This window comes from Zingiber officinale, chromosome 6A (assembly GCF_018446385.1).
Source record: "Zingiber officinale cultivar Zhangliang chromosome 6A, Zo_v1.1, whole genome shotgun sequence".
Classification (NCBI taxonomy): Eukaryota; Viridiplantae; Streptophyta; class Magnoliopsida; order Zingiberales; family Zingiberaceae; genus Zingiber; species Zingiber officinale.
In genome coordinates, this window is record NC_055997.1 from 26,546,929 (window position 1) to 26,617,474 (window position 70,546).

The following is a 70,546-nucleotide window of genomic DNA, read 5'->3' on the forward strand; positions in this document are numbered from 1 at the left end:
GTCCAAAAGACTGAGAACTGCACATACATTTTCTTATCCAAATAACATCCCCAAAATGTATTCATAAGTAGGTAATTGACAAGTAAAAGGGTAGCATAATCAAGCAGGCAGAAAGTTGGTGGGCATTTGAAGGGAACAGACATGCATCATATAGAGGCTTGTTTCAATATTATGCCAATTCACAAAAGAAGGCACCAAACCCATTTAACTCACGGTGGTGACAATACAGAGAGAATGTTTCAGGCAGGCAAGTAAATTCATGCTAATTGGAATGCAAAAAAATAGTGTGGAATTAGAAAGTCAAGCTATCCCCATGAAATTGCAGTTTATGATATACAAACATAAAAGATATCATACATAAAAGTGGAGATGGATCACAAACAATTAAATATGCCTTCATATTTCATAACACGTAGTTTCCAGTATGTGTGCCCCCAATTTATACAATAATTGAAGCATCAATGAATACAGCATTAACCTCACATGTCCAGCATGCAACTTTCAGAACAGATTTCCCGTTTGAAGAATAATTGGAGATCATGAATGAACACAACAATACACTCATAGGTCCATGAAATACCAAATGTGAATTTTTCCTATTTCTTCTTTCCTCTATTCCACAGAATGGAAATATAACGACCTTGCTTGAAAGCTACATAACATGCTTCTAGATATTCCATTTAACACAAAATGCATAGAAGGGGCTATTTATCGTGAAAGGGATTAGAGTGGAATTATATTACTCACTTTCCCTAGAAAAAGAACCTCGGCCACCAAGTACTTCTGTCCTCCTTGGCTCAACAATACCTCTGTCCATCTGAAACAAGAAAAAATAATAAAAAAACACAATCAATCGCAGCATAAAATCATGAATATTTTGGACTTCAACAAAGTAAATTACCAAGGTACACAGAATATGTTAATGTTTCCAGAACTTGTTCTACCTATAAGACAGAAAATACTGAAAAAGGACATCAGAGAAAGGAAACAACTACCGATCAGAGATTCAAGGTCAGAACGATCAGAAAGCAAGCCTTGAGAAACAAAAGGTTGCTTATTAGCTGTAATCGTATATCCAACCATGAAAAAAGTCACAATGTTTCTATATTTAGTTAAATATAAGTGCATGTACCGCTGCTTATTTATTCATTAATTTGTGTGTTCTAATGTCATATAAACATCAATATTAAGAAGAATATTCTGTTCTGAAAATCCAAAGTAGAGAAAATATATGAAATCTCATCCTAAAGTAAGTGGAATATCAGCATATTTGTGTTGTCAATTGCAGTCTAAGAAAGAAGGGACTCTCGTGTTCAATAACATTATCAGCTGATATTTATGCACAAAGACCAATCTGATTGTAATTCCACATTCCAATTTATTTATGCGTTTTGGTTTAGAAATGCCATTTGCAATTTGTGCGACGAATGACTTAGTATCTATGATGGGGGAACATTTCAAAAGAGAAAGATAGGATGGACAAGAATACAGATTTTCAGCTGGATAACAGTACAAGTTTAATGGCACTACATCGAAAGCTTCCTGAGCCTTCTTCTTGCTTTGCTAAATGCTATTGAGTTCAACTATTGTTAAATATACTAATTCTCGATCTTAATTGAGACTAAACCTAAAATACTGTCCATGATTGTCAAGAAGAAAAAATGACAACAAAAGTTATGCTACAATTGCTAAATAATAAAACAAATAGTGAAGATAAGTATCAAGGCAAATCATGACAGAGTTCCATATCTGAACAGGATGACCTAAGAAATTTAAGAGAAACTTATTGATGAGCCTTGCAAATAATGATTATTCCTTGCTAAAGGTTTTGTTTTCTTGTAGTGTTAGTAATTCATAGCAATTTCTATACACAAGGGAAGACAACATTAACTTGCTGAGTAAGTATCTATGAACATAGGTGAAATTCATGAATAAAAAGATACTAACCTTTGAAAAAGTACTCGCAAGATCATCAATATCAGTTATTGCCTGGACTCGTTCTCCCTGAAAATGGACAAATTGTTCCATAAGGATATAACTTCATATGACATATTTTTCCTCAATACCAGAGTAAAAGAAGTCCTAGCTGAACCACAGTATATGTTAAAAATATAAAATAAAAAGTAATCTCCCTGAAAATGGAAAAATTGTTCCATAAGGATATAGCTTCATATGGCATATCTCTCTTCAATGCCAGAGTAAAAGAAGTCCCAGCTGAACCACAGTATAAGTTAAAAATATAATATAAAAAGTGATCTCCCTACTATGCTTTAGTACCACAAATGTGGCAACAAATTATACTAATGCATCTTTAAGTACATAAAAATATACACAAACTTGTCGAGTAGAAGATCAGTGAATAGGTAATAGCACTGCAGAATCAAAACCAGTAAAATGATGTTGATATGATAAATCGACAACCTTGATCCAAGTTTATTGCGACTACTTAGCCAACTTTCATCATATTGTAGGGCATTGTTGATATTCCATGTTAATGCCACATCATAAAAAGCATACAATAAAAAGTAGGATAAACATCACCATATGCGATATTAATCAAAGGGCAAACTCACTAAGTGAGACATGAGGATGGGCAACTGAAATAAGGTTAATGCTAATTTATAAGGAAAACTACGAGAAAGAACTGAGGTTAAATTGATAATCACAGATAGTGAAGCTGATTTCCATTGAAGATTTGTTAAATAAAATAAGAGAAACTAGTAAGCAAAATAGAATAAAATTTTTTTATTTAGATAATATGGAGTATTTTAATAGGCACTTACCTCTAATATATCTCCTAGGCCAGAATATTGATAATCATCATCGATCCCAACAAAGCTGGGATCATTAACACTATCTTCATCTTCTAATCCACCTAACTCAACCTCTTCCAATACACTATTTCCAAAAAATGCATATCGTGTAGCATCAAATTCGATTGTATCTGCAGTCAAGGAGAAACATAAACAATCAGTTGATCTATAAGAAAATAACTATAAGTTAATCATAGCACCACGAAATGTAACACTCATTGCAATAATAGCACGTATAGTCATTTGTTTGTGGCAACAATAAAAAGTGCAAAACATAAATACACCGGGGAACCTGACTGGCGTGTACCTACCATCGACCAGGATTTATGGTTCTGAACAAATGTATTTATACTCCCCAGTCAATACACCACCTCTTTTCTATGTTATCATGATACAGGGCAGAATATAGAAAGGCATGTCTATGTATCATCCTCGATCATAAAACAAACATCAAATAATACTTGTCCTCATGATTAATGTTTGGTCCTAGACCCTTAACACTGGCCTGGTGGTGTACCTACTGACTACAAAAGTGAAGACCATGTAAATTGGATGTGCCAGCTAATTCAGAGCGCATATACTAAAAATAATACCACATTTGATATATTCATGCATCAGGCATTAGAAGCTTAGATGGATTTGCCACTGAAGAGCCATCTATTTATGGCCTGTCGGCTCATGCAAAAGAACGAGCAAAGAAGGCAAGCCTAGCTACATGTCACGAGAGACTAAGATTCAATTTTTTTTCCCAACCAATTCAACCCACAAAATAAAATTTGCAGCTTTAACCGACGATAAAAATCCCAAAATAAAGGAAAACAAGACAAACTAAGGAAAATCTCACCTGAAACGCCGTCTCCAGGGCCTCCAATCCATTCACCAACGCCTGTGTCTACCAAACCCCCATTTTTCCGATCGATAGTCGCCATAGAAAAGAAAATACACAAGCTTCCTTTATCGCGAAACACAGAGAGACAACCAGCACAACAACCCTGATTGCAAATCTACCCCCCAGCGTTGTTACGCTAGATCCACGAAGATCCGAATTTGGTGCACTCAAACTCTAAAAAACAAAATTCTATATACGACGCCTAAAAAATGACAGAAACAACAAGAACAATCATAACAGAGAAGAACTCTCTCTCTCTCTCTCGATCGAACTGGTAGAATCTATCGCTCCTTTCCTTTGTCGTCCTGCCTTCCCGTTTAGGGTTTCCGATTTATAGAGCGGAGCGATAAAAAGATGCCTCGAATAATATGGGGAATATTTCAGTTAGCCTCCCAACGTTTTTACCGTTTTGACGAAACGACCCCTAAATTTAGTTTCATAGCCCTTCACCCAAACTTTATTTTTGTCATGGGTGATGACCGTGCAAGCTAATGTCCGTGTTAGGACTAGATTAGCAAAGATGATAATCTACGTCTAGGGATGTTTTTTAAGACATCTAGATATTTGGTTATGTGATAGGATTATTGAGGGATTATAAATTTATATGGTAGTAATTTTTTATTGAGGATATTTAGTAAATTATGATAAAATTATTTTTAATTGGTATGATTTATATGGTAAGAATAAAAGTATGGATTATTAATTATATGACTAAAATATACCAATATTAATAATTTTTAGGATAAGGAAAGCATCAAAGTAAGGTAAAAAAAAATATCTTTTTAACTAATTATCAAACTTACTATTCAATTTGGGATTATTAATAATTTTTTTGAAGTGGATTGATTTTCCAACTAATACAGTATTTTAATCAGACTCTACGATTATCATTGCATTTTTAAAAACCAGTTAGATATGGATTTAATTAACTTGTAATCCTATCCTAATTCATCATAGCAAATAGGGCCTTAATACATAAATTACGATGGATTTTATCAGAGATAAATCACGATAATTACTAGTTATTGAGGATATTTAGTAAATTATGATAAAATTATTTTTAATTGGTATGATTTTTATGGTAAGAATAAAAGTATGGATTATTAATTATATGACTAAAATATCCCAGTACTAATAATTTTTAGGAAAAGGAAAGCATCAAAGTAAAGGTAAAAAATATCTTTTTAACTAACTTGTTCAATTTGGGATTATTAATACTTTCTTTTGAAGTGGAATTGATTTTCCAACTACTACAGTATTTTAATCAGACTCTACGATTATCATCGCCTTTTTAAAAACTAGTCAAATATGGATTTAACTTGTAATTCTATCCTAATTCATCATAGCAAATAGAGCCTTAGTACATAAATCACGAGAGATTTTATTAGAGATAAATCACGATAATTACTAGTTATTGAGGATATTTAGTAAATTATGATAAAATTATTTTTAATTGGTATGATTTTTATGGTAAGAATAAAAGTATGGATTCTTAATTATATGACTAAAATATCCCAGTATTAATAATTTTTAGGACAAGGAAATCATCAAAGTAAAGGTAAAAAATATCTTTTTAACTAATTATCATATTTACTATTCAATTTGGGATTATTAATACTTTCTTTGAAGTTGGATTGATTTTCCAACTACTACAGTATTTTAATCAGACTCTACGATTACCTTTTTAAAAACCAGTCAAATATAGATTTAATTAACTTATAATCCTATCCTAATTCATCATAGCAAATAGGGCCTTAGTACATAAATTACGAGGGATTTTATCAGAGATAAATCACGATAATTACTAGTTATTGAGGATATTTAGTAAATTATGATAAAATTATTTTTAATTGGTATGATTTTTATGGTAAGAATAAAAGTATGGATTATTAATTATATTACTAAAATATCTCAGTATTAATAATTTTTATGACAAGGAAAGCATCAAAGTAAAGGTAAAAAATATCTTTTTAACTAATTATCAGGCTTACTGTTCAATTTGGGATTATTAATATTTTCTTTGAAGTAGGATTTATTTTCCAACTACTACAGTATTTTAATTAGACTCTACGATTATCATTGTCATTTTAAAAACCAGTCAAATATGGATTTAACTTGTAATCCTATCCTAATTCAACATAGCAAATAGGGCAATGGTACATAAATTATGAGGGATTTTATCATAGATAAATCACGATAATTACGAGTTAGTGAGGATATTTAGTAAATTATGATAAAATTATTTTTAATTGGTATGATTTTTATGGTAAGAATAAAAGTATGGATTATTAATTATTTGACTAAAATATCTCAGTATTAATAATTGTTAGGACAAGGAAAGCATCAAAGTAAAGGTAAAAATATTTTTTAAACTAATTATCAGGTTTACTGTTCAATTTGGAATTATTAATACTTTTTTGAAGTGTGATTGATTTTCCAACTATTATAGTATTTTAATCAGAGTCTACAATTATCATTGCCTTTTTAAAAACCAGTCAAATATGGATTTAACTTGTAATCCTATCCTAATTCATCATAGCAAATAGGGCCTTAGTACATAAATTACGAGGGATTTTATCAGAGATAAATCACGATAATTACTAATTATTGAGGATATTTAGTAAATTATGATAAAATTATTTTTAATTGGTATGATTTTTATGGTAAAAATAAAAGTATGGATTATTAATTATATGACTAAAATATCCCAGTATTAATAATTTTTAGGACAAGGAAAGTATCAAAGTAAAGGTAAAAAATATATTTTTTACTAATTATCAGGCTTACTATTCAATTTGAGATTATTAATACTTTTTTGAAGTGGAGTTGATTTCCCAACTACTACAGTATTTTAATCAGACTCTACGATTATCATTGCCTTTTTAAAAACCAGTCAAATATGGATTTAACTTGTAATCCTATCCTAATTCATCATAGCAAATAGGGTCTTAGTACATAAATTACGAGGGATTTTATTAGAGATAAATCACGATAATTACTAGTTATTGAGGATATTTAGTAAATTATGATTAGTAAATTATGATAAAATTATTTTTAATTTGTATGATTTTTATGGTAAGAATAAAAGTATGGATTATTAATTATATGACTAAAATATCCCAGTATTAATAATTTTCAGGATAAGGAAATCATCAAAGTAAAGGTAAAAAATATCTTTTTAACTAATTATTTGGCTTACTATTAAATTTGGGATTATTAATACTTTCTTTGAAGTGGGATTGATTTTCCAACTATTAAAGTATTTTAATCTGACTCTACGATTATCATTGCCTTTTTAAAAACCAGTCAAATATGCATTTAACTTGTAATCTTATCCTAATTCATCATAGCAAATAGGGCCTTTGTACATAAATTACGAGGGATTTTATCAGGGATAAATCACGATAATTACTAGTTATTGAAGATATTTAGACAAATAAAATTATTTTTAATTGGTATGATTTTTATGGTAAGAATAAAAGTATAGATTATTAATTATATGATTAAAATATCCAGTATTAATAATTTTTAGGACAAGGAAAGCATCAAAGTAAAGGTAAAAAATATTTTTTTAACTAATTATCAGGCTTACTGTTCAATTTGGGATTATTAATACTTTATTTGAAGTGGGATTGATTTTCCAACTACTACAGTATTTTAATCGGATTCTACGATTATCATTGCCTTTTTAAAAACCAGTCAAATATGGATTTAACTTGTAATCCTATCCTAATTCATCATAGCAAAAAGGGCCTTAGTACATAAATTACGAGGGATTTTATTATAGATAAATCACGATAATTACTAGTTATTGAGGATATTTAGTAAATTATGATAAAATTATTTTTAATAGATATGATTTTTATGGTAAGAATAAAAGTATGGATTATTAATTATATGACTAAAATATCTCAGTATTAATAATTTTCAGGACAAGGAAAGCATCAAAGGAAAGGTAAAAAAAATCTTTTTAAGTTTATTGTTAAATTTGGAATTATTAATACTTTTTTTGAAGTGGGATTGATTTTCCAACTACTATAGTATTTTAATCAGACTCTATGATTATCATTGCCTTTTTAAAAACCAGTCAAATATGGATTTAACTTATAATCCTATCCTAATTCATCGTAACAAATAGGGTCTTAGTACATAAATTACGAGGGATTTTATCAGATATAAATCACAATAATTACTAGTTATTGAGGATATTTAGTAAATTATGATACAATTATTTTTAATTGGTATTTCATCATAGCAAATAGGGCCTTAGTACATAAATTACGAGAGATTTTATCAGAGATAAATCACGATAATTACTAGTTATTGAGGATATTTGGTAAATTATGATAAAATTATTTTTAAATGGTATGATTTTTATGGTAAGAATAAAAGTATGATTATTAATTATATGACTAAAATATCTCAGTATTAATAATTGTTAGGACAAGGAAAGGATCAAAGTAAAGGTAAAAAAAATATCTTTTTAACTAATTATCAGGTTTACTGTTCAATTTGGGATTATTAATATTTTCTTTGAAGTGAGATTGATTTTTCAACTACTACAGTATTTTAATCAGACTCTACGATTATCATTACCTTTTCAAAAACCAGTCAAATATGGATTTAACTTGTAATCTTATCCTAATTCATCATAGCAAATAGGTCTTAGTACATAAATTACGAGGGATTTTATTAGAGATAAATCACAATAATTACTAGTTATTGAGGATATTTAGTAAATTATGATAAAATTATTTTTAATTCGTATGATTTTTATAGTAAGAATAAAAGTATGGATTATTAATTATATGACTAAAATATCCCAGTATTAATAATTTTCAGGATAAGGAAATCATCATAAAAAATATCTTTTTAACTAATTATCAGGCTTACTATTCAATTTGGGATTATTAATACTTTCTTTGAAGTGAGATTGATTTTTCAACTACTACAGTATTTTAATCAGACTCTACGATTTTCATTGCCTTTTTATAAACCAGTCAAATATGGATTTAACTTGTAATTCTATCCTAATTCATCATAGCAAATAGGCCTTAGTACATAAATTACGAGGGATTTTATCAGAGATAAATCACGATAATTACTAGTTATTGAGGATATTTAGTAAATTATGATAAAATTATTTTTAATTGGTATGATTTTTATGGTAAGAATAAAAGTATGGATTATTAATTATATGACTAAAATATCCCAGTATTAATAATTTTTAGGACAAGGAAAGCATCAAAGTAAAGGTAAAAAATATTTTTTTAACTAATTATCTGGCTTACTATTCAATTTGGGATTATTAATACTTTCTTTGAAGTGGGATTGATTTTCCAACTACTACAGTATTTTAATCAGACTTTACTATTATCATTGCCTTTTTAAAAACCAGTCAAATATGGATTTAACTTGTAATCTTATCCTAATTCATCATAGTAAATAGGGCCTTAGTACATAAAATACGAGGGATTTTATCAAAGATAAATCACGATAATTACTAGTTATTGAGGATATTTAGTAAATTATGATAAAATTATTTTTAATTTGTATAATTTTTATGGAAAGAATAAAAGTATGGATTATTAATTATATGACTAAAATATCCCAGTATTAATAATTTTCAGGATAAGGAAATCATCAAAATAAAGGTAAAAAATATCTTTTTAACTAATTATCAGGCTTACTGTTAAATTTGGGATTATTAACACTTTTCAGGATAAGGAAATCATCAAAGTAAAGGTAAAAAATATCTTTTTAACTAATTATCAGGCTTACTGTTCAATTTGGGATTATTAATACTTTATTTTAAGTGGGATTGATTTTTCAACTACTACAGTATTTTAATTAGACTCTACGATTATCATTGCCTTTTTATAAACCAGTCGAATATGGATTTAACTTGTAATCCTATTCTAATTTATCATAGCAAATAGGGCCTTAGTACATAAATTACGAGGGATTTTATCAGAGATAAATCACGATAATTACTAGTTATTGAGGATATTTATTAAATTATGATAAAATTATTTTTAATTGGTATGATTTTTATGGTAAGAATAAAAGTATGGATTATTAATTATATGACTTAAATATCACATTATTAATAATTTTTAGGACAAGGAAAGCATCAAATAAAGGTCAAAAATATCTTTTAACTAATTATCAGGCTCACTGTTAAATTTGGGATTATTAATACTTTTATTTGAAGTGAGATTGATTTTCCAACTACTACGATATTTTAATCAAATTCTACGATTATCATTGCCTTTTTAAAAACCAGTCAAATATGGATTTAACTTGTAATTCTATCCTAATTATCATAGCAAATAGGGCCTCAGTACATAAATTACGAGGGATTTTATCAGAGATAAATCACGATAATTAATAGTTATTAGTATAAGTGGTCAAGATACGAGGAGGATATGTTCAGACAAACTGAATTTCGACTCAAGATATCATATGATAATATTTCATGTCTCAACTATCGCACAGAGGATAAGTTGAGAATCAATTCCTTGATTATTATATAATACTATAAACAAATACCAAATATATTGGATATCCCTTTTTTATAATATTTTCGTCATAAGTTATTATTTTCTATGTCAATTAGTGTCTAAAATATGAATATTAAGATCTAAAAATTAGTTTTTTTTTGTTTGCGATACTCTATTTATGCCGCCTTCGGATCCGAATGTCAAATGGACTACAATTTGAATTCATTCACAGTACAATAAAGTTTAAGGGTTAAAATAAAATTTTCACTTAACTGATAGCAAATATTGGAAATTTAAATTTTATTTGACTTGATTTATGGCCACCCTACCAATAGGAATGCACCACGTTTGGGAAATGGAGTGGCAGAGGACTGCGGGGCCACACGTGTGGTGTAGAAAGGAAGTGCGGATATTTTTTATCGTAATTATTTTTTGCTGTTATTTAGATTCTCGTATTTAAAATATTCGAGAAAATATAGTAAATATTTTTTTTGCACTTAAAATTAGGTATGAGATAATATTTTTCTTAATTGTTGAATAACAGGGGTTCAGTCTCTGATTCTTGGAATTGTGTGTGTTTTTTTTAAATGTAATGTTTTTTTTATCCGCCATCCAAATGAATTAAAAAGTGTTTATTCATTAAAATAAATTCATTAGTTAAATTGAGGAAGTTTGGGGTGTTTGAATAATTGAATTAGTAAGCATCATAAATTGAGGAAGTTTAGGTCCACTAATGACGTGGTGATTGAAATGATGAATAAAAAGAAAGAAATCGAGAGATAAAGCGGAAAAGTTATAAAGAGAAATCCATTGATATTGATAAAAGGCTTGTCGATCGAGTAGTAGCAGAACAAGTGTCGAGTGTGAATTGTCCTACCAAAATTGTGAGCCCAACGAGTCATCCTCTTTATGAATTTAATCATGAATTAATATTTTAGAAAAAAGTTCTCACTAACTTTCTTTTCCTTTTTTTTTTTTTAAATTTAATAAAAAAATAAAAATAATAAATAAATAAATAAATAAATAAAAAACTCCGTATTTCAGAGGTCAGAAATTTTGAACCAAAAAAAATTCTATTCATTCAATTAGATGGATGGACTGGACCTCATCTGTTAAATAGATGAGATCCAACTCATTCAATCAATGAATAAACAAAGGACTAGGATTGATCCAGAGATCCGGACCAGAGATCCCTGCCCATTTTTTTAAAAAACTATTAAAAGAATATTTTATTTTATTTGTACCATAAAATAATCTTTTTTAAGTAATTTTAAAAATGACTCTGATTTTAAAAATTTGAAGTAATTTTAAGAATTTTCGAGCTCGGATTGGGTTAGTCGTCACTCGATCCCGAATCGGTCCGACTCGATCCGGATCATCCGTTTTATCCCGCGTTCACGACCAGATTGCGGCGAAACCTAAACCCTAAAACCCAGAGATACCGCCGCCGTGGCCGTGGCCGTTGCCGTGGGTGGGCGAGGTAGAGAAGCAAGCTTCCGTTTCTTCGTTCTATCAAATTTTGAAGCATCGAAGTTTCTGTATCCACTTCGATTCCATCAATTTGGATTTTTTTTTTTTACAGATTTGTTTCTCCACTGCTAGATATCAATGGGGAAGAAGAGGAAGGTAATTCTGCCACCCGACCTTCCGCCGGAGGTCGCGGATAATGATATTGAAGTTTCTGACGAGGATCTCGAGTTCATTGGCCAGAATCGTGAATACGCTGGGTTCCTCACCAAACTCGACACAAAATCGATCGACAGGTTTTGATGCACTTTTGTTGTATATGATGATGTGAAAAAAAAAGAATATTTGATGCAAACATTGATCTCTTGTCAACGAGCTTTGTTAAAAACTGTTTATATTTTTTTCGGTGCAAGAATGTATTTTCTCTGCTAATAATGTATCGGTGAAAGTTTATCATGAGATTTCGGATTCTGAAGAACAGCATGCGAGTTTCCTGACTTGACTAAGTTCCGTTGGTTGTTTGATTTTGTACCGCAGGCATGTTAAACGTGTGGCTGGTCATGAGTCTGATGATTTGGAGGCTCTATATGAGCAGCGGAAAAGAAAAGCTTCCTTACTAAAACAAAATGATGACGATGATAAACTTCAGGTGGATCCTGTTGATGCACTTCCAGTGAAGACTCTCGATGGAAAATTGGAGTATAGAACAGGTAACTCGTTAAATCCCACTAAACCAACATCAACAGTAACCTTCACAATTGCAAATATTTTAGTACTCAGTATAAGTTGATGGTTAATTTGAGTTTAAGAAGATGCTCCACCTTGTAATATATTTCTCAACTGATTGGTCAGGGAAGATTTTGTGTGATAAAGTTCAGACATGTTTAATTTTAGAGAGGATATTTTTTATATGGTTATCTTTGGAAATACTTATAGGAAGGGAAGCAGCTTCACTCTAATCACTATATCTTCACGGACAAATGAGTATTGTAGTTTATCTATTCAAAGTACTTTATTCTATCAATAATATTACTATGTTTGGGATGCAACATGTTGCTTCACCTAAATAATTAGTTCCTTCTTTTGATATATGAAAAGATTGCATCAACATAGGCTTTTCAAGATTTATTTCTTCTAGAATGTAGAAGCTTGGTATGCGACTCAAGTGGTAATGTCACAGTCAAAAATATGCAGTGGCTAAGTTATTTTAAATTTTTTGACCAAACAAGGATGCTATAATGTTAGCCATTGTCGCTGTGTTGAGAAGGTATACCAATATATTGTTTTGATAAAAGTTCAATACAATTTCCTTTCACAATATAACAAAGAGGATCCCTGATTTGTAACTGTTTCGTATTTGATTTATTTGAATGGAAAATAATTATCATGATTCTATTCAGTTCTTTTACTTATTTTCATGATTTTGGGAGGAAAGAAATGCCTCTTGTTAGTGACAGCGTTTATTTTGTACGCTATGGTGAAATTGCAGCTAAGAAATATGACCAGGTTATTTACCTAAACACTGGCTACTAAGATAAACTAGGCATAACTTAGTTTTCTTTAATCCCAAACTCAAATTAGGATTTTCGCTCTAATTAAACTGGAGTGACCGTTGATCAAAGACCTGATTCTCAACTCAGCACTCATATACAAATCCAAATTTAGGTATGATGTGAACTTTGTAACCATGACTCAACGAGTTTGATCTCATAGACTAGCTGCTGTTCCTTCCTTAAAACAGCAAAGTGTTTTTTTTCCTTACATAAAACGTTTTTTTTGCCTTTTCAGTTTGTAACTTTACTTGAAATTACTTTGATAGGTCACATTTTACTGTTTTTATTAATTTTGTATAAAATTGCAGTTGATAGAACAAAATCGGAGGCAATAACTAATGAAAAGGATAACACAGAAGAAAATGAGAAAGATATGAGTGTTGTGAAGCTTACAAAGAAAGAAAAAAGGCTAAAAATAAAAAAGAGCAGAAAGGAGGCTAAGAAGGAAGCGAAGGTGGAAGAAAAAGGAAATGTTGGTGTAGAAAAGCTACATACTGAAGTCCTGGTATATATTTTTTCATTATCACTTGGCCATGAATTAATGTAAACTTTTTTTGACATTCCTGTTTTCTTAGAACTTTAAGTCGTGGATCAACATTGTTGCTGCTGTTTTCTCTGGGATCTTACTTTCTCTTTTCACCATGGTGGTTATTTTCAGGCAAAGGTTGAGGAAGACCTTTCTGCTGAAGAGTTGTTTAGGAAAAAGAAGATTAAACTTGCAGAAATTGGATTGCAGTTGCTTGAAAATCCTGAGGAAAATATCAAATCTTTGAAGGAACTGCTGAAGAATTGTGATGATGGTAACCAAAATATAGTGAAGCTTGGACTGATGTCCTTGTTGGCTGTTTTCAAGGACATAATTCCTGGGTAATCTTCACTGAGTTTTGTTTGACTGCCTTTGTACATACAGTTCATTCTAGTTATCATTTGATTGACCTTTACCTACTGCATTCCTATTTGTACAGCTATCGTATAAGGTTGCCAACTGAAAAAGAGATGGAGATGACTGTTTCTAAAGCAGTACTCAAGCAGCGTTTCTATGAATCTACACTTTTGAACTCATACAAGGTTTCTGCTTCATCAATATATCAACAATTCCTTGGTCTGTTTTGTCCAATTAGTTATTTATACCTACACAATGAAGTAATTTATGTTTCTGTTACTGCTTCAATTTTTCACCTGCTTTAGTTCAATACATCTGAAGTTTATGCTCATAAAAGGCTCTCTTTTTATCTATTATTGCCCTTCCTTCCCCTTTGCAATGTGACATATTTGTATGTTTTTCAATCTTTGTTATTAGATTTTTCAAAAATTAATCTTTGAGGTTGACCACACAGGCATACCTTGCGAAGCTGATAGCAATGGAGAAGAAGCCCTCGCTACGTCAAGTTGCAGTTCGCTGTCTGGCCAGTTTATTGGATGCTGTTCCACATTTCAACTACCGTGAAAATATTTTAGCCATTGTTATAAAAAATATAAGCTCCCCAGACGATACAATAAGGTGTTTGTCTATAACTTTATGTTTCCTTCCATGTGTTGTTTGATCTTACTTAAGTATTATTACAATAAAGAATTGGTTCATAACTGTGGCACTTCAGAATTTATAATTGCTAATTTACTGGGAAGTATGAGGTGACTAATTTCCACATGAGACTCACTTTTTAATAAGTATTGACTAATAATGGGTATGTTTGAATGTATGTACGCATGCCACTCAAGTCTAAAATAAAATCTAACTGGATTATATTGTTAAATGAAGTGACTTCTAAAAGTATTGATCAGCTTTTTTAACTGTGAGATAATGTTTGAATACAGTTAATGAGGCTTATATAATAGATCTATGATTGTTTACTGCCAGCGAGTAGAACAAGTTCAGGCAAACTCAATTGGAAGGCATCAAGATCTTATCATCATAAATCATCCTTGGAAGATACTTTGTCAATTTTGTTAATGAAAATGTTTTTTTCCTTCAGCTAAAGCTACACAAATGATCTTTGTAAACTCTAGAGTTTAGAATAGTTGATATTTTTCACTTGAATTTGTTGGTTTGATGTCAGGAGACAACTTTGTTTCCACATTTAATAATTAGAGAAATAATTTTTTATTGTTAGATTAGTACACTTGGTTGTTGTTGTTGTTGTTAGATTAGTACACAATGTGATATTTAGCTTAGATAATTCATTCTATTTTCACTTGAAGGGGATAAAGCCATGAATGTGAAATTCGATCATTATATCTTCCTATTTCTGTTCATATTTCCTTGTGTATCAAACTGTTAAATGTTTCTGAATCTTGTTAATTCTTCAACAATTATCATAGAGAAGTTTCAATTCTTCGAAAAAAATAATATAATGAAAAAAAAATTAAATAGTCCTGTGATTTGTTTCTGCTTTCTATTATGGCAGAAAACTGTGTTGCAATGCTACAAAATCAATCTTTTTGAACGAGGGAAAGCATGGGGGTGAAGCTACTTTTGAAGCAGTGCGATTGATTGCCCAGCAGGTCAAGATTTATGAGTGCCAACTACATCCTGACAGTATAGAAGTATGTTTATCCTTTGCCTTTTCTCAATGAATGTGCAGATTCTTTAATGTTATTTTATCAAACCAAGTCAGTTCTTTGTAATTGAATATATTTGTCTTAATGTATTGACAGCTTCTAAGATTGAGAAATTGTTCTTTTTTTAAATTCCACATTTTCATCCAGAACTGTCCAGTTTCTTGCACTCATAGTTGGATAATGCATGTTTTCTAGGTCCTTTCGTCTTTGACATTCGATGAGGACATTGGAAAACCAGACACTCAGGCGGAAGCAGTCAAAATAAAGAAAAAGGGGAAGTGGAAAACTCCAGATGGTTCGAACAAATTACAAGGCAGCGAAAAAAAGAAAACCAGGCAGGAATCGCTGGCAAAAACAAGGGAAGAGGTAGTTTATGGTGGCAATTGTGTGTGTTATGTTTAATGATTGACGTTTTAAGTGCTTGTATTTCTCCTATAGGTTACTGCAGATTTCAAGTCTGTTTCATTTGCTCCAGACTCGAGAGAAAGAAAAAGGATGCAGTCTGAAACTCTCTCTGCTGTATTTGAAATATATTTCCGTATTTTGAAGCATAGCACAGATTCTCATGCTTCAAGGTGAATCTATTATTGTTTTGCTTCTTTTTTTTAGTAGGCAACAAAATTTTCGTTTCATTTCCTTTTCTCTCATATAATATTACAGTGGATAGTTTGAATATAAAAAGTGTACTTTCTGTGTGTGGTGCCAAAAATTGCTCCTATCTATTGGGTGAACTAACTCTTACCTTGGCATCTGTAGGTCCACAACTGATGCTGCTTCTTTCTCCCATGGTTCTAGCTCACTCCCTTTGCTTGCTCCATGCTTGAAAGGCTTGGGAAAATTTTCACATTTGATTGATTTGGATTTTATGGGAGATCTTATGCGATGCCTAAAGCAACTTGCTGGTTATAGTGATCATGGCACAATTCAAAATCCCTTGTCAGTTTCAGAACGCCTGCAGTGCTGCATAGTTGCTTTCAGGGTGATGAGGAATAATCTCGAGGCATTGAATATAGATCTGCAAGATTTTTTTGTCCAGCTATATAACCTTCTTTTAGAGTATAGACCAGACAGGTTTGTAGTTGAACATTCTGTTCTGTATCTATTTGCGTCCATGGCCTTTGCATATCCACATCTTCAATTGATTGGCTGCCTAATTTCTCTCATAGTTATCTATAAAGTCATATGATCAATTATCCAAATAGAGATACTCTTCTGGATTATCAAATTTAGCAAAACTCCAATGTGAATCATAATTTCACAATTGCATAGTGTAACTGTAGCATTATGTTGCAACTCATCATGCTTTGCTTAAATGTCAATAAAGTATGTTTAATCAATGCTTACAAGTCTTTACTTCATGTTTATCCAAATTGTGCAAGTTGGTTTTCTGCTAGCAGAGATCAGGGTGAAGTGTTAGCTGAAGCTTTAAAGATCATGCTTTGTGAGGGAAAACAACACGACATGCAGAGAGCTGCAGCTTTCATAAAACGCCTTGCTACTTTTTCATTGTCCTACGGATCTGCAGAGGCTATGGCAGGTATTTATCTTTCTAAACTTTTGTGTTTCTTTTAAGCTCTTGTGGCATTGTTATCTTGTTCATATTGCTCCATTTTAATATTGTTTCTGAGATAAGAAAAAGTATGAGAAAACTACACAAATTCCTTGGAATATATTTTGAATTTAATCTTGCTTTGTATTCTAACTTCATCCAACTAATATGCATTAGATACACCAAATGTGAATTTTGTGATCCAAAAAAGGTTAAATTTTCTTGTAAAGTTAAATTCACTAGAAAGCTTCATTCCTTTGCTACAAAGTTTTCATCTTTTTTTTTCCGTTCCTGTTAGTTGTATATTGGTGATTAAACAAAGTTCAGATATCGAAACAATGATGAATTCATTCATTAAATCTTTGCTATTCAATTCTCTACATTCTCAACATGTGTAGCCCTGGTAACACTAAAACATCTGCTGCAAAAGAATAGCAAGTGTCGGAATCTCTTGGAAAATGATGCCGGCGGCGGTTCACTTTCTGGTTTGGTTTCCGTAAGGATTTTCTTCTACTTTTATAGTGGTTGTCATTTTGTTCTTGTCCTCATCAAACTTGTATGTACAGAAATACCAACCTGATGCTACAGATCCCAACCTAAGTGGTGCTCTTGGTTCTGTCCTTTGGGAGCTGAGCCTTCTGACGAAGCATTACAATTCGTCCATCTCATCCATGGCAGCGAGCATCATGAGCATGGGAAGCGTGAACCCTGCCCAGTCCCAGGTTTTCCTTTCCACTGCTTCCCCGCTGCAAGCATTCAGAGACTCATCAATCTTATGCGAGCTGTCCAAACCGACCAGCAAATCTGCCACAAGTCGCCAAAAACAAAGAGAATTGCAAAAGGACTACGTCCTTATGGACCCTGAAGTGATGCAGAATGGAAATCTGGTAGATGAGGACGAGGTGAGAAGGAAGTTGGAGGATCGATTTGCGGTGCACAAAGTTATTACAGAGAACGAGAGATTGAGGAAAGAGTTGAATCACACTTTGTCTTCGATAAGCTTGTACGAAGAATACAATAGACAGAAGAAGCAAAAAAGAAAGAGAACCACTAAAAGAGTTTTGGGAGATTGATGAAAGAGTTGAACTATACACTTTGTCTTCAATAGACAGAAGAAGCATAAAAGAAACTGAATCGCTAGGAGTGTTTTGAGAGATTTCTTCTGTGTTTTGGGAAATTTGATGTTTGTCACAAAAGCTTTGTTTTTCCACCTTATTCTTACCTCTTCTCTCGATCTCCAACCCTTTTTTCCGTTTAAGAACAGTATTTTTGAGTTCTCTGTGTTACTTATTGTTGAGAGACAATTTCCAGATGGATATGAATTATGATAGTTTATGAGCATTGATTGATGTCTAAATTGGGAAGAGCCGTATCGAGAAGGATCTATATCAAGTTTTCTTGTGACTCTAAGGGTGCGTTTGGTTGAGGGTTATCTCTGATAATCTTAGTTATCAATCCAAGGTTATCAATAAAAATCCTGTTGGGTTTAGGTAATCGATGATTTTCGAGTAATGTTTCATGCTCGACATGTCAGCAAAAGGGGTATGTAATCAGGAATAGAAAAATTGAGGTTTTTCTTGATTTCGGGATTATCGAATTTTTTTAATCCAAAATATCCTTGGATAAAAGAAAAATGTAAAAAAAAAAAAAAAAAAATTGTAAAGGAAAAAATGGAAAATATAAAAAATAAAATAAAAAAGTAAATAAAAAATGTAATTTTTTTTTTAAAAAAAAATCATTAAAAAATAATTTAAAAAATAAAAATGGTAAAAAAAACTTTTAAAAAATAGGAAAAACATTAAAAATTAAAAAAATACAAAAAAAACATAAAAAAAGGAAAAAAGTAAAAAAAAAATGTTTAAAAACATTAAAAAAATTTAAAAATATAAAAATGTAACAAACCCTAAAAAATAAAAAAAATAAAAAAGTAAAAAAATATAAAAAACTTTAAAAAATATAAAAAACTTTAAAAAATATAAAAAATAAAAAATAAAAAATAAACATAAAAAAATAAAAAAAAAATAAATAAAAAATATAAAAATAAAAAAATGTGAAAATATAGTAAAATATAATAGAGTTTAAATAATAATAATAATAATAATAATAATAATAATAATAATAATAATATTATTATTATTATTATTATTATTATTATTATGTATAGTTGGTTTTGTAACTAAGGGTAATCTAGTAAAATACTAAACTAGGTTATTCATTAAAACCTTCAAACAAACATGTTTTTGTTGCATTATCTATATTGAACCAAATAGCATTTGGTTATATTTTATTCCCTATAATCTTGGTTATGTGATTACCTGATAATCACATAACCAGATTATATATGATAACTTGAACCAACAACACAGAAAATCTTTATATGCTTTAGAGTTTTTTGGTCTGGTAATAGATTTTTTTTTTATGAGATCTTTTTTTATTTAATCGAGCTTTCAGAATTTTATATAAATTTTGTAAACAAAATGCAATCTGAAATTAGCACGGAATACAAATAAATAAGGCATATCTGATCCTCTTGTCCTGGTCCGTTCTTGGATCATGACAAGAGGATTAATAAGAAGTAATGGTCCCCACCTGTTAACAGGTGGGGGATCATTATCCTCCACTAATGTAAAGGTTAGATCAGGGATTGATCCAGCCTTTGCGGACCAGATGATCTCATCCCCTCCTTTCCTGGGTGATAAAGGCTCAGACTCAATGAGAGTCGTCTAGTAGTTGCTCATAAATGGGTATGTATGGTAACAACCTCTTTTATATATAGATATAGAGTTATGCTATACTATGGATGAGATGTTGCGTGCCATAATAATTCAGGCATCTAAATTCCATCCATATACCCAAAATAAAATTAAAAAAAAAAATTAATAAATGAATTCAGGTGCCTGGATTTATTCTAGGCGCTTGAATTCATTTCAGATATCCGGACCAGTGTCACACGTAGCAAAAGGTTCAGAAGCTCTCTCGCGCACTCTAATTCTTAGAAATGAATCGCAGCGTCTGAGAGTGCATTCGTGAATCGCAACGCATGAGAGTGCATCCGGACACCTAAATTTATGAGAGTCGTCTATCAATGTCATTTATAGAATAAATTAAAAGTTACCAAGAAGATTTACATAATCATAAATAATCTGATTTTTTAATTTAGTATTTCTCTAAATAAAAACCAAAAATGCAAGAAATGAATTCATAGATTTGAAGCGAGATGGATGATGATCTGAATTAATTATAGATCGAAATGAAAATAATTAATAAGTTCCCATAGGATTAATCAGTGGGTGGTCATTCTATGGGCTCGTCCGTTCCTGATAAATACATGGGTATGGGTTGGTGGCTTTCACCCCGCTTCGTCCGAGGAAAGGTTATCTTTCCTTTCCTGTGTTTTCTTGGCGAACAATTTAGCGATCTCAAGGTAGGTAACCAGGGGATTGATCTCCTCTTCGTGGCGTCTTCCCCTGTTTGGTAGGAAGAATTGGGGATTGATCTCCAATTCGACTTGGAACTGATTCGGAAGTCGAATTGGGGATGGATCCGGAGCAGACGTACCTCCGAGTCCACGCCCGGTTGTCGGGGATGCTCTCGCAGCTGCTCACTCCGGGGATTCGCATGGCGCTGGAGTTCATGTACTTTACCTTTGCCGTCGCAATCTTCGTGCTTCTTTTCGTGATGCACGCCAATTTCGTCCAGCAGGTGAGTCTTCTCGGCGTTCGTCCTAGGCCTCTTGCTGCTTGCTTCTTTTGCCGGCCCTTTTGTGGGATGAAAACTTATGATGATCTGTTGGTTTGGGTGTGTGTTCGCTTTTTTTGCTTTGGACCAAAGATGGGGTTCTCAACATGCCTAAATTATTGCAGTTGTCTCCTCGGCGATTTCTCTTCTCTTGATTTTGAGATCCTCTTTTTTAATCGCGATAACGACTGGATGATTTTCTCCTATATGCTGGCTCATTTTCTGCATTAGTCTTCTGCTCATCTATCGAGTTTCAGTCTACTAAAGATGGTTCCTTGTTAACAAATTTGATTTTTTTTTTATATATTTATTCTGGTCTTGGTAACTTCCAAACTTGATACTGGCCCATTTTCTGCATTAGTCTTCTGCTTATCTATCGAGTTTCAGTCTACCAAAGATGGTTCCTTGTTATCAAATTTGTTTTTTTTATATGTATTCTGGTCTTGGTTACTTCCAAACTTGAACAAAGAAGACAATAAACACCAAAGTTTACCTATCAACATACTTGAGAATTCGTCTTCTGTTTTTTTTTTCACTCTTTGAAAATGATGCCAGAATATGCTTTTTCATAGCCCAAGGAGAAACTATTACCTCTTTGGAAGGTGTTATCTCCAACATAGTGCTTAAGTATTTCAAAGATAGAAAAGCTTTTAGATTAATTATCATTGTTAATGCTGGAAGATTCAGTTTATTAAATGGGGCTTAATCTACAATGATTTTTTTTGGTGGATGAATGAGTCTGAGCAGCTTGATGGCCAACTTCTCAGGTTTTATAATATTCATTTTCAGCTCTCTACCTTTTGCATTGTCATGGCGGCATCTAGTTTTTTTTCTGAAATCGCAGAATTTATCTTATGCTAGAAGCAACATTTTGAGAAAATTAGGGGTTAACGTGATGGGACTTTATTAAAATGAAATATGATAAGCTGTTTAATGTGCTTGTTGTATTTTAGGGGACGAGTGGGTTGCTGAAGTCCTGGAGAAGTTTCTCAAAAATGATTAGCTATCAAAGTTTTGATTCCTTAAGAACCTCAAGATAGATTGAAGAAGAGACCTGACTGAATATTTTAACTAACTTATTCTTGTTTGTTTTTTGTTTTTAGCCTGGTTGTGCAAGTGAGCTATCCGGAGTCAAATTTGGAGAAGCTCAACTAGTACAGATCAAGGTATTCTATTTTTTTTTTTCTTCTGCTGGATGTCATTTTCCTAGTGTTAATTCAGTCTAACAACTCTAGTACATTTTTTTTTGGCCTATTGATGTTTAACTCACGAACTGATTTTACTTGGATACACACATCAGGATATTGTTATTTTTCGTGGAAAACATGGATATATCCTTGCATCTAGATCTCATATGTATACCATTTACAAGACATTTAAATATGTACCTACTCAGAAGGACTATTTTTGAGTTTCTACCCTTTTGTTGTAGTGTACTTATTTGCTAAACCTTTTTTTTTTAAAAAACTTGTTTGGTAACTCATTGTAGCACTTGTTTTGCAAGCTTTCCATTTTGATTTACACCATTTTTTTACTCTTCAATTATCATCTCATATTGGTTATTTCAGATAGCTACTGCAGGTCTTTGGACTCAGACCTCATCTGGATGGAATAGTTTGGAGCTGCAGAGTGGAGTTCTTAGGGATAATACTGGCAGTACAGATATTGCTGCAGACGGATTCACTGTTTTATCTACAAAGTTTTGGTCAAACTGGTTTGGTTCGGGCTCTCGAAGGAGCAAACTGATTTTTAAATCATGGAAGAATGACAAAGAGTTGCTTGTTCCTGCAGTGGAAAAAACATCTGATATTACCATTACTAAGACCATTGAACACGAGACAAATTCAAAAAGTGAGTCACCAATTCTTCAAATTGGACGCCCAATCTCTATCAGAGAATTCATCCTAGTAGAAGTGAAAGACTTCTCTAGTAAGTTGAAGATACAATTTATTTCATTTTTGAAAAGAGGAAAGGAGTTCCTAATCTCTGCCAGTCATTTATGGGTGAGAATCAATTTTCATGGCACTTATCCTTTTGCTGCATTTAATTGTCCAAGTTCTTAATTTTATTAAAAGTATTAGTATTCTTTCATGACTACATGTTGTGTTTATTGGAATTAACATAAAGGAGCTCTTGATAAGCTTGATATTGATCTTGTTCATGAACATTGTGCTCATTGACAACCATCATTTTGAAGTGTTCATGTCCTGCTGGATGTCATTATTTATCTTGGCACTAAGTTGCTTTACTCTGCTAAGAGATTCTTCAATAATTTAGATTTCTTCCAATTCTTAAGGTTTTGATTTTGAAATTTTGTCAAAACCTTTCACCATGTTCATGGAACTCGAATTCCATTTCCAAGTTGTTTACAATGCTGAATGCTGATGGCGTTTGAAAGCTGTTGTTGCCAATGCTATGACCATAGGCATCTTTAACTTTTTAATACAAAATAAAAAATTTCTTAACAATTAACTGTTACTCATTTTGAAGATTACTGTGTTCTCAGAATACTATTTGATCCTAAGTACTACCTAACAGTTGAAGAAATTTAACTTTTATTGCCAGTATCATAAAACCATGTGTCACCCAAGTATATAGGGTTGACTACATGAATATTATTTTTGTTCCGAGCTCTATGTACATTTTCTTTTAGAACTTTTTTTTTTTAATCTCTTGCACCTTCTGCGATAATCAATTCAAGGTTGCCTTTCAATTTTGACACTAAGGTTTGTAAAATATGATAGGATGTACCACAAGCGTATAAGCTAGTTTAACTTCCATGTATCTAACTAGTGAACTAAATGATAATATGACCACATAGCTAGGTTGAAAGATTGTTGGGGTGAATGGGAATTTGTCATCAGAAAGTTGGTTGTGTTAGGAACATAGTTTGAGATATTATTTTGTGTTGGTTATCACAGCCAAAGCTATAAAATTTATTATCTTCTCTACTGCCCAACATTCGAAACAGGATGGGAACTTGAGACGTTCATGAAAATGAGGAGCAGGTGAGGCAATCCTTTCTCAGCAACGACAATACTTGTGAACATTCCTCTGCAAAGAAGATAATTAGTGAGCCTTCTGTGATATGCATAAGTCACGAGGTTCTTAGTTGCTTAGAGACCCACCTCTTTAAATTGGAATCTCTTTTGATCATTTTGGATCTAGATAATTTTGTTTCCACACTGCATAGGCAATTAAACCGAAAACTATGATTATAGCCGTCCATCTTTGTTGTATCTGAAGATTCATTTCCTCTGTAAAGATTTTTAACTATATCTTTTGGATCCAAATATTTTTCAAAACAGTTCTGTGCATTATATAAACAAAGTAGTTTCTAGAAATATTTTAGTTGCTTGGTTTAGTTACTATTATGTCTTCTGCACAATCTCCTTTTCATTTCTGAGGGACAAACTTTGAACTACAGAAACGTGCAGGGTGGTATGCATTTCTTGATTTTCTTGAGTGTTTACGGCTACTTCGCTTTGAAGATCTTAAGTCTTTGCCAGGTAGTTTGTTAATAGTCTGTGCACATATTTTAATAAGGGATTATTGTGGTGTCCATTTTGACACTTCTGTTCCATGTTTCAGTTCAATATCTTGAGAAGAAAAGCAGAGCAATTGAACCAGCATATTTATATACAACAGAAAAGGTAATAAAAAAATCGATCTTTTCAAGATAGGGACATTCTTGGATCTATTTGCATATGCAGGAACCTTTTATCAATCCTGTCATAGCTACACAAGTTTTAGTGTTGCATATTCATTTTGCAGGGATATTTCCTGCTTCCTGAAGTAGCCAAATCTCATCACAACATACAAACTGTCAATATTACAATATCCGCTCAAAGCTCGTGCTTTGGGAACAGGTGACTGTACCTCTTATGTTTATATTATTATATAATCCATCTACTTTGGAAATATGTTTAACTTGTTGCTAATTTAGTGTGAAAGGATACAACAACAACAACAACAACCAAGCCTTTTCCCACTAGGTGGGGTCGGCTGTATGAATCCTTTTACGCCATTGAGCCCTATCTCCTATTATATCATCATCTATATTTAAATAAATTTTATCTTGTTTTATTGTTGCTAACCAAGTCTTTTTTGGTCGTCCTCTTCCTCGTTTGATATGCATGTTTATTATAGTTTCACATCGCCTAACTGGAGCATTTATTGGTCGTCTAAGTATATGTCCTCAATAGATGCAACTCCGACTTTCTCTAATGCTCTCATTCCTTATTTTGTCCATCTTCGTATGTCCACACATCCACCTTAACATCCTCATCTCTGCAACTTTCATCTTATGCTCATGTGTTTAAATTATTATATAATCCATCTACTTTGGAAATATGTTTAACTTGTTGCTAATTTAGTGTGAAAGGATCCATTAAATTATTTAAGCCAAATGTATAATATTTCAAATATTACTGCATTATATGGTGTAACATTGTTGATTTTAATTTTATAAATGTTATTGATGTTTTATTAATGTTTAGTCATGATTCATAATTGACCTTTATACTATTGTAGTTTCTTGTCATAATTATTAACTAGTACTTATATCATTAGTAAATGATGTTAGGAATTTAGGCAAATATGATTATTAATTACATATTTATTGCTTTGGATGTGATATCTGGTTGTTTTGAAAATAGAAAGATGGTAGTCAAAAAGGGGAAGTGTTAACAAGGACGTTTAATGACAATAGGGAAATGCTTTTATCAAATGTTGAAAATTGTTGAATTCAAGTAGTATAAGTAATGCACAGTGAAAACATTTTTCTAATCTCTAAGATAAATATTTATTTTTTATTTTTGCATTTTTCCTTGTCAATTCTAATTTTTTTTATTCCACCAAACTGTTTTTTTTAAAAATAATTTGGTGTCTTGATCCCAATTCCACAAACTATGCACCCATTAAATTGAGAAACATGGAACTAGGAGCTTAACCAAACATCTAGTCTCATGCCTTGATGAAGCATCATGTGATTGCCATTTTTACCCTTCCCAACAAAAAAAAAGTTCTACGATGTATTATTAATGTGTATATCTCTTGATAGGTGGCAGCAACTTCTTATCAACGTTTTTGTTGGTTATGATACTATTTTGATGAACACACTTCTAAGTTCTCCTGGGCACGGTGAGGATTTTTTTGTTTGTTTGTTTCTTTTTATCATGCTCCATTGTTGTCAATTAATCATTGTATTAGATTTATTGCTGAAATGTTGGAACTCCTTTTATAATAAACAACAATAACAATAACAAGTAAGCTTTTATGCCAGTAAGTGGGGTTAGTTATATGAATCCTCCTATGCCATTGGATTCACCCCTACTATATCATTACCTATATTTCAATGAATTTTACAATCATTCATAGCAAATGATATATGGAGCTCCTTTTACAATCATTCAAAAAAATTTAATGCACCTTTTTCTGTTAAGTCCGAGTATTTTTCTCACAGAAGTTTTTCCTCTTTTATGAGTCTCTCATGAATTTTGCAGGTTATCTTTACAATTATCAAACAAAAGAGTTCTATGATCTTAGTTATGGTCAGGAAGCATCAAATGGTCCTACACGTTTTGGAGGTTTGTTGATCTTTGGCTTTTTTCACAAAATAAAAATCTTTCTATTTTGTTTAATATTCAACTCTGGAACAGTTGATCCCTGTAATCATTCAGTTACATAAGTGTGTGTCTACATGAAAGTATTTCCAAAGTTGAATTTGACCAATCAGTGTTTAAATTTGTTACTTGATGATATTGTCGGTTCAGGTTTATGCTGTTGTTGCTTTGATGTTGTACCTTTTTTTTTACACAAATTCACAATTGGTTTGATCCAAATCTAGCCCAATCCATGCAGTCTCTACCAAGGATCACCTTGTATGCTATCTACAATGCTTCTATTTTGACAAAACATAAAAATGCTCTTCTGACTATGATTTTTAATCCTGTGAGATGAAATATGCGCATGAATTTTAATGTGATTGACTCTTATAGATTGTGACATACCTCAGCCAATTAGATTTAGGTGAAATGAACAACGCTTATTTTGCTCTTGAAAACACATCAATTTGCTAATGTTCTTGACCCGAAATTGATTCATTCTAGCTTTGTAGAGTAGAACTTCATCACTCATAATGTCATTGTTTGTATTCTTTACCATTACGATGTCAGTTTCATTTACTTTGAGGGAAACACAATCTCGGATGCTTAGATTTACAGGTTTGTTTTCTTTTTTTGTTAGTAGTAATTCTTTGTCTTTCCATAGCCTATATATTTAATTTTACATTTTCATTCTCTTGGGTCTTACTTCAGTCCAGCTTCAACACCATGCTCGTAATCACCTTCCGACATTTCAGTTAATTTTTGTGCATGTAATCGAGTCTTTGGTCTTTGTACCTGTAAGTGAACAAGTGAAGTTAATCTTTTTTTGGTGATTTGTAATTTGTCAAGTTGGCTAAGTCAAGTTGATGGCACTTCTCATATGATATTTTTTGTTGCTGCAGATTATGATTGGCATCCTCTTTTTCCTATTTGAGTTCTACGATGACCAACTACTAGCAATCTTGGTCTTAACTCTTGTGTGGCTGTGTGAGTTATTTACGATGATCAGGTAATATCTTTGTTTGTCTTGTTGTCCATGACTCTACTGTATTGACTTATGCCAGGTGTGCAACTTTAGGTTATACAGTCTTTAGCAAACAGATAGTTCTAATTTGAAGTTGGAGTAGTAGCCATAAATGTCAGGTGTATTAGGTCCCCAACCTTACTGTGGCCCAATGATGCTAAAGCTAGCATCAAAATCAATAACCATACCCCAACTTTATTTTAAATGCCTTACCTGTTTGGTACCTTAACTGAAAAATATATCATTTTAATACCCATTCGTAGTAAACAGATATCTTGATTAGGCATACCTACATGGAGATTTCTTTGCACTTTGGTGTATGACAAGTTTGCTCCTCATAACTAGGGGTCCAGTATGCCAAATAATTGGCAAAAAGATACAGCAATGTTAAAACCATTATAGTAATGGCCCCGAGTCCATCAATAAACAATGTTTTGGAACACCTCTGCAGCCTTGTTTTTCTTCCTCTTTTTCTCTTTTTTTTTTTCTTTGTTTAACTAAAAGTAGGAAGGAATTGGTGGATTTGTATGCATCACAAACACCTCCTGCAGTTATCCACTAGGTGAAGTATGTCGCAAGCTTTTCTGTTGAGTTCCTTGGGGGGCATTTGGTTTGTTTGCATTTTCATTTTCATTTTCAGAAAACTGCATTTTCCAGTTTTTTGGAAAATGACTTTTCTGCATTTTCTGTTTTCTTAGAAAATGCTCTCTTTTTCTAGAAAACGAACGTGGAAAATGTAAACTAAACGCATTTTCTATTTTCTCATAAAATAAAAATAGAAAACAACGTGGAAAATACAAACCAAGTGCTCTCTTAATTTGCTTAATGGAGGTACCACTGGCGTACACTTTGCAGAGATCAAATATTAAAGATTACCAATTAACCTTATTGAAAACAACATTTGAGATAATTGTAAGTGCCACTTGGTGTATAATGTATCATAAAAGTATCTAATTTTTTTTTTCCAGCTATAGATAACTTCCAATAACCTTTGATTATAATGCAGTTTTTCTATATAATCATTTTTGTGCTTCATTTTGTAGCGTCCGGACAACTATATCAATGCAGTTCTTTCCTCGGTTTTTCTTGCTATATTTCCTCGTATTTCACATCTACTTCTTCTCTTATCCTTATGGTGAGTGTCATAAAGTTTATTTTTGAAAGATGGATGAAATTTATCTATTTTAAATTTCTTTGTCCTCTTGTTCAGGTTTTTCTTATGTGGCCTTTTCTGCAATGGCAGCATTTATGCAACACTTGATTCTTTACTTCTGGAACCGATTTGAGGTGAATGGTTCTTTAGCTACAATATAAACATTATCTTCATGCTTGGCAATAATAATTTGGCTTTAGATTTGAAACTTAATTTTCTCTTGCTCACTATGTTTCTGTTATACAATTTAATGCACATCATTTTTGTAAATGAAATTTCTTGTAGTAAGTGCTAAAGAAGAAATTTCTTTAAGACGAACTCTATGGAAAACTACAAGTAAATAAGAAGTACATAATCTTTTGTCTTCCAGTTCTATTCCTGCTTGATGTTGTTTGCAAACTACAACTAGAAACCTTTTCAGTTACCACCAGGGCAGCATGAGGCATGAACATTTTCCACTTTGAAAAAGATAGATACGAAGTGTTTGTAATTTTATTTGAGATTTTTATATTTATGTCCAAAATAACAAATATTGACGTACAAAGTTCTTTAAAGGCTGACTTTTCTATTTCTCCTTGTTTCATTATGCCGATTTCTTGAGATCTATATGCTCTAGTAACTTGACTAAATTCACTTTATTGCTCAATCTTCTCTATAGCTCATACACCAGCAATATGGGCTCATCAAAGCACTCTCATGGTTGATTAGAGCTAGACTCTGTGGAACACCATGCGTAAATTAAGGAGCATCACCGCAAACAAGTATCTTGTTTGTTTCTAAACACTACTTTTCATGGACTTTTGTCCTCCAATCCAATTCCTACTTGATGTTGTTTGCAAACTACCAAGTCTTCTCAGTTAACACCAGGCACATTATCTGTCTTAAAAAAGGATAGAGATATAAAAGATAGGTGTGAATTCTTTGGGATTTATTTGAGATTCATTGTTATGTTCGAAACAATCAAATTTCACAAAAGAAGATCTTCAAAGGTGTTTCTGACTTAGTTATTTCTTCTCGATTCATCATGCTGACATTCTTGAGAGCTGTGTATTGACTTGACTAAATTTACTTTATTGCTCATGCTATTCCGTAGCTCTTGCACGAACACTTTGGGCTCCTTGTCAAAACAATCTAATGGTTGGTGGGAGCTTGAGGAATTGTGATTCTGTCATTTATCAATGCATTAACAATTTTCTTCATCTTATTTCAGGTCCCTGCCTTGCAAAGATTCATGAGAACTCGCACTCAGCTGCAGCATCAAACTGGTGTTCAGATCACATCATCTGCTATTTACACTTCAACGTTTCACATTGCAAGAGTAAGCATACCTAACCGCAATCCGTTTGGGACTGAACCCACAATTGCAACAGCCGAAACCCCTGCAAGGTCCGATCAAGCCAGAGAGCTCGATCCACCTGTCGTGCCCTTTGCAAACAATGAGGCTCAAGAAGTTCCCAACCTTAACCCACATCAAAGAACTCAACCTCCGCCAAGGCCTACAAACTCTTTAGGGGCCCTTCTGCTCTCATTGCTGGGCGGTGCATCTTCCGAAAGCCTATTTTCCTTATTTTCCCCATCAAGAGATTCCCAAAACCAGGGTCAAGTATACACAGAGCAGACACCACAAGAGAACCAACCATTGACGACCTGAATTCTCGACGAATGGCAACAATGGCAAGTTGTGTTGGAATTTTATCGCATCAGGATCCCTTCCTAAGTTGAAGGCATACAAGAACCAGGAGGAAATAATATTCTTTGGCTTTTGAAGGCTTGACGTTCTTGAGTTATATTCATGTAAATAATACATCGGCTTTGTCATGTAACTCTTCATTGGGCCTAGTCTGCAAGTTAAAAATTTCTTCTTTATTTCTCCCTCCCTCCATATAATGTATTGACCTGGAAATAACTTGTTGATTAAATATTTTGTCATGTTTCAAATATGTGCAAATATTTACTCAGTTGAGTATTATTCTTTTCACAATAATTATCTTCTTTTTTTTTAAAAAAAAAGCGTAGAGTTTGATAAATCCTTCCACTTTTTGAAGTAGAAAGATACAAACTGTTCTCTTATTTAATTGTGAAGAAAATTACCAAGATGAAAGAGTTGAAATGATAAATATATAGTCATTGTTGGTTGAAGTCATCTGTGATTTATCTACGGGTGAAGATTATTCATCTTTTTGCGGGTGAATTGATTTTAAAAATTATATTATCTTTTACATTACATAAAATTTTAAAAGATTTCAATCTTATATCAAGTAAAATTAGATTCAGAGATCTTGTATTATGTTATAAAATTTTGTATGACATGAATAGCATTAGGGATGTAAACGAATCGAATCGAGTCGAACAGTATTAGGTTTGAATTCGACTCGTTTAAGTTATATTCGAGCTCAGCTCGTTTTAAAATTATTAAACTCGCGAACAGTTCGAGCTTGGCTCGTTATTAGCTCGATTATCAAAGTTAACGAGCCTAACTCGTTAAGCGAGCTCGGGCTCGTTTAGAATTCGTTTTTGGCTTGTTTTAGAGTTTTTTTTTTTTTTTTGCTCATTTTAAAGCTCATTTTAAGGCTTGTTTTAGAGCTCATTTTTTTAGCTCGTTTTAGAGCTCATTTTTTGGCTCGGTTTAAGGCTCGTTTTTTTTACTTGCGAGCCTATAAACGAACATGTTTGTGAGCTCACGAGCCGAATATCCTTAAGCTCGAGCTTGGCTCGATAAAACTGTCGAGCTCGAAATCGAACTCGAGCTCGGCTCGATAAGATAAACGAATGAACTCGAACGAATTTTTTACCGAATTGAGTTCCGAATAGCTCGCGAACTGTTTGGTGCATTTACATCCCTAAATAACGCTGACTTACTAAAGACGCGATTCAAATGGTCAAGATGCTGTTCTATGTTTTGGACATTGCATATGATCCGTCACACAGAAGGAAGCTTCCCAACAGCAACGTTGCCAACTCAACAGAATCCAAAATTCGCACTTCCGACATACACGTCTTCTTATTGGCCGTAAACGTAGCCCTCCAGTTGGACCCCAAAGGTCAATCTATTGTCCATCAGGTATATCAATTGGGTATGGAGGAAAATCAAAAAGGGGAAGGAAAATTACAAATTGAGGACGTTTGTGTTGGCACCCTGCAAGCGATCAAATCGCCCGCCCCGTGATCGAAGCAGACGCGACACGAAAAGGGTTTCGGCGGCTGGTCCACTCGACCAGCGATGGCGCGGGAGGCGACGGACTTCCACCTCCCCGACGAACTGCTCGCGGTGATCCCTGTCGACCCCTACGACCAGCTCGACCTCGCGCGGCGGATCGCCTCCCTGGCCATCACCTCCCGCGTCTCCCACCTGGAAGGGGAGGCTGACCGTCTGCGTCAGATGATCACCGACCGTGATCTGGTTATCGAGGACCTCCACGGCAAGATCGCTCACCTCGATCGCTTGGTCCAAGTGTCCGATGCTCGCCTCAGGGATATGGACGAAGAGAACGTGAGTGGTTTTGATGTTGATTCTTCGGTCTCGACTTGTGTTGTAGTCCGTTTGGGATTAATCGTACCTTTGCGCTTGTTTGAAGGCTAAGCTTTCTAGGGAACGGCAGATGCTGACTACGACCTCGAAGAAAATGGCCAGAGAATTATCGAAGGTATTTTTGTTTTTTTTTTCAAAACAGAAGTTTCAATCTTTCTGTCGCGCTTTTCCTGTTAAATTGTAAATTTTTCTGGCAAAAATAATAAGGAACCATGCGATGCTTCAGATGCAGTTGTGTTTTCTCCTACCATGGGCACGAGGAAGAATTGCTTCCTACCATACATAAGAAACTGATCGCAATTGCATTGCCAAAGTTGTGACTAGGGTTGCCTAAAAAAATGGGGTTTCTCTAAAATTCTTGACCGGGATTTTGCACACAAGTCATTAATATATGTTTATTGTCAGAGAAGGGGCAATTTTTGTCCAATTTTCATGTTTCTTCGCTGTGTTTAGTAAGGTTGTGCCTGGATTATAGCCATGAAGGATATGGTTGAATAAGCTGGAAATAGCTGACTTTTCATAGACTTTTTCTGAGTTTGTTGTTCAAGAGGCTAGGGTGTGAATTGCAGATGCAAGTGGTAACGAAAGCAAGGCCCATAAAATTAGAGCATAAAATCATTGATAACTTCATTCTACGCCATAAAGTTGTGAATTGAATCTTTTTCACTCTTATTGGGAACCATGGCATATTATCTTTATTCTGAACTACAACTTGAAGTATGCTAAATGCACCAATAACATTCATTACTTCATAGTGCTTATTCTGTAACAATTTCAATTTCGCTCAAGCTAGCATGTCTTCTTTGTTGTCTCAAATCTGTCAGTGTGACTCTTTCATCTGAATAGTTCTAAGCCACACTGCAATCAATCAACAATCAAAGATTTGGTGAATTCTCTACAAATTGTTGCATGTCTTTTGAGTACTTGTTTTGGAGAGGAACCAAGTGCATATGCTAGGCAGTCTTTCTTCTTTTCCTTCACAAATAGAAAATGTCTGGAAAGTGGATATATGGTACTCTCGTTATTGTGAAAAAATATTTTTTTACAAAATTAAAAATTTCCTTTTTGTAGTTGGAGATGTTCAAGAGTCAACTGATGGACTCATTAAGCGGTGACAGGTTACCTGTATGTCAAATGTGTACAAGTAGTGTGTAAAATTTTACTCATATTGAGTTATCACTTTTTGCTTTTCCTATGCATAGCAACAATCAGATTCTGTTGATATTGGAATGCAAAAACCGCCAATTGCTAGAGTATCTTCTTGGAGAGGTAGAGTTCTGTCTGATTATTTGTCTCTAATAGTTATTTTCATCATTGATTTTTTGTTCAATTCTAACATAAAAATGTCTATATTGAATGCAAACATAAAACCTCCTAATAAACATTACTCACCACCCATGTAAAAAAACTCTTGTGTTCTTGTTACATCTTTTGGGCCCCGTTGTCAAACAATAGAATTATCTTACTGGAACTTTTTTCATGTGTTTACTGATTATTTATTTCTATTTTGTGGATTTGTGGAACAAGATGATGATAATATTAGTCAAATGGTTGCAAATGAATCAGCTGAAATAAAAGAAACAGGAGAGTCCAGTCAAGATGGTACACTTTTTACAATTAATTTTGATAAAGCACTTCATAGATATAAATATAGATTGATGGATGAAATCCGACCATCTTTTGAAAGCAGATCCTAGTATGCATCAGTTCTCAATCACACCATACATCTCGCCAAAGCTGACCCCTACCACCACACCAAAAGGTTCTTCAACTAATGGTACTCCTATAGGATTCTCAACTATCAGATCATCACCTATATTCTTGTCTGGAGCAACATCACCAACAACATCTCAATATGGAGAGCATGGTTCTATGTCGCCTTTGTATGCTTCCAGTCAGCAATCTTCTACAGCCAGTTCTCCTCCTCATAGGCAATCATTGCCAGGTTAGTATTAGTTATTTATGAGGATGATCACCAATTAGTTACTCACTTTTTGTGGTTAGTATGAATTAATTGTGATTTTCTAGGACGTAATTCTCGTACAGACGGAAAGGAACTCTTCCGTCAAGCAAGGTTAGTTTCTTTGACCATATGCTTTGTACACTACCAAGAACCTACTTCTGCTCAATTTGTCTGTCCGATTCAGGATCCGCCTCTCATATGAGCAATTTGCTGCATTTTTGGCCAATGTCAAGGAGTTCAATGCTCATAGACAGTCAAGCAAGGTATACCAGTGCCTTAATTTACTACAAATTGCTCTTTCCTATATGTTCCTTGCATTTAGTTCAATACGTCACAAGACCCTATCACTTAGGTAACTCTGTTTTTGTGAAGGATACTTTGGCAAAGGCTGACAAAATTTTCGGTACAGAGAACAAAGATCTCTATTTCACCTTCCAGAGCTTGGTAAATCGTGCCAGACAATAGATATAAAGGGTAAATAGGTTTAAACACATCAACAGCTATTCATTTTTGAGATTCTTTTACTGATTTTCCTTCCGCTGAATGTTTTCTCTGAAAATAGACTTTGGTATGTTCATTTGGTAGTTAGAGTCAACTTTCTTCTCATCAACTATTTTTGAACATTCTAACTTAATCACAGGGTAACTAGTTGTAGTACTGCCTACACATCAAATGCAAAACGCTAAAGTTATCGCTATTTGGACTTGTAGGTGACATGCAAATTACTCATTGTTCACATCCTCTCTTATTAGTACAGCCACTGAAGACATTGCTGCATAGGAAAGTAAGATTTGTATTTTTATTGTCCTCGAGGGATCATAAATAAGGAGTTTTGTTACCAATTCTTTTACTTGTAAAAAGACCGTTGAAATGTTTGTTGCCGACAAGTGCTATAGAATACATACCAGTTCAATTTTAGCAGTTTGTATACATTCATATTGAAATCAAAATGATTTTATTTATTTATTTATTGATAATTTCACCTATCATTATAAAGTGAAGCCAAATATATATAATGATAAATTACAATCTCAATTTGAATTATTAGATTCTATTTATCAGTTTCGAACAAAAGCTGAGAATACATGAAATAAGGAGCAATCCACTTGACCAGAGCACATCGCCTGAAACCCTCTTTTGATTGGAGAAAGTGTAGGAAAATACAAGTATTCAGGACTGTTATTATCATCGGAATAAGTTGGTTTCTTCTTCGGACCTGATTTTTTCTTACATCCCACTGATTTTTTCTTAATAGATGTGGATCATCTGAATTGAATTGACTTCCTTCTTGATTATTTTGCAATGGACATACATTCTTTCTACATTCAACAAGCATTACCTTCGTCTTCCTTCGTAGGGTCACATGAGAAGCAGCAGCTGAGAAAAAACCTTCATGGATGCCTGGCACTAACAAGTTCAATGTCAAATATAAGCGTGCCCAGAGTTGAACCTTCTCCATTAGCAAGTCGAGTAGGGTTGAAAATGGTGGTAAACAACCTCTGCCGATCAAAGAACTGTATGAAAAAGGAAAAATGACATTTTGAAATTATGAGAACAATAACTGAGAGTTCAAACTTTCGTTGAAAACGATTCACTTAAACTAGGATGTGGATGCATAAAACTCTGAACACTAATGTTACCTTTAGGCCATGGATATACACTATGCCTCTGTAAAACATATTCATCTACAATGCAATTTTGAAAGATGCATGAATTGCAAACTAAGTGCTTTAACACATACATCAGGGGGTATTGGTTCCTGGGACATGTTCTGGTACCCTTGCGATGGTGGTATAATTACGCGTCGTATACCTCCAACTTTCATTGACTTCACGGCCGCTTCAATGCCTGAGATCACCTAATAAATCAATATAAAACATGGGGCAATCAGAGGTATATGAGGCTTTGGGTTTGTAAATGACCAAAGTTTCTTCAAAGCAAAGAAAAAACTACAACAGCTTTCACAAAATTTGACTGCCAAAAGAGCACAGTGAGCTATTATATAAATAGCTTATGAGGTAATCTTTGGCAATGAATTTGATCATACAACCATTTAACCAGAAAAGGAACATTGATTTTGGTTGTCATCTGATTTAATTAGCATATCAATAGAGGTTGAATGGCACAATCAGTGGAACCCACAAAAATGGAATTCATCTACAAAGATCCCAGTATTGCACCAAGTTATCATATATCATGATGCAACATAGCAATGTAGCTGACCTAGATAGTTGAGACTAATATGGTTCATTGTTGCTGTTTTCATTGTTATGGCTAACAATCTAATGTGGCTCTTAGAAGTTAAATGAGAAAACATTACAGCTTAATTAATCTAATAAAATCCTAGGGTACCTTTCCAGATCCAAGAACAAATAGAAAGGGAACAGGGTCACCCATCTCATCCTTGTGGTCATAGGTCGAGTCAAAGCGCCATCCCTGTTTTGCTGCCAACCTTCCATAGTAATGGATTGATACCTTCATAACAAGGATTCAGAACCAGTAAATATGTACAATAATTTCAAGTGCCTAGGATGGAAAATCAACTTGGAGTTGTGATTTATGTGCATGATATCATACGAAAATGAGAACACAACACTACCAAAATGGATATAATATCTATTCGCAGTATTTTTAGGAGTGCGTTTAGAGTAAAGGAATCAAGATTGTGGGCAAACATTCAGCAAAATACAATTTACAGACCTCAAAGTATGAATAAAGTTTCATGTACTACTAAAATTAACTGCAAAAATTTTATCTAGTTAGCAATTCTCTTACATAGCGTGGACAAAAAATATTCATGCAAGCATGTAGGAAAACAAACCCAGTTCCAACATCAAAGTCAATGAAATTGTTAACGGAACTTCATTAATATTCTCTTTGAACCTATGACTTAAAACAACTCATTCATAAAGAAGATCACTTCCATTGTATTATTAGGCAATACTTCATCAGGCCAATAAGAATAAGATTCATGTAGATAATCCATCGCGACAAATACTAAAAACACAATTATTGCTGTTACTATAGTACATCTAATGCAGTATGAAGTGGATTCTGTATCTCATTGATGTTCAGACTGCCTTCAGTACAATTTGCAAAACGTATTGTTCTTTGCTAGTAGTACAATACTTTTCCGCACCTCTCCTCCCTTTCATTCACCTTCAAAATCCATCATGTAGTTTCTTAAATTTACACATTAACAATATGCATACTATAGAGTAGAAAATTCTACTTTTTGGTTTCTCCAAAGCATTAACAATATGCACATTAAAGAGAAAATTCTATCTTAATGCTTCAGGAAGGCAATGGTAATAGTTTAAACTCACGAATTAGAGTGTCTGTTTGTTAACGGCAGTGCACCTCCAAAAGGATTTTTTTTTCAGCCGATGACATGATTGTCTTCAGATATAAATATTCTTCTGTCTTATCTTTTTCCCTCACTATGTGATCTTAGGATGGCACTCTTGAGAGTCAAATATTAATGATCCGTATAACCTTACCAATAAGTCTATTAGTTCTACTAGCTCCTAAAGAATCTGCCAACATTCTTTAGAGGCAATGAATGATCTCAAGTGTAAAAAATCTATATATATACCATTGTAACTTTGAAGATTACAACGAGGGGAAAATGGAAGGAAAGAATGAAAGAAATAGCAGGCCGTCAAACAATAACTTCCAATCAGACCACTTACTCTTAGCAGAAACGTAATAACATAAGAATTATAGTAAAACAATGTGATACTTATTTACCTGATCTCCATCGACAGGGATTTCACCGTAACCTTCACGAAGGTCCAGGGCCCTCACTCCGCCGGACCCAGGGAGCTCGAAGAAGGTCGGGGTCGCCGAAGCAGGAACCGGAGGCGGCGACGGCGGAGTCGCGGAGGAAGGAAGGATAGCGAAGAGGGGAGCGGAAGAGAGGAGCAGGGCGGAGGAGGAGAACAGTGACCTCCTCGTCGTCGGGTGCGGAATTCTGTTGGTTAGGGTTTTGCGATGAAATTGGGGATTGGAGGAGGAAGACGGCGCCAGTGACAAGGCCGTCGCCATTGTTTTTTTTTTTTTTTTTTTTTTTCTAAAATAATAGTAGGTGAATTTAACAGTTTACACTTAAAATCATATAAATTTTCAAACTCTAGATTTTACACTAATTATCCAAAAACTCCAAAGATAAATTTCTTTAAAAGTTCGGGGTAAAATAAAATTTCCCCTTAACTAAAGCGCCCACCTGCCTTTCAATTATTGCTTCAAGCTTTAGATTGCCTTCTTTGGCCGGTTGACTGACAAATTCCTTTCTATCCAAATATTCTATAAAATAATCAACAATTTTTTTTTTTTTTTTTTGGAAGTTTATTATCTGAATTTACATTTTGATTAAAAAGAGAGATTTTTTTTTATCACCAAATGTATTAACAAATAAGGCAGCTTTTGGAATGATTTGATTGATAAGTGATTTTTAGTTAGCAACAGTAACTTTAGCTACGATGTAATGATAGAATATTCATATTATCATCTAAGTATCTATAGTTTGATTTTAATTACAGAGAATTTGTAGAAATTTTTCTTTAAATAAGGCGTGTAATCAAAGGATGTTGATCTTCTTAACCGTTCGCCACGAGCGTTTCCCGATTTATCATAATGGCTGATGGAAAAATTATGTAAAACTAAATCGGTGATCCAAAGTTAATCAATGATGCTAACTATGTTTATATTTTGTCCCCGGGACTATGGTGCTATTGTAGGACATCCAGATTGTCACCAGACATCGGCGGTTCGATCCCAGCTATGACATATTTGTAGAAATTTTTCCTCCAAATGAGGAACTCAACCAAAGGATGCTGGGCTTCTAGGGAAGGGGAGCCTTGGCGCAACAGTAAAATTGTTGCTTTGTGACTAAAAGGTCATGAGTTCAAATCCTGAAAATAACCTCTTGTAAAAAAAATAAGATAAGATTACGTACAATGAATCCTTCCTCGAGACCCCGCATGGAGGGAACTTTGTACATTGGACTACCCTTTAGAATCAATAATATCCAGTTCCTGGAGTGATCAACCAATCTCATAAGCTTCCATCCACGATAACGCTCTCAGCAAATGATCCATTAATCCAGCATTCTTATATTAACTATCCGTTAAGAAACTGGACATGCCCGCAGCATCATTGGCTGGGGGCATGATGTGAACTTAATAGTAAGATGTGCTCATTGGCTTCTTCAGCCTTGAAAATTTTCTTATTCAGCAAACCAACTACTATCACAAAACACTATACACAAACACAAACATCTGTTTTACAAGTTAAGGTTGTTTACATGATTAAAAATAAAAACTCAAATTGGCATGCAGTCCCCTACTGCACACCGTCGGGTAGGAATCGAACAAAAATAGATTCATAACCCAAAACAAAATGCAGGGAATCAATTGTTGTATTTGATTCCCTAACGAATGACAAGAATTATGATGCTACTGCTGCTTCCGGTGAAGCTTTTGGAATGCAAAAAACAAAAGAGAGTATGCACACAACAAAGAGAGAAACTAAATTACCAAAACCATGCTAGTATCTCTTCCCGAGAATAATTCCAATGAATACCGAAACTAATGCCACTCCTAAGATGAACTTGAAGGCCATGATTACTGAAGGATCTGCATCGACGTGAACAATAGGGAATTCGCCCTCGGTATCATGGTGTGCCCATTTACTTGTGATCTTGAGTGCTGAGGTGTCCAATCCGGGATCTCTTGATGTCACCTCCATTGCAACCTTCATTTCAGCTGGAGAAGGTATTCTCTTGACCTGAAGGAACATGGAACGAGAATTAACAAGTGTTTTGTACAGATAACAAAGAGAACTTGACCGATTCAACATAGTGGGTTAGAGTTACCTCTCTCACATTTGTTGTGCAAGCCAACTTCAATGCATTCTCAAGATTGATAATCTTCATTTCCATTTCAGCAGTCTTACTGAGTTTAAGTTTTAATTGGTTAAGTTCTGCTTGGAGAATTCTAACCTTTTTAGCTTCTTCTTTAACCTGCACATTCCAAATAGTAGCAAAACTGAAATCAGCTCATCTACAAATAAAAAGGAACCTTCCAGGTGCACAACAAATGTTGTGTTGCTCAACTTTTTCTACTCTGAAGCACTTCAGAATGCAGTGTTTCTGATACTTAGGCTGAGGAATAAACCAGTAGCAAAGTATTTCATGTTACAATTGAAATGTATTTTCAGGTGGTAAACAGTGAGTACTCAGCAATAACAAACTGTGGAATAGAACTACAAACAGATTAAAGTCAAAAGATATTGCCTAAAGATTATACTCAGAAAAGTTGCCCTATAGACACCCTATTACAATGTCAATCGGTAACAGAGTTACTTACCTCCTTGTATATATCCTTTGGCAGGTTGAATGCATCACAGTTGAAGGTGAGGGATAGAGGGAAACAAAAGGTTCTAATGAAGGTAATTAAATGTGACAATGAATTTGAGATACACATGCTAAGAATTCATTGCTAATCGACCTGAAATACTGAAGACTAATATGACTTGCTGTTATAGAAAGAACCGACCTTATCCTTGTACTGTGTTTCAGCTTCTAGCAGCTTCTGCTTAAGCTCCTCAACTTGTTTTTCTGGTTGCTTGTTACACTCGAATGAGTCAAATGACCGCTTCAGAGCTTGATTTTTGAACTCCTTTGCTATCAACAATTTTTTCTGTGAAAAGTGATTTACTAGTCAGAAAAATTTGCTACAATTGCTAATCAAGTCACAGATTGATATATTAAAATGCCAATTCAATAACAAAGAAAAATAATAAACTAAGATCGAAGACAATAACATAAAATTGTTTTATATCACATTATTTTATTAGTTCCACAGACCCAGAAGTGACACTTGAAACCATAAAACACTAGCAATCCTGTGTGGGCAGTACACATTTCGTTATGTTATCATTAGACAAGGTCTCTTTATGTAACACTGTATTGGTCCATCATAGCAGAAAGAGATCTAAGAACCATATCACATACATTCGTACACCCAGATTTTCTCTTCAATTGGCAATATATGAAAACTGCATCATACAAACCCCTGCTACAATTTCATAATTGCCTTTTTATGATTGACCATATTTAACAAGGTCAAAGTCTAGCCATATCAAGAACTGTAGTGCATAAATGAACAATCATGACACAACATGTCAACGTCTGTTTACTATGTGCAATAATTGCACATAGGTTTCATTACTTCATAGGAAATAATAGAATGAAAAGCTGACGAATTTGAAATGACAGTTTAAGATTTTACCTGTTCCATTATGGTTCTATGTGCCATATCGAGTTGCCTTAAAATTTGCTTTAACTGTTTGTCCAAGGCATTTTTTTCATGGATCAAGCTTGCATGACCCTTCATTCTTGCAGTTAGTTCTGCATCCTTCTCTGCAACTGCAGAGACCAAACTTTCAACCTGAAATTTCAAGTTCATGCAAGATGTTAACAACTAGTGACAAACATCAGTGTCAAAAACCATCCTATGGAATAAGAATTCGTAAAATACCTCTTTCGTATAACTTTCCTTGGATAATAGCATCTTTTGTTCAAGCTCCAAAATGTGCGCTTTCAAAATAGATTTATCAGACAGTTCTGCTTTAAGATTTTCTACAAGAGCATTAAGAGAGAACTCATTTGCTTTATATTGGCCTAATTTTTCTTCAGATAAGACAATAGTTGCTTCAAGTTCTTCAATTGCCTTCTCATGCATTCTGCTGATCATGATGTTCTCTTCCAAAACAGAGGTTATCTGCAAATGTTCGTGTATCAGTTAACAAATTTCTCATCCATCCCATCATGTTTAGTTACAGGATATGTGCACCTAATATAAATCTATATCATAAAACTTAAAGTACTTAATTTACATGGATCAATTGAGGATAGGAATTAACTAACCCGCGAATGAAGTTTCTTATTTTCATGGTCAAGCACTAGTACTGTAGCTTCCATCTCTTCCTTTTGAGATGCCAGCTCTTTGAAAGTTCTCAAATGAGTTTCCAGTGAAAGCAGATTCTCTAGCATCTCTCCAGCCTCCAACCCTCTCACCTTTTGTTCTTCATCAGACTCATGTTGCCGGGCTTCATTTTCCTTGTAACAAGATTCAGTTGTAAATTGGAGCTCCAAACCTCTTGAATGTGACTCAGTTGATGTTAATATGCTGCTAGAATAAAAGGTGTGTTTCTCAACAATATAGTCATCAGAATGGATGGCTTTCAATAACTCATCAACCTTATTGACTCTATCGTGTTGAGCAGCTAACTCTTCCATGGGTTTTAAGTTCGATGCCAGTTGTTCCTCGCCAATTAGATTGTTTTCAGATGCCTTTTCCTTAGGCTCCTCAACATGGGCTTCAAAAGAAATCACTTTCAATGAATTCACAGACAATTCTTCTTTAAGTGAAGCAATAATTTTGGTAGCTTCCGAGGCTTGTTTTTTATGAAATGCCAATTGTTCTTCAAGTGAATTAAACTTCTCAAGTAATTCCATTGCTTCAGATTCCTTTTCTTTGAAGCTTGCTGTGACTTCCTGGAGTTTCAAGTCTGAATTCTTGAGTAGAGATTCAGTTAATGAATTTAACTCCAAATTTCTGGCTGTAGCTTCTGCCACAGAAAATCTGTGATGCTCCAATTGTTCTTCAGAAAAAGTTAGATTTTGTCTCAGTTCTTCTAGCATAACAGATTTTGCAGATAATTCTGCATTGAGATTTTCCACCATAGAAGAAAGAGAAAAATCCCTTGCCTTCTGTTCCATTAGTTTGTCTTCCAATTCAACTATAGTTGCTTCATGTTCGTTTTTTGTCTTTTGATATACTTCATCAAGCACAATCTTCTCTTCCATGATAGAAATTATCTGTAAAATGAATTACTTCATCTGTTAGAAAACAAAGTTGAAAATTTTCTTATAGTGTTAATTTCCAATTTTTATAACTAGAATAGAGATTTAAGACTATATCACTCACCTGGCTCTGGAGATTCTCCTTTTCAGAATTCAACACTTGCATGAGATTTTCCATTTCTCTCTTAGAAGAATAAAGGTGCATGGATACATCCTCTTTCTCTCCAACAGCTGCATCACATTCTACTTGCAAATTATTTATTTTGGTCTCTTTTGCAGTAAGTTCAGCAGACAAACTCGAGTTGTGTCTCGTTAAATGTTCATTCTCACTTTCAAGTTGGTTGATTTTACTTTTTAATTGCTCCACAAGTCCTTCCAGATCCTGTATTCTGAAAAGTGATTCTTTCAGTTTTTCCTTTTGAGCAGCGCCAGCAGCAGCGAACTCATTAGCGTGTTCCTCATATATTCTCAACTGAATTTCTAGCAAAAGAAGCTTCTCATACAAATGTGTAGCTTCCTGATCTCTCTGCTTATGACCATCAATAGATTCATATAACTGAGATTCCTTTTCTCTAAGACAAGATTCTGTTTGCAGCTGCAGCTCCAAGCTCCTTGAATGTTGCTCAGTCAGTTTCTGTATGATGCTTGCCTGAGAGGAAAGCTGCTCAGTTGTAGCCTCATTTTCGGAGTGGAAAGACACCACCAACTCATTAAGCTTGTTGACCTTATGCTGATTAGCCTCCAACTCTTCCTTGAGTGTTGAATTTGATATGGTCAGCAAAGCATTTTCTGCTAGTATCTCTTGAACTCTTTGATCATCTTTGGTTACCTTTTGCTGAAGCTCCTTGACATTGTTCTCAAGAGAAAACACTTTCACTGCATTCTCTGCAAGCTCAGCCTTAACTGAAGATACAGTTTCAGAAGCTTGTAGTGACTGTCTTTTATAGAACACGGTTTGTTCTTCACAAGAATTCAACTTCTCAAGCAACTCTCTCACTTCAGACTCAGAATTCTTGGTTAAGGATTCGATTAGTGAATTTAACTCCATGTTTCTTGCAGTGAATTCCTCCAAAGATTTTCTATAATGTTCTAACTGCTCTTCTGTGTGACTAAGTTTTTGCCCAATTGCTTCTTGCTTAAGAGATTTCTCAGACAATTCTGCCTTGAGACTCTCCACAAGAGAATCAAGAGATAGTTCCCTTGCCTTCAGCACACTCAGTTTCTCTTCCAATTGAGCTATAGTTGATTCAAGCTCTTTTCGTGTGTGTTGGTAAATCTCATTTAGCACAATCTTCTCTTCCATGATAGAAGTTACCTGCAACATCAGTTTATAATTACAAAATAAAATCCATTTCCCAGTATGCATTGGCATATTCTCCTATATAAGAAATCAAACTGTGTCGTAGTTTATGTTTAAGTGATGTTTTTCTGTATGAAGTAAAGACATAAATGTATTCGCTTACCTCCAACTGGAATTTCTCTTTATCAGACCTAAGAAGTTGCATGAGATCCTCTATTTCTCTCTTAGTTGAATGAAGTTGAACAAATATATCTTCTCTCTCTGAAACAACTGCTTCAAAAGCTACTTGCGACTCGTGTATTTTTGCGTCACAAATGGAAAGCTCTTCACGCAGACTCAAGGTGTCTCTGGAGAAACCTTCATTGTCAATTTTGTATTGGTCCAACTGGTTATGCAATTGTTCAACATTTTCTTCCAGATGCTGTATCCTGAGAAAGGATTGTTCCAACTTGTCCTCCTGAATAACAATACAAACAGCTGACTCTATAACATGTTCTTCATATGTTCTCAATAGATTTTCAAACAATAGCAGCTTCTCTTGTAAATCTCTAGCTTCCACATCTCTCTTCTTGTGTTTTTCGATAGCTTCATGCAACTGTCCTCTACTTTGTTTGAGGTGAGATTCAGTTGCAAACTGTAACTCCAAACCTCTCGAATGTTCCTCAGTCAATTGCTCTATGGTGCTTGCATGGGAGGCAAGTTTCTCGACAAAAGCCTCCTTCTCTTCATGGATGGATTTCACCAATTCATCAAGCACGTTGATTCTATGTTGATGATCCTCCAGCTTTTCCTTAAGTGCCAAGTTTGATGTAGCCAACAACTCATTTTGCGCTACTATCTCTTTGCCTCTTTGATTGGTTTCCAATACCTTGTGCTTAAGCTCTTCAATACTATTTTCAAGAGAAACCACTTCTCTATCATTCACAGCTAAATCTGCTACTTTATCAGACAGTTCAGAATTGAGGCTTTTCACAAGAAAAACAAAATAGATTTCCCTTTCCTTCTGTTCATTTATTTTTTCTTCGAGTTGGACTGTGCTCGCTTCAAGTTCCTTCTTTGTTTTTAGGTACAACTCAGAGAGCCCTATGTTTTCTTCTATGGCTGAGGTTACCTGCAACATTACAACATATTTAGGAAAGAAAGAACAAGGTCCATTTCACAAGGATGCTTTATTTTGTACATTAAAATTATTTAAATGCAGAAAAATTACACACAAAACATGGTCGCTAATGATTATCAACTGTGTCATGTAGTTAAGTGGCATTTACAGTATATCATACAGCCTATATATTTACTCACCTGGCACTGGAGCTTCTCTTTATCAGACTTAATAAGGCACGTGAACTCCTCCATTTCTCTCTTGGATGAATGAAGCTGCATGGATATGTACTCTTTCTGTGAAACAACTGCATCAAAATCTCTTAGCAGCTCATCTATTTTTGTTTCATACATGGAAAGCTCAACAGATAGGCTCAAATTTTTTTGGGACAAATCATCATTGTCAATTATGCACTGATCCAACTTGCTTTCCAATAGCTCAACAATTTCTTCCAGGTCCTGTATTTTGAGAAGTGACTTTTCCAATTTGTCCTTCTGACTAGCAACAACAACAGCTGATTCACTGGCCTCTTTTTCGTAGGTTCTCAATTGAGTTTCAACCACAAGTACTTTCTCATGCAACTCTCTGGCTTCTAAATCTCTGTGCTTGTGTTTCTGAATAGCTTCTTGCAAGAGGCTTTCATTTTCTTTAAGACGAGATTTGGTTGCAAGGTGGAGCTCCAAGCCTCTTGAATGTTCCTCAGCCAATTTTTCTATGGTGCTTGCATGAGAGGCAAGTTCTTTAACAATGACCTCCTTCTCAGCGTGAGCAGAGTTCACTAATTCATTAAGTTCATTGACTTTATGCTGATGAACCTCTAGTTCTTCTTTGAGCATTGAGTTTGATTTAGCTAATAATGTATTTGCTTCTACCATTTCTTCACCTCTTTGATTAGCTTCAGATACCTTTTGCTTAAACTTGTCAATGGTGTTTTCAAGAGATACCACTTTCGTTGCATTCACAGCGAGCTCTGCAACTTTCTCTGATAATTCTAAGTTGAGGCCTTCCATGAGAGAAACAAGAGAGAATTCCCTTTCTATCCGTTCCTCTAGCTTTTTTTCTAATTGTACTATGGATGATTTGAGTTCCTTCTCCATTTTTGAGTACAATTCTGTGAGCCTGATGTTCTCTTCTTTGTCTAGGTCTATCTGCAATATTAGTTTTTATTCAGTAAACAAAGCATCAAGGACTTTTTTCTACATATATATAACATCTTTAAAGCAACGTATATACATATTTAAATGGTCTTTAGTGATTATTTAATTGTCTTACATGGTTTCAACTTCCCATGGCATATTGCTTGTAATAATAGAGCCTAACTAGTCACTCACCTGAATCTGTAGTTTCTCTTTTTCAGACATATGATCTTGTATGACATATTCCATTTCTTTCTTGGATGAAAGAAGTTGCAGGGATATGTATTCTCTCTCTGAAACAGTGGCATCATAAATTATTTGCAGCTCATTTATTTTACTGTGATATCCAGCCAGCTCCTCAGATAAACTTATATTATTTCGGAATAAATCATCATTCTCACTTTGACTTTGATCCAACTTACTCTTCAATTGCTGAACAATTCCTTCCAGATCCTCTATTTTTGAAAGTGATTCATCCAATTGGTCCTTCTGAATTGATGCAACAACAGCTGAATCACTAGCTTGTTTTTCATAAATTCTCAACTGATTTTCAAGAACTAGGAGATTCTCATGCAACTGTATGGCATCCAAATCTCTCTGTTTATGTGCCTCAATAGCTTCTCGCAATAGGAATTCATGTTCTTTGAGATGAGATTCAGTCGCAAGGTGAAGCTCCAAGCCTCTTGAATGTTCCTCTGTCAATTTTTCTATGGTGTTTGCATGAGAAGCAAGTTTCTCAACAGTATACTCCTTCTCGGCTTGAACAAATTTCACTAATTCACTAAGCTCGTTGACTTTATGATGATGACCATCCAAATCTTCCTTGAGCATTAAGTTTGATACAGTCAAGGACTCATTTTCTGCTTCTATCTTTTCAACTCTCTGATTGGCTTTGGATAACTTTTGCTGGAGTTTCTCAGAACTCTTTTCAAGTGAAACCACTTTCACTGCATTCACCGACAACTCTGCTTTAAGTGAAGTGATAGTCCCAAAAGCTTCTAATGACTGTTCTCTATGAAATGTCGATTGTACTTCGAGAGAAATTAACTTCTCAAGGAATTCTTGCACTTCAGACTCTTTCTTCTGGTAACTTAACTCTGATTGCTGGAGTTTCAACTCTGTAGTCATCAACAAAGATTCATTTAATGAATTCAACTCCATGTTTCTTGCAGTGATTTCTTCCAGAAACCTTTTGTGACGCTCCACCTGTTCTTCAGCATAACTAAACTTTTGTTGTAATGCTTCTTGGTCAAGCAGTTTATCAGACAACTGTTCTTTAAGTCTTTCCACAAGAGAACAAAGAGAAAGTTCTCTTGAATTCTGTTCACTTAGTTTTTCTTCTAGTTGGATTGTAGTTGTTTCAAGTTCATTCTTTATTTTTTGGTACATCTCAGTGAGCCTAGTATTTTCTTCTGCAACTGAGGTTACCTGCAATGTTAGTTTGTATTCAGTAAACATAGTCCATCTCCCAAGAATGTTAGAAATTAGATATTTTAAAAGCTAAAAATATATGTATCTAGCAAGATGCTCCTCATAATTTACTATCTAATATTGTTTTTAGTTCTAGATGTATACAACAAAAGTATATATAATAAAGCCAATATAATCACTCGCCTGGGAATGGAGTTTCTCTTTATCAGACATGAGTACTTGCATAAGGTCCTCCATCTCTCTCTTAGATGAATGAATCACCACGGACAAATTCTCTTTCTCTAAAATTTCTGCATCTACAGCTACTTGAAACTCTGCAAGCTCCTCAGATAGACTCGTGTTATTTCTGGACAAACCTTCATTCTCACTTTGGCATCGATCCAATTTACATTTGAGTTGCTCAATAAGCCCCTCTAGATCCTGTATTTTAGAAAGTGACTCTTCTAATTTGCCCTTCTGGCTTGCTGCAACAACAGCCGATTCACTAGTCTGAAGCTCATAGATTCTCACCTGAGTTTCAAGTGCAAGCAGCTTCTCTAGCAAATCTCTTGCTTCCAATTCTCTCTTCTTTTGTATCTCAATAGCTTCATTCAACTGGGCTTCATTTTCTTTCAAACGAGATTCAGTTATAAATTGGATCTCCAAGCCCCTTGAATGCTCGTCAGTCAATTCCTTGATGGTTTTTGCATGAGAGGCAAGTTGCTGCACATTAACGTCCTTCTCAGCGTGGATGGATTTCAACAACTCATGAAGTTCATTGACTGTGTGCTGGTGATCATCCAACACTTCCTTGAGCTTAGAGTTTGATGTGGCCAACAACTGGTTTTCAGATATTAATTCTTCATATCTTATATTTCCTTCCAATTCTTTTTTCTTAAGCTCCTCAATATTGTTATCAAGAGAAACAACTTTTTCCACATTCTCAGCCAACTCTGCTTTAAGTGAAGAGACACTCTCTGCAGTTTCTAGTGCCTGTTCTTTATAAAATGTCAATAGTTCTTCATAATAACTGATTTTTTCCAGCAATGCTCTAGTTTCAGTCTCCTTTTGCTGATAGCTAGCAGCTGCTTCCAGGAATTGCAAATCTCTTGACTTGATTAAGGATTCATTTAAAGAACTTAACTCCATGTTTTTTGCTGTAAATTCTGCCACAAAGTTTCTTTGTTGTTCTAACTGTTTTTCTGTGTAAGTGATATTTTGTTCAAATATAAGGGATTTCTCAATCATTTCTGCTTTAAGAGTTTCCACAATAGAATTGAGTGAGAATTCCCTTATCTTCTGCTCACTTAGTTTTTCTTCTAGTTGGGCAATAGTTTCTTCAAGTTTTTTCTTTGTCTTTTCATACATTTCACTGAGCACAATATTCTCTTCTCTAACAGAGACTACCTGCAATATTTTGTTTAATATGTCAAAAACAAAGGCCATGTACATGGCATGGTTTTCTATACATATGAAGTACAGAGATCATCCTAGTTAATCATAAATAAACTGTCATAAAGACAAGGACTATATGGGCACGAAATAACCTGAGACTGGAGTTTCTCCTTGTCATAGTTAAGCTTTTGCATAACATCCTCCATTTCTTTTCTAGAATGATGGAGTTGCATGGAAATATCTTCTCTCTCTTTAACAGAAACATCAAATGCTAATTGTAATTCATTTATTTTTGTCTCGTATGAGGCAAGCTCCTTAAATAAACTCGAGTTATTTCTGGATAAACTTTCATTCTCACTTTTGAATTGATCCAACTTGCTTTTCAGTTGTTCGATAAGATCTTCCAGATACTGCACTTTGTAAAGTGCATCTTCAAGTTTGTCCTTCTGAGTTTCTGCAACAATAGCTGACTCACTAGCCAGTTTTTCAGAAGTTCTCAACTGAGTTTCGAGTGTAAGCAGCTTCTCCTGCAGTTCTCTGGCCTCCAAATCTTTCTGCATATGTTTCTCAATAGCTTCATGTAAAGTAGCCTCCTTTTCAGCATTTAGGGATTCAATTGACTCATGGAGCTCGCCAACTTTATGCTGGTAAGCATCTAACTCTTCTTTGTGTTTCTCATTAACATCATGCAGTTTAGCTTCATATTCTTTGAGACAAGATTCAGCTACAAACTGGAGCTCCACCCCCTTTGAATGGTTGTCAATGAATTTTTCTGTGGTGCTTGCATGAGACATGAGTAGTTCAATAGTAGCCTCCCTCTCAACATGCATTGGCTTCAACAACTCATTAAGTTCATTAACTTTGAGCTCATTTATTTCCAATTCCTCCTTGAGCTTTAAGTTTGTTGTAGCTAATAGCTCGTTTTGAGCAAGTGTCTGTCCACATCTTAGATTGGCTTCTGATAACTTTTCCTGAAGGCAACTGACATCATTTTCAAGAGAAGCTAACTTAACTGCATTCAGGCCCGATTCCATCTTAAGCGATGTGATAATTTTAGTTGATTCCCCTGCTTGTTCTTTGTAAAATGAAAGCTCCTCTTTCAGTGATATTAAGTTTCCAAGCAACTCTTGAGCTTCTAAATCCTTCTGCGTGACTTTCTCTGCTGCTTCCTGAAGCTTCAGCTCTGAATCCTTGACCAATGATTCATTTAGTGAATTCAAATCAAAGCTCCTTGAAGTAATTTCCTCAGCAGATTTTTTCTGATATTCCAACTGTTCTTCAGCATATCTAAGTTTTTCTTCTAGTTCAGTTTGTAAAAACAATTTCTCACACAACTCTGCTTTAAGAATTTCCACAAGAGAATCAAGGGTAAATTCTCTGGTCTTCAATTCTTCCAGTTTCCCCTCCAATTGGACCATAGTACCTTCATATTCCTTCTTTTCCTTCTCATATGTTTTACTCAGCATGTTGTTTTCTTCCATGATAAATGTTATCTGCAAAGTTGCTTCTCATTTTAGAAAATGAAGTCCCTTTTGCTAGATTTCTAATTGTACAAATGTGAGATATCATGCTCTTTACTTGCAATTTACCTGTTTGTAGAATATTACCTATCTACCTTACATTCATGTGCATACATGATTGAGTTATTCATACTAACCTGTGATTGGAGTTTGTCTCTGTCAGAGTAAAGCAATTTCTCAAGGTCCTCTACTTCTTTCTTAGAGTGTTGAAGCTGCATTGATATAGCCTCTTTCTCTGTAGTAGCTGCAATAAGTTGCACCTTTAAATGATTCATTTTGTTCTCATGTTGTGCAAGCTCCTCAGAGAATCTAAGGTTGATTCTGATTATATCTTCATTCTCATTTTTAAATTGATCAGATTTGCTTTGCAATTGCTCAACAATTCCTTCTAGAACTTGTACTCTAGAAAGTGCTTCTTCCAATTGGCCCCTTTGAGTTGTTACAACAATAGCTGAATCAGTAGCTTCTTTTTGGGTAGCTCTCAGCTGAGTTTCCAGTACAAGTAGCTTTTCATGCAGATCTAAGGCTTCCAAGTCTCTCTGCTTGTGTTTCTCGATAGCTTCATGGAGCAGGGATTCATTTTCTTTAAGACACAATTCAGTTTTGGATTGGAATTCCAAACCACGTGAGTGTTCCTCCGTCAACTTGGCTATGGTGTCTGCATGAGAAACAAGTTGCTCCATAGCAACCTCCTTCTCAGCATCAATCAATTTTAACGAATCAGTAAGCTCATTGACTTTGTGCTGGTTAGATTCAAGCTCCTTCTTAAGCTTTGTGTTTGATGTAGCTAACAATTCATTTTCAGCTTGTGTTTCCTGAAGTCTTAGATCAGTTTCCAGGATGTTTTGCTTAAGTTTCTCAACTTTGTTTTCAAGGGCAGCCACTTTCATTGCATTTGATGCCAACTCCATCTGAAGTGAAGCAACTGTTTCAGTGGCTTGTAGTGCCTGATCTTTGTAGTATGTGAGCTTCTCTTCAATAGATTTTATGTTCTCAAGCAACTCCCTAGCTTCAAACTCCTTTTGCTTGAAACTTGTTACTGCTTCTTGCTGCTTCAATTCTGAATCTTTGACTAAATATTCATTTAGTGAATTCAACTCCAAATTTCTTGCAGTAACTTCTTCGACAGATTTTATATGATGTCCAAGTTGCACATCGGCATACCTAAGCTTCTCTTCAAGTTCGGAAATGTGTGCTTGCAGAAGAGATTTCTTAGATAAGTCTATTTTATGACTTTCAACAAGTGAAGTAAGAGATATTTCCCTTTCCTTCATTTTGCTTAGTTCTTCCTCCAATTTAACTATAGTTGTTTCAAATTCCTCCTTTAACATTTGGTACATTTCATTGAGTAGGTTCTTCTCATCCATAATGGAGGTTATCTGCAAAATTATTTTTTTAAAAAAATAATAAACAACTTTAAACATATAGATGGAAAAACTTATGAACTGTCAGGCAGTTTAGTATAACAAGTACAAAAAGTTAGTGTAACAAAGATGAACATGCAATGATATGTGAAGCAACTACAATTTATCTTAAAAAGATACTACTATCAAGATACAATGACGTGTACATTCAATAGATAATAAAATTTTAAAAAATAGATTAAGATAATATGAACATGTTCCAAGACAACCAATATGAATCAATTCAAGTTAGGAGATGCAAAGGGTAGAGGGAGATCAAGTAAAAAAAAAAGCAATTAAAGTATGAAGTCATTGAAATAATTAAAGTGATATAGCTTGCCATAGTATTCAATGGCGGGACCAAATACTAGGGACAGCATAGCTTAAACATGATGACTAGAAACCATGCAACTAACTTGTAAATTATCTACATCAAGAATCCTAAGCATTACATTATCTACAGCAAAATAGATGTTTTTTAGGTATGTACTTACCTGTGACTGGAGTTCCTCCTTATCAAAGCACAAAAGTTTCACGTGATGCTCCATTTCTTGCTTATAAGAGTGAAATTGCATAAACATGTTCTCTTTTTCTGTAATAGCTTCTTCAAATGCTGATCTTAATTCATTCATTTTTATCCTGCAATTTGCAAGCTCCTCAGAGAAACTCATATTATCTTTAGTTAAATGGTCATTCACATTTTTAAACTGATCAGATTCTTCCTTCAACAGCTCAACATGTCTTTCCAAATCCTGCAATTTGGAAAGTGACTTTTCAAGTTTCCCATTCTGAACTGCTGCAGTAACAGCAGACTCACTAGCTTGTTCTTCATAAATCCTCAATTGAGCTTCAAGTTCAAGTATTTTCTCTTGAAGTTGTTTGGTTTCCATTTCATTTTGTTTGTATGTCTCAATGGTTTCATGTAGTTGTTCCTTCTCATCATGGATGGATTTAAACCAATTATCTAGTTCAACAACTTTGCGCTCGTGAGCTTCTAACTCCTCCTTTAATTTTGAGTTAGATGTAGCCAACAATACATGGTCAGCAAATGTCTGTTCATTTTTTCTGTTAGCTTCTGACACCTCATGCATAAGTTCCTCGACATTGCTTTCAAGAGAATTGATTTTCATTGCTTTCATACTTAACTCTGCGTTAAGTGATTTGGCATATTCAGTTACTTCAACAAACTGTTGTTTAGAAAACGCCAATTCTTCTTCAGTAGCTTTTAACTTGTCAATCAATTCTCTTGCTTCGGACTGCTTTTGATCGAATCTTGCTGCTTCTCTCTGGAGTTTCAACTCTGAATCCTTCATTAAAGATTCATTTAACGAATTCAACTCCAAATTCATTGTAGTAAGTTCCTCCACAGCCTTTATGTGCTGTTTCACTTTGTCTTCATCATATTTTAGCTTCTCAAGTAGTTCCTTCTCTCGATCACTCGACACTGCTATTTGTTCTTGAACACTTTCTGTTTCATCTCTTAAGTACTTGAGCTCTTTTTGCAAAATTTGAATTTGATTCTTAGATTCATGAAGTTGTTTCTCCTGAGTCTTAGACAAGTTTTCAAAAAACCTTTTTCCTTCAGTAGCTGAATTGAGAACATCCTGTAATGCCCTCTCCTTTTCATTTGTAGCTTGAAGCATAGATTCAAGAGTCACTGATCGCGCTTGACATACTTCAAGTTTTGTGCTAAGATCATAGACCTTGCTAGTATGAAGATTTAATTCAGCTTCAGCATCTCTCTGTTTTGCTTCTGCATTGCTGAGTAGTTGCCCAAGTTCCTGAGCATGATGATTAGAAGCTTCCAGTGACAATTCCAGTTCTTCTGCTCTCCTTTCAGCATCTTCAGCCCTGGTATGAGATGAATTGATCTTGTACTCCAGCTCAAGACTGCGCTGATGTGTGGCAGTAGTCTGTTCCTCATGTTCTACACATGTTTTGAGGAGATCATTAAGCTCCTTCTCAAGCTCTGAATTTCTCGATGATGACTTGCTCAAAGAAGATTCCAACTGATCAATTCTATCTTCATAATTCTTAAAGCGATGCCTCAGTAACACATTTTCTTCATCTACTTCTTTCCACAAAGCAGTAAGGTGTGTTATTTTCTTTTGGAATTCCTTTTTCTCATTCTCTGCATCAGAACATTTTACTTCAGAAAGATACATTTGTTGCTCGAGCTCAATATTCTTCTTCTCAATGAGCGCCAATCTCATCTCATTTTCTTTCATCTGTGCTCTAAGACCCTCTTCAGCTTCAACTGATGACTGGACTAGAGCTTCTAGCTCAAAGTTTCTGTTAGTAGAAGCTTCTGTGACTATTCTAGATTCATGATGGAGTTGTTCAAAATTTTTTAACTTTTTCTCCAAATCCTCTCTGTATGACAATGCTTCTGAGAGAATGTAATTTGTTTTTTGGGACTCCCGATCGGCCAGATTTATTTTAGTTTCCAATTGGCTATGTAACTCCTCATGCTCTGACAACTTCTTAGTAAGATCCATAACAGAACACTCCAAAGTTTTTTTTTCTCTGGTCAAGTCAGATAAATTATTTTTTAACCTTGATATCTGCACTTCTTGGTTATTGAAAATAGCTTTCATCGCTTCTCTTTCCTTCATTTGTTCTTGAAGTTCCATTTCCAATTCTTTCAAACGCACAAGCTTACTCTTGAGATCTTCTTCTAAAGTAGAAAATGAATTCTCTAATTTGGTAACATCTTCTTGCAAATTCTGTTCAGAAATCTTATGAAGATTCATTTCTTCAGTCAATTTATATATGAAAGCATCTTTAGATGCCAGTTTCTGTTCCAGCTCAACTACTTGTGATTGTAAAATTTCCAAATTCTCCTGGGACATTGAAAGTTCTAATGAAGTAATTTGAAGTGCTTCTGGAACTTGTTTCTCTTCAATTTCACCGTGTAGTTCCTTCAATTCCTTTTCTAAGTTGCTAATTTGAACTTCCATGTACTTCTCATTCATATGCGCCTGTTCCAATTTGTTCTCTAACTCCAAAATTTTCATTGTCTGCATCCCTTCTTGTGACATATGATGTCTGCTTAGTTCTTCATATTTATGCATTTCTTCAATTGATGTGGCTAATTCTTCTTCAAGAACCATTATCCTTTTCCTTGAGCTATCCAGTTCCATGGACAATTCAACAGCTGATTTCCTTGCATCAGAAAGTTGTTTATCCTTCAAGTCTGTAGCTTCCAGAAAGGAAATAAGCTGCGATTTGTACTTTTGTTCAGCTTCTAAAACTCTATTTTCCATCAACTTCTGTCCAAGTTCAAGTTCTTCACAGTGCTTGTTCATGTCCACCAGCTTGATATTTGTTTCATCAAGGAGAAAGTTTAGCGAAGCGGTTTCAGCTTCCGAATGTCGAAGTTTTCCGAGGACAGTTTCAAGTTCATTCTCAAGTTCTTTGACTTTTTCTCTGGTGATTATAAAACTAGTATCTGCTTCTGAACTGCCAAACCGATGAACTGTCTGTGAAGTTTCCATTTTCACCATCGGGTTGCTGAGAGATCTTTCTGATTCATCCATCAATATATCCCTCTCTAATTTTACAGATTCCCTGTCTGAGAGAGGTCCCTCCTCTTGAACATTGTTTTCATTTGTAAATAAGTCTGTAAAGCTAGACTTTGGACTTTGGCTTTCATCCACATCTACCTGCAATTAGAATAATGTAAGAAGCAACAAGCAGGACTTTGTTGAGTAAAATAACGTTTAGAACAGTTAATCAAGGCAAAAGTGTCTGTTTTCTAGATGGACATGGTATTTCCTACTTATTAGCAATGTAGCTTCAACTGTTAAAAATCTCTAGAAATGCTAAGCCATTGAGAAAAATATGTGAGATGGTAATTAGAGCAAAAAATGCCTAAGTTTAAAAGGAAAAGCCAAACTAATGGACAACATTTCAAAGATTCTGTCTTAGAAAGTTCAGACATCCAATGAGACCACTCAGAGATGTAAATTGCAGAAAGCACTTCTGCAAACCTTTTAGTGAGAAGTAAAAACTTTAAGGAGGAATTAGTATAGGTATACTAGCCTTCTCAGACAACTTCACTTCGGTCCTGGCCGAACTGTCTTTGAAATCTTCAGCCATTTATCTTAAAAGTCTTTGGAAGTGGGCATGCTTTACCCCTGCCAAACAGAACTAAAACACCTGTGTCTCACAACTTCTTACCACGTACTCTTGCATTCGTTAAACGAAGAAATCATGCTTGAAGGAAGCAATACTTTCAAGTGAGAAAATAAATGTAACCTGTTAAGTCTCCCATGCACGAAACTGACAGCTTTGTTTTTTCATATTGCATAAGGAAATAAATGATATTTAGTTACCCGTAGCCACCATTTTCATCTCTGATCAATTTAATCCAGTGCGAGAGCCAACAAGAACACAAGATTCTGGCAGCCAACTGCTGGAACCAGTTAGACCAGAATACCAATTAGCTGCAAAAAAAAAAAAAAAAAGGAACGAAATCAGTGGACTACAATCATATGTGTGCACCGTGGATACAATCTCAGCCATTGCAAATAATAAGCATAATGCATTCACATGGGAATAACTGACCTCCAAGGAGATAAATGTTTCTGGTTCCTTAATGATAGTATACTGTTTTTAAGTTGTAAATGCTTCTATAATAATAATTAAAAAAAAACATAAACATAAACATAAACATAGCATCAGATTGCAAGAAAGCTTCAGAATAGTACGCGTTCGGACCTTTAAGAACGGAAAAACAGGAGAGCAGCGGGTACCGTGCACCGCACCGAACCGTGATAGAGATTTTTCAGGAATTAGTACAAAATAACTATGCAAAATCGTCTCTTTTTCTTGCAAAAACCCGGAGAACAAGTAGGTAATGCGGACCACTTCGATCGAAGAAGTGAATAATAGAGTTATCAGCAGCGAAAACCACAAAACGAAACCCGACACTTTCATCACGACCTATGAATAAAAACGAACTTTTACAGAAACCCACCGGTTTTGATTATCAGCCTAAGCCGAATCAGACGATCGCAAGTAGCAATCACGATGAAAGCACATAGCGACATCAACAAAATATGCGTGAATCATTGAAACACCGAAGTAATGGAGGCTTGCCTTGGAACGATCGAGTGATGATCGACGGAGTGGGTGACTTCGAAGGCACTGCGTCCTGCTCTCGATCCGCTGGCAACAACTAGAAAAGGAGAGAGAAGATTAAGAAAGAGAGGGAATCTTCATTCGAGCGCAGCAAAAAGAAGTTGGCCTGGGACCCGGCCTCTGTGCGCACCGCTGCCACCTACCGGTGAGGTTACCATCGCATCATATGGGAGGATATTGGAGAAGTTGAATTACCATAGTGCCCCTCAAGTAGCTCATATCCTCGAGGATGTGAATAAGCATGCATGCCGTTGATAGCTTTCCTTTGTGACGAAAATATCTTTATAATAAATTGAGTAATAAGATAGCTTATCATTTGTATACTTAATTTAAGATTAATTAAAATTTATAAAAAGTTGAAATGTGTATTAAAGTTAACTATTAATCTATGTCATTCATGAAATTTATGTCTCATCAATAAACTAAATATAAGGGTATTTTAGGAAGTGAATGTAGGAGGTCAGTTTAGTCTTTAGAAGCTCCCGCCCGCTGTAACTGGTCGGGACGCGGTTGAGTAATATCGAACAAAGAAAGAGGGCATATTAGTAATTCAGCAGTGGCGAGGCGGGGGCCAACTAACTTTGTGGCATCCAACCAAAACCGCCGACCCAACCGACCTGGCCATGTTTGTGCCGGCGAAGGCGATGGATGGAAAGCTGCTGATGAGGAAGATGAGACGACGACTTCCACCTCACGCTTCTCTCTTTTGCCCTCTTCCTTTTCTCCTCCACCGCACCGCAACGCCCCACGCCAAAGCCCCAGCTTTTGCATCAAAAGCTTCGTCCTACTTTTACATTTCAACATAAGGCGGCGTAGTTGAGTTAATAACAAATCTTCTACAATGGACCCCTCCGGCCTTCGCCGTCAAATCGATCGTGAAGATAAATTCATAAACTTTTTTTTATCCACGGATACTTTAGTCATGTACATTTACAGTCAGTCTGATTATTTAAAGAAATTTTTTAAATTATATATTGTGTCCTTTTGGACAACCATATTTGTTTTTAGTTAAATCTCCATTGAACTGTATTATCCAAAGCCAGAGAAGCTTAAATAAAATATAGTCGGTCTTAATCAAATAGGAATGAGAAGAGTGCGAGATCGCAACAAAGTGGGGCCTCCTCCTCGTCCAAAAAGACTTCCAACGAAATTATTATTTCTTTAATCGTGTTGCTGACAAACACACCCACGTCGACCCACCAACGTGGGCCATGCACAATGACCAAAACACTCCGTCATGACGCAGACATTTACACGCTTGGATCGGAAGAAAGAGGAGGGAAGCTAGGGCAATTACGTCCCGCAAAAAGTTGGCCCTGCCTGCGCGGTATTTGCTCGTGTCATTGGTCGGCTTTCCAGCTGTAATTAATTTTGAGATCATCATCATTTTAATTATACAGTGTTACGTACTTTCAGGTCACAGTAGATATAATTTACAAATCAAGCAGGCGACGCAGAGCCGGCTCTGGAGGAGGATGACACTGGATGATGATCCTAAGTTCAGAATTTAGGAGGACTCAATTTGTTTTTTAATATTATATATTATAGGTATGTAGTTAGATTGTTGAGGTTTTTGATAGTTGGATCTAAATTCATATTTTAAGATTTTTTATATTGTTTTTTCTTTCTATCTTTTTAGGTTGCAATTTATAAAGTGGTAAACAAATGAAAAATTAGGAATTTGGGCCTGCCATGAAACAATTGAAAGATATAATCTTATTTTTTTGAAAAATATAGGAATGATAATTTTACTATAAATTTGACTATTAATAAAAGTCTTATATCAAATATGAACATATAGTCAATATTTACAACAAAGCATCATATTTTTAGAAAAAAATAATTTAATGAAAGAGAGGACGATTAAGTTTCACTATTAGAGTCCTTTACAATTGATTATTTTGTTGTTGTTGTGGGCATGACGATTGTTTTTTTAAAATGTAGATTTGAGCAAATGAAAACTTTTGAAAATATATTTAGTTTTTTATTTAATTAAAAATGTTAAGAACTTTGGATGAATTGCGAAAATGTTGTGTCAATCTAAAATCTACTCTAACTCATAATAATTTATCAGATGTTAAGTTAGATGATTTATTTACCGAATTAAAAAAATATTACAAATGACTTTACCAAATGTAGTAATGTTTACAATTGATATTCTTGAATTTGTTCAAAATATAAATTGTTATCCAAATATTGTAATTACTTATAAAATCTTATTGACTATGTCTGTTAGGTTAGCATCGGCTGAAAAGAGTTTTTTTAAATTAAAATTATTGAAAACATATATGAGATCGTCAATGTCACAAGAAAAATTAAATGGATTGACAAAATTATTGAAAAAGACATTTTGAAAAATCTTAAACTGATAATATTATAGACGATTTTATAAATAAAAATATTAGTAGGAATCATTGTAAATGAATTATATATTATTAAAAATTTATTTTGGATCTCATTTTTTTATCCCGGACCTCCTGAGTCGAAGGACCATGGCTGAAATCACGTTGCAGTAATTCTGAACTAGCACAAATGAGTCTAATCTCATAAATTTATGAATTTTAAATTAGTTTATTATGATTCTATTCAATTGGCAGGCACAATTAGCTTTTGCCTTATCATTATTAGTCTTGATACGAGTTTATGTATCTGACAAAGTTTTTAAAATATATAAATTTATATAATGGATACAAGTTGATTTCCAAATGAGTTCATAGTTATAATTTCAAAATCATTAAACCTTATTTCGAATAAGTTATTTTATAATTCCATTTATATTTAAAGATAATGGATAATAACAAAATATTTTATCAAATATCACTATAAAATTCCACGTAATGCACTTTATTCCAAATATGTTTTTTGAAATGCAGATATAATGTCAGGATTAGACAATGACTTGAAGTTAGAAGTGGGTGGGACCCTCGTCAACCTCCAATTGCAATCTTACTTTTGCGGTATAATTTGGGTCAAGTAATTATTTTATTAAAATGGAATTTTAGAAATTGGAAATTTTCAGACACTTATTTGTTTCATCAATTTTTTTTCCAACATTTTAACGAAATAATAAAATTTATCTACGAATAAAATATTTGATAACTGGCTATAGAAATATTGGGAAAATGAAATATTTAAAATTGAAAATTGGATAATCTCTGCAAATAAATAAACCCGCAATGCCACCCACCGCTCCGACTCCCACTCTCCTCCTCTCCTTCTTCGGCGTCTACGGCGCCACCCCCTTTGCCTCTACGCCCACCGTTTACCTCTTCTGGTCTCCTCCTTTCTGGAATCGGAAACGCCACTTTCCGGGCTCACCGACGTCGACGCCCGCCGCCTACCGATAGGCGGTCGCCGTATACTCTCCGATCAGGCATCAGCGGCCGCAAAGCCGCCCAGGTCCGCCGGTCGGCGGAGTAAGCCGGAAAATTGAGAGATGTCGGTGAGCTACAAGTATTGGGATGATTGTGTTGATCCAGATGAAATGCGACTCCTGTGGAAGTATCCAGAGGTGAGGAAAGAATGGATCGACGCAGGCGAAAACATAGGGCAGAAGGTTCTACTCTCACGTGATCCGGAAGGGCAACTTTATCTCACTCAAACAGAAATGAGGGTATGCCCAACTCGATATGTTATGCCGTGTTTTGCCGTCCTATTTTTGATTTCTTTCCCAATATCACTGTGCTTAACGTCTACATCTTATCAATTATGTTTCATTAAATTACAACTTCAGTTTAAGGGCTTTTGTGCAATGAGGTTTGTTACAATTTCAAGTTACATTTTTTTTTTGGTGGGTGGAACATGTTCTTAAAGGGTGAGCAATTGAGTGAATGAAACAACATGCTCCCGATAAGTCTACCCCATTAAAGAAATCAATAAATAAGTTATCAAATGGTGTTAAGGGGTAAAGGAGAATTGCATCTTGATGGTTGATATGAAGATTCTATCCAGGCATAAGACTGGTTCAATAAAACAAACAACAATAACAACCAAGATCGGCTATATAGATACCTGCGACTCTATCCCCTACTATATCATCATTATAACTAAAACATTTAATTGTGCTCTAAATATGTGTTTGTATCATCTTAAATGCGTCTCCTAGATTTTCCCTCAATGAGTGCAACCCCAACTTTCTCTCCAATATCTTGTCCATCTTTGTATGTCCGCACATCCATTTTATCATCCTCGTCTTTGTCACTTATCATTTTCTACTTGTGTTCTTGAGTCATAGCCTAACATTCAGTTCCATATAACATAGCAGATCTAACCACTATTCTATAAAACTTCCTTTTAAGTTTTAGATGTACTTTACAATCACAAAGAACATCTACGATCTCTTTCATTTTAATCATTCTGTTGGTATTCTATGATCCTTCTACGTCATTGAGCTTTATACCCTACTATATCATCATCTATATTTAAATAAATTTTATCTTATTTTATCGTTGTTAATAGAGTATTTTTGCACTTCCTTTTCCTCATTTATGTACATATTTATCATAATTTTATATTGCTTAACTTGAGCATTTAATGGTTGTGTTTGTAGCATCTTAAATATGTCTCCTAGTGTTTTCCCTCAATGAGTGCAACCCCAACTTTCTCTCTAATATTTAGAATACCCTACCATCCTTGTATGTCTGCATATCCACTTTAACATTCTCATCTTCTACTTGTGTGCTCGAGTCATAGTTCAACATTCAACTCCATATAATATAGCAAGTCTAACCACTGCTTTATAAAACTTTTTTTTAAGTTTTAGAGATACTTTACGATCACAAAGAACACTTTACGATCTCTTTCATTTTAATCATCCTGCTTGTAGTCTATGTAAAACATCTCTCTTGCCCCTCCATCTTAATGCAAAAATGATTCAAAATACTTAAAGCTCTCAATTATAGATTTTCTATCTTAATAATTGTCTTATTATACCTACTAAGACAAAATACTTACAGACTTATGTGGGTTACCCCTACACACTTAAACAACAACACGAATGCACACGAGATAATTAGTGACACGGGACAATTTCCATGCTCCCCTCATATTGAAAGATAAAGAGTAAGTGAAATGAGGTGGGGTTTTGCTTTTATCCTCTCAAGCTAGTGAAGCTCAAGGTTGGCTTGTTCATGGTGGTGATGAAGATGAGGTTGAGATAGGTTCGGGACTTACTTGGAGAATGGTGGCGGAGGCCTCGGGAGTGGATGAAATGCTGCAACCAAGGAGGAGTGCAAGGAACATCCCCATTAGAGAACTTGATGAGGATTTAGATACATCGGAGGAGGAGAATGAAGAAGATATTGATTTTGAGTCCGATGAATGATGATGAGAGGATTATGGATGTAGTTGATGGTGCATGTATAGATAATTTAGAAGATTAGTTATATTTAGTCTAGTCCTTGTTGACTTGTTGCCATGTTGGATTGAAACTTTGAATTATAAACTTAGACTTTTGGTATAAGTAGCGATATTACTTTTTTAGTATTAATATGGTGATGAATTTTTATTAATTATATTGTTAGTTGCATATATATATATATATACCTTATATAAATTTTATTGTTTTGTATTGTATTGTATGAAATTTATTTATGCATAAACATCATAAAGAATAATGACTATTTATAATATTATGTATAAAAAAAGTATAAAAAAATTCAATCGCCGAGGCGGTAGGCGGTCACTGGCCACCATTTACAATACTGCCCCGGATATGGTGCCTCTCTAAAGCTTGCCATGGAAACCACATATGCACTGGAGTCATGTTAAAGTCTTGAGCCATCCAATCCAACTGAATATAGCCATCCATTTAGGCAGAATACCCCACCACACTTAAAAGAACTAAAGAATTACAAGCTAGTAGTTTGGGATAGTCTTGGAAAAGAGATTGTGAGGGAGATGAACCAGCACAAACCTAATTACTAAGATATAAATATGTAGTTGGTCATTTACAAAACAACTTAAGCTTTGGAGGTAAGTGGTCATTGTCAAAATTAAGATGCCATCAGAGGAGGAGGTAATGTTGCATTTGGACATGTGAGAATTATGCATGTGTTTCCCTTTGATTATGCTAGTTGAGTCTGCTAGTCTTGTCACAAGTGTCAAGAATAAAAATGTGCAGATTAGTCCCTTGGTTGATATAAGTAGCTAAGTCTTCACAATAACTATGAAAGTAATAAGAGTGTGCTTGGTATTGTCCTAAGTATCATGTGGTTCCTCTCCATCTGGTTCATATTCAAATGTTTGTCTAATGGTATTATTGTTCATCTCCTGCTTCAATAAGTTAGTCTTTGGCGATTATTTACGTTGATGTCTTTCTAATTTATGTTGCTTTGGGCCATCTTTCTCCTGATAAAATATGTAATTGTATCAGGCTGTTGCTAAGATTGTTCTCCAGCGACACTTCAATTCTCAGATAGAGCTGGTACTGGTTATTTTATTTGCACTTCTCTTTCTAGCCAAATGAGCGGCAGTCATTTTCCAATTAATTTGCTTGATGTTTCTTCTGTTTTGTGTTAGTATCACTTTTTTTTTTTGTTTAGTAGAACTGATTTAATTGTGCATAACCCTTCTATTTTATCATAAAGTTCTTATTTAACAGTCTTGCTTCTTTATTAGCAGTTTAAGTGTTGCCTCCATATAGAATAAAATGAGAAAAAAAAATGATCTTCAGTTCAACATGAACTCATAAATTCTAGCATTAGATCCGAGGGGTAGAAGAAGAACAAAATGAACTTAAATAAGTTAGATTGTTCTCATGTTCCTCATCATATTATCTTATTGTTTACCGGACAGAATAAGATCATTGTAGCCTACTATGAATAGTTTGTATCTCTGGGGTGTGTATGATTCTGATGTGTGAATTTTTGAATTTCTTGCATGGTTCATTCTGATATCTTCTAGTAAACATGATGACTAAAAGCGTGATTGCATTATTGGTTCTCTCTGCATGACCCTCCTTTTTGAACACAAAAAGTGATAGCAAACTCACTTCTGGTCTTTTCACCAAAACATGTTACATCTATGTGCTTGTTAGTTTTTCTCTTGGTTTCAAATGCTTTCCAAAGACATGTGACTTGCCTCTAAGCTTTGGATGTACTCTTACACTTGACTGGACCAGCCATACAACATGGTTAGTTATCTAGAAAGAAGAAATATTGCATTCATAGATCAAGTTGAGGATTGATAAAATCTAATGCTTAAAGTTGGTCTAAATTTTTTGGTGCACATTTGCCCTTCTTACTGATGCAGGAAATGATTTGTGTGATTGCTGAAATTGCCAGTGACAGACAACTTTTGGCACAGAAGTACAATAAAAAGACAAAGCAAACAACAATTGGCATTATGCAGATAGAACAAGAAACTGCAGATTGGCTTGTCAGGTTTTATATACAAGAATACTTTTGAAGCTGAGGATATCTTGGTATTTAACTTGTATTTCTTAATCATTGATATTTTTTTCATAGGGAAATTGGCTATCGCTATTATGATATAGAGGAAAATTCCAATCTTCTATTTAGGCCCTTTGTGAATGTCTACTTTGGAGCTGCTTACATAAAGTGGTTGTCTTGTATGGATGGAAAGTACGTCATAGATTGTATTTTTTTATAACATGTTTAAATATATAAATGTACCCTAAACTATCACCTAGGTTTCAGATTATGTTCTGAACTTTACTTTTCTGCTTCAGCTGGATCATTGAACTTTCTAAATTGTTCCAATAAGCCCATCATTAGATTTACTTGATGACAATTGAGGATTTGGTAATGAAGCATCCACATTTTTTCCACATCAGTGTAATAATGAAGGATGCTGACATGGCTGGTGTTATGTCTGTTTAAGAAGGTGATTATGTTGCGATTGACTTGATGTGGACGCTCAGTCGGGGGCCACATCAACTACATATTACTGATTTTCAAACGAAACTAATGATGGATTTGGTTAGAGGGTTTTGTAAAGTTTAATGATCAAATTGAAATAAGGAAAATAGCAGACTATTTGTAATTTGGGTGATAGTTCAGGGGCCATTTACTTAACTAATCCAAATCATTGTTATATATATATCCCCGTAGTCATGCATGTATATATGCTTTTCTCAATAATGCTACTGTTACAGAGAAAGGACTGAAGAATTTATCATTAGAGCTTACAGAGGGAGTATCAAGAAGGCCAATCACAAGTCAACACTAGACCATTATCGACGCTATCTATCTGTGAAAGAGAGTTTCTATACTGTAAGGTAGACTTAATTTGATTTGAGTGTGAAGTATATATCCATGCATCTTTAATAGTAATCTCTTGCATTCTGAAATATTTACTTAGCTTTCTTTTTGGAATTTTGAACATAATGTCATTGTTGGGATGGGTGACAGGGAGAAAGTTGGACAGTCTATGGGAATGATGATTATGAGCATGAACCTTACCTGATTAGTAATAAAAATGGCAAATTAGGACTTCCATGCCCATGGAGTGACACTCAGTTCATCCCCAAAGTTTTATTGTTAATCCCAGTGCCCTAACTTTTCCGGCCTGCTTCCTAGTGGAACTCTTCATGTCCGATAGGCCTATTGCCTGTACCTCTGTCACTGTTTTATGCTTAATTTTTTCATCCTGATGAAGACAATATGATTGATCATAGCCAATTTCATGTCGTGCCATCCATCATACACTTCTCGACAAGAGAACATTCTTTTGTCATTGTTATCTGGGGAAGATTGTTTTTAGTAATCACCAGGAGTTTTTCTTCTTCAGATCTCATGATACTTTTCGGATGTGGTGTTGCCATCATTGCCATTCCTTCCTTGTCAATATAATCACAGCCAGGGAAAGTGGCTTGATCTTGTTGGCTGTGTCACATATTGAATAGCATTGTAATTTACTAATTTAGAAGTCACCATTATCAGATCACTGACCGCTGAAACCATATGACTCTTTAAGTAAGTGAAGGAATCCATGGCAGCCCAGACGACACTGGAACTGATTATGATGACAGGAGGGTGGTTGACTGGTTTCTCATTTTTGCATAGCTTTTTTGGTCTGTTGTCATTTCACTGTCTGTTAATAGGAAAATAACTGAAATTGTATGGTCCCTATCCAGGCTTGGCCATTTGAACTTTGGACAAGCTGGTTGTTCAATGACAGCATAATTTGATGCTTGTGGGAATTAGAGAATGACCATAAATTTGACACTTGTTAGTTGCTAGGAATATAATTTTTTTATTCACTAAAATGCCAAACTGGGGATGGGAAATTTAAAAAAAAAAACAAAAGATATGGATGGAAATGAGAAGGATAACTGTTTTTTGTGGTTGTGTTGTATCATTGACTAATTTGTGGAAGACTAACTCAGTTATTATACGGATGCGGTTCATTTTTTTTTTTTTTTTGTTGTTTTAAACTTGAAGGGGAGCCTTGGCGCAACGGTAAAGTTGTTGCCATGTGACCAAAAGCTCACGGGTTCGAATCCTGGAAACAACCTCTTGCAAAAAGCAGGGTAAGACTGCATACAATGGATCCTTCCCCGGGACCCCACATGGTGGGAGCTTCATGCACCGGGCTGTACTTTTTTTTTTTTTTTTTTGTTGTTGTTGTTTTAAACTTCTTCCTCCGAATAGATAATGCAACTTCACATGTATCAGGAACAGTTCAAATTGCCATTTCTATTAGAATATTGCAATTTCTTCTTGATGTTGAGATCCACACTAGGCCATCAGATTTTAATGCATGTTTGAGACACTTTATTTTCTTTTCAGTTATTGCTAGAGTATATAAGGTAAACCATAGCACCTATATATGATTGAATAGAGCAAGTTACACAACTCAAACTTATTTATGTCAGTCAGGGAAATTAGATTAAGATCCTTACTATTGGATGGTAGGAAGATAATTCTATTCTAGAATTCTATTAATATTACTTTTTGATAAACTCGAAATAAAATGTATTGCACTTAAGTTCTCATTTCTTTGGCAGGGAGGAGGCACTTGATGCTTTTGGCACTGCTCAACAACTTTCTGTAGCTTCAGGTTATATCCTCTTAAATGTAATGCAACAATACTATTTTAACATTCTATGCAGTCACATTTAAGGCAAACGATTAACCAATTATTTTTTAGTTACTTAATGAATTGTGTTTATGTATAAATGATAGAAGGAACTAAAAGAACGTGTAGTCAGCTGTGAGTAATGTTACCATCTTTCTGCATTTTTCTCTATGCTTGTTTTTCCAAGAGTTTTCATTGATATTCAGAATACTCATTCCTGCTCTTTCATTCTCTATCCTATCTCCACAAACCATAATATTATTTTCCACTTAGATGCTCCTTCTATGTGAAATTAGAAGGAATTTGACTAAGCCATTTAAAGTTTAAATTGAACAGCTAAGAATATAATCATTTGGAATCTTATCAATCAACATATAAGATTAGCCATAAAACATTTCTATTCTCATAATGAACAATAGGAGTGGGAACTAAAACACAGATTTTTTTTTTATAATGAATAAATTTTAAGATGTTAAGTTTGTATTCATACCTTAAACTTGAAAGTGCATTCTTTAAATCTGATGGAATGATATTCTGCTACTTGTATAGGATCAGGTGAAGGGTGGACATACTGGGACATTAGAGTATCTTCAGAAGACATGGAACAATTATGGAAGCATCCTGAAGTTTTAAAGGAGTGGACAGAGTCTGGTGAGAGGCCTGGAAAAGTGCGTTTCTCCCATGATTCAGAGAAGAGAATTTATCTTTCTCGCGTTGAAGTGAAGGTAGAATTTGGTGGAGTAACTTGATTCTTACATAAGGAATTGACCAATTATGCTTCTCTTAGTATAGGGATTGTTGGTCTCTAGTATGAAGGACATTTGCAGTTACTTGACAGCTGCTATGAAAATTGTCCTAATCATAGGTTGGATTGGGACATTGATCATGATGGTCATCTTAGTATTTAATTCTGTTTGATTGTTTTGCATCTTTTTGATTGAATAATGCCTGCCAATTTTCATGATGTCTTATTGGCCATAATGCTCAGGTTTTATTCAACCCATGGGCACAATGATGGGGTTTTCCTTCAGCAATGTTTTCTGCCCTTCACGAAGCTCTCCTCTGAGCAACTTTAGGCTGTCATTAAATCCTAGCTTTATCTGGTGTCAATACATGTATGAATATTCCGAAAGCATATTCCTATTTGGATAGGGAGGAATCCCTCTTTGTCCATAGATCTAAACCTGCATCGCTTTCTACCACTCTATCTCACTAGTGTTGTGGCATAGCTCATGCTTGCAACTCTTTTTTGAATGATGATTTGTCTCTCACAGCTGTGAACTTTTTCTGATGATTATATAATGATTTTGAAAATCATATGGAAACAAATTCCTTCTTTTATATCATCCTTGATGATGCACATTATATGCCAATTTGTATTTATTCCATTTTGCAGGCCGTTGCTGAAATAATTACTTCAAGGTGGTTTGTTTCCAAAGGAATACGACCTGTAAGTTCTTAACAGCACAAAGAAAAATTCATGTCCTCGCAAAGAATAATTACTCTTGAATTTTGCACAGTGAATCACATCACATGTAATTGAAAGATAAAACACTAACTGGAGAATCTACCAAATTATCTCTTGAGAATTTATCACAATGAAAAATTGTGTATATGAACCTCATAAACTTCAATGTTTTGTCCTATTAACTCATGGCATCTGGTTTCTTCCCATTAAGCATTATCTTTTCTTGGTCAGCTTGCATAAGGAATTCAGTTTTCTGATCTATTATTTTTAGTAGCTCCTGTATCCTCATGATCTCCCATATCAAATTTTCCCATTTAGCTGATTTGATTTAGTCTTTTGTCAGTGGCATACTATTGAAATTTCAATTCTTGATCTTTTTTGTTCTGATCTCTTTAGTTGCTTAACTGGTTTAACTATTTGTTATACAGCCCACATATGTTGTTTCAAATTTCCAGCACTTATGATGGTTGATCTATGACAGACGACTCTAGCTGCTCTTGCCGACATATGTAGCATGCGATTCGTAAATGGTGTACGTGCGCGCATAGGATTATTGGGAATTGACTATCCTACTGCTGCCTGGTTATACAAGTTAGTTGTTGATTATAAGTATTACTGACTTTATCTAATACTAGCTAAATTAAAAATACATCACATGCGCTTTTATTTTTTTCCCAAACAATTCTAGTCCGAATGTAAATATGTCAACATTTTCTGTTGCAGAGATGTTCAATATAGGGCATATAAAGTTGTGTCAGTCGATGATCTCTACAATCCTTTTGTGTCCATGTACTTTGGTGCAGCTTATTTGGCCTGGCTTTCAGTGTACGAGGGGAGGTTAGTTTGCAATCGCAAAAGTGAATTAGTTCCCTTATAAATGCAGATTTTTTGCTTCATTTTGGTGATAGATAAGTGATGCAGATTAATGGTAAATAAAGTGGTACTGTTATTTGTTGCTTGTTGATGACATTGAAACTCAATTAAGTTGGGTCTTATATTCATTCATCAAAATATCTTTGGTGAGAACATGTCAGTTTGCAATTTTTTCCTATCAGTTTGTTCTTACTCTTCTATTTCATCACAACCAAACAGACAAAGAGATCTTCACTTTGTGATTCAAGCTTATATGAGTGGGCCAGAGAACGTAAGCCTTCAGGAGACTGGGCCGCTCTGGAATAAATTTCAGCAAGCCTTGAGCTATTATGAAGAACCTAAAAAGAAGTAAGTATTGTCGTTGGCATTATCATATACATGTTTCTATCATCTCCTGAAAAATATATTGTATACGAAAAGTTTGATGTTCGTGTCCACTAGTCAAGAATATAAAATATAAACTGCCAACTAGTTTTAGAGAACAAAACATAGCTACCCATATTGGATACTCACTTTAGTGTGGCCAACTTGACTTCCACCC

General features: G+C 34.4%; 6 protein-coding genes and 1 pseudogene across 16 annotated transcripts in view; 4 read left to right on the top strand and 3 right to left on the bottom strand.

Annotated features, from left to right (window-relative positions):
• Positions 1–4,047, bottom strand: part of LOC121996176 (protein PAT1 homolog) — a 6,819-nt gene extending 2,772 nt beyond the window's left edge. Inside the window, exons 1-4 of the mRNA XM_042550028.1 lie at positions 3,658–4,047; positions 2,784–2,944; positions 1,948–2,004; positions 748–817 (exon numbers count right to left, since the gene is read on the bottom strand). Of these exons, the coding sequence (XP_042405962.1) occupies positions 748–817; positions 1,948–2,004; positions 2,784–2,944; positions 3,658–3,742 (373 nt within the window). The 5' untranslated portion in view covers positions 3,743–4,047. The remainder of the gene's footprint in view (positions 1–747; positions 818–1,947; positions 2,005–2,783; positions 2,945–3,657) is intronic.
• Positions 4,048–11,550: 7,503 nt separating this feature from the next.
• LOC121996177 (nucleolar complex protein 3 homolog) lies at positions 11,551–18,690 on the top strand. Of its 3 annotated transcripts, none has more exons than XM_042550029.1 (14): positions 11,551–11,685; positions 11,788–11,968; positions 12,210–12,382; positions 13,534–13,730; positions 13,884–14,092; positions 14,191–14,293; positions 14,563–14,726; positions 15,631–15,769; positions 15,980–16,150; positions 16,223–16,359; positions 16,541–16,855; positions 17,182–17,321; positions 17,732–17,829; positions 17,900–18,690. In XM_042550029.1, the coding sequence occupies exons 2-14, from the start codon at positions 11,814–11,816 to the stop codon at positions 18,404–18,406; spliced, it is 2,508 nt and encodes an 835-aa protein (XP_042405963.1). In that variant the 5' UTR covers positions 11,551–11,685; positions 11,788–11,813; the 3' UTR covers positions 18,407–18,690. The 3 variants fall into 3 exon arrangements, with proteins under 3 accessions (XP_042405963.1, XP_042405964.1, XP_042405965.1); XM_042550030.1 differs by having other exon boundaries at positions 11,808–11,968; XM_042550031.1 differs by having other exon boundaries at positions 17,732–17,818; positions 17,900–18,141.
• Positions 18,691–20,660: 1,970 nt separating this feature from the next.
• LOC121996178 lies at positions 20,661–30,794 on the top strand (annotated as a pseudogene).
• Positions 30,795–31,952: 1,158 nt separating this feature from the next.
• LOC121996180 (uncharacterized protein At4g15545-like) lies at positions 31,953–38,424 on the top strand. 6 transcript variants are annotated; one of them, XR_006115985.1, is made up of 11 exons: positions 31,953–32,344; positions 32,430–32,498; positions 33,455–33,508; positions 33,586–33,652; positions 33,911–33,985; positions 34,074–34,328; positions 34,412–34,457; positions 34,531–34,609; positions 34,719–34,820; positions 35,057–35,130; positions 38,114–38,424. XR_006115985.1 is itself a non-coding variant. In XM_042550034.1 (10 exons), exons 1-9 carry the CDS (start codon positions 32,075–32,077, stop codon positions 34,809–34,811), a joined length of 1,008 nt encoding a protein of 335 aa, XP_042405968.1. In that variant the 5' UTR covers positions 31,953–32,074; the 3' UTR covers positions 34,812–34,820; positions 38,114–38,424. The 6 variants fall into 6 exon arrangements, 4 of the variants coding, with proteins under 4 accessions (XP_042405968.1, XP_042405967.1, XP_042405966.1 ...); XR_006115984.1 differs by lacking the exon at positions 38,114–38,424 and adding an exon at positions 35,704–35,836; XM_042550034.1 differs by lacking the exon at positions 35,057–35,130.
• LOC121996181 (peptidyl-prolyl cis-trans isomerase FKBP17-1, chloroplastic-like) lies at positions 35,467–38,430 on the bottom strand. The gene is made up of 4 exons (XM_042550037.1): positions 38,097–38,430; positions 36,699–36,821; positions 36,088–36,204; positions 35,467–35,860 (listed from the first exon to the last, which is right to left on the bottom strand). Exons 1-4 carry the CDS (start codon positions 38,391–38,393, stop codon positions 35,738–35,740), a joined length of 660 nt encoding a protein of 219 aa, XP_042405971.1. The 5' UTR covers positions 38,394–38,430; the 3' UTR covers positions 35,467–35,737.
• A 1,163-nt stretch (positions 38,431–39,593) lies between these two features.
• Positions 39,594–56,926, bottom strand: LOC121996182 (golgin subfamily B member 1-like). 3 transcript variants are annotated; one of them, XM_042550041.1, is made up of 16 exons: positions 56,816–56,926; positions 56,523–56,617; positions 52,973–56,143; positions 51,213–52,454; positions 49,708–51,048; positions 48,365–49,567; positions 46,946–48,178; positions 45,815–46,762; positions 44,679–45,626; positions 43,340–44,530; positions 42,277–43,230; positions 41,888–42,130; positions 41,639–41,797; positions 40,904–41,047; positions 40,222–40,368; positions 39,594–40,133 (listed from the first exon to the last, which is right to left on the bottom strand). In XM_042550041.1, exons 2-16 carry the CDS (start codon positions 56,577–56,579, stop codon positions 39,894–39,896), a joined length of 13,221 nt encoding a protein of 4,406 aa, XP_042405975.1. In that variant the 5' UTR covers positions 56,580–56,617; positions 56,816–56,926; the 3' UTR covers positions 39,594–39,893. The 3 variants fall into 3 exon arrangements, with proteins under 3 accessions (XP_042405975.1, XP_042405973.1, XP_042405972.1); XM_042550039.1 differs by having other exon boundaries at positions 56,739–56,926; XM_042550038.1 differs by having other exon boundaries at positions 56,523–56,926.
• Positions 56,927–60,802: 3,876 nt separating this feature from the next.
• Positions 60,803–70,546, top strand: part of LOC121996183 — a 10,496-nt gene continuing 752 nt past the window's right edge. Inside the window, exons 1-11 of one of the 2 annotated variants that reach the window (XM_042550042.1) lie at positions 60,803–61,236; positions 63,997–64,047; positions 64,875–65,005; positions 65,090–65,206; positions 65,740–65,862; positions 67,594–67,646; positions 68,214–68,389; positions 69,061–69,114; positions 69,614–69,723; positions 69,856–69,969; positions 70,225–70,353. In XM_042550042.1, the coding sequence (XP_042405976.1) occupies positions 61,060–61,236; positions 63,997–64,047; positions 64,875–65,005; positions 65,090–65,206; positions 65,740–65,862; positions 67,594–67,646; positions 68,214–68,389; positions 69,061–69,114; positions 69,614–69,723; positions 69,856–69,969; positions 70,225–70,353 (1,235 nt within the window). In that variant the 5' untranslated portion in view covers positions 60,803–61,059. The remainder of the gene's footprint in view (positions 61,237–63,996; positions 64,048–64,874; positions 65,006–65,089; positions 65,207–65,739; positions 65,863–67,593; positions 67,647–68,213; positions 68,390–69,060; positions 69,115–69,613; positions 69,724–69,855; positions 69,970–70,224; positions 70,354–70,546) is intronic. The other variant, XM_042550043.1, reaches the window with a different exon arrangement.

Coding starts and splice junctions, on each gene's coding strand:
- LOC121996182 (XM_042550041.1), bottom strand. CDS start 56,579: ATGGCTGAAGATTTCAAAGACAGTTCGGCCAGGACCGAAGTGAAGTTG. Junction 46,763..46,945: donor AAGAGAAACTACAGATTCAG/GTGAGTGACTAG, acceptor CTAATATTGCAG/ATAGACCTAGACAAAGAAGA. Junction 44,531..44,678: donor AAGAGAAATTCCAGTTGGAG/GTAAGCGAATAC, acceptor CTGATGTTGCAG/GTAACTTCTATCATGGAAGA.
- LOC121996180 (XM_042550034.1), top strand. CDS start 32,075: ATGGCGCGGGAGGCGACGGACTTCCACCTCCCCGACGAACTGCTCGCG. Junction 33,653..33,910: donor TAGAGTATCTTCTTGGAGAG/GTAGAGTTCTGT, acceptor TTGTGGAACAAG/ATGATGATAATATTAGTCAA. Junction 34,610..34,718: donor CTCATAGACAGTCAAGCAAG/GTATACCAGTGC, acceptor GTTTTTGTGAAG/GATACTTTGGCAAAGGCTGA.
- LOC121996177 (XM_042550029.1), top strand. CDS start 11,814: ATGGGGAAGAAGAGGAAGGTAATTCTGCCACCCGACCTTCCGCCGGAG. Junction 14,294..14,562: donor CACTTTTGAACTCATACAAG/GTTTCTGCTTCA, acceptor TTGACCACACAG/GCATACCTTGCGAAGCTGAT. Junction 16,856..17,181: donor TTAGAGTATAGACCAGACAG/GTTTGTAGTTGA, acceptor TTCTGCTAGCAG/AGATCAGGGTGAAGTGTTAG.
- LOC121996181 (XM_042550037.1), bottom strand. CDS start 38,393: ATGGCGACGGCCTTGTCACTGGCGCCGTCTTCCTCCTCCAATCCCCAA. Junction 36,822..38,096: donor TCCCTGTCGATGGAGATCAG/GTAAATAAGTAT, acceptor CTTGTTATGAAG/GTATCAATCCATTACTATGG. Junction 36,205..36,698: donor TTGTTCTTGGATCTGGAAAG/GTACCCTAGGAT, acceptor TTGATTTATTAG/GTGATCTCAGGCATTGAAGC.